We start from the raw sequence: 72,089 nt of genomic DNA on the forward strand, positions 1-72,089 counted from the left end.
AAGTCAGTAAAATATTTAAACAAGATAGAATGGCCTAAGTCCTCAAATAGTCCCCAGCGGAGTCGCCAAGCTATCGCGACCTCTTTTTTTCGGCGCCCGCAGTCAGGTACGAGCGCCTAAGGAAGCTAATGGCTCGGCTGAAATTAGTTATACCCGAACTCTCCAGAGTCTACCAATTCACGACTTTAATAGTCTGAGTTTTTAACCTGTAAATCAATTTTTAAAATGGAGTCGCCACTAATCAATTTGAGGTGGGTTGATTAGAAACCCAAGTGAAGTATCGGGAGAAATACTCACTCCCGCACAACTGTGAGAAATTAGGATCGGGACTTGATTACACTACTTAATTACTAATCCCCTTTCGGTATCTAATCTTGTTTAAACCCTGAGGTTTTTTGGATGCTTGAGGGATTTTCCATGCATTTTTTAGAGGAAAAACATTTTTTGAGTCTTTTTCTAATTTTTTGGAAAAATACAAGTCTTTTTGGCTTTTTCTGATTTTTTTGGCCTTTTTTGGGAAAATATGATATTTTTGATTTTTATAATTTTTTTTAGAAAATAAATTATTTTTTATTTTTAATTAAAATATTATTTTATATTAAAATATTATAAAAATGAACCGGTCCGATCTAGGGTTGGGTCCGACTCGGGCTGTTCGCCTAGAACGCAAACGGGCCTGCAACGCAGGCTCGACTCATTTTTTTTTCTTTTTTAAGCGTAAAAGCCCAAACCTATTTTTTTGGCCCACTTCACAAAAAATTTAGCCCAACACAACCTAGCCCACGCGTGCAGGCCTTACCCGGGAAACCCTACCCGAATGCCAACCCGGCTCCGCTCGACTTCGACTGGTTCATAGTCGCGACCCGATCATGGAACCCTACCCGGATGCAACCCGCTTCGACCCGACGCAATGCCTCCTTCCTCTTTCGCTTGGACGCGACGTTGACGGAGGAGCCGGGACGGCAGACGGCGTCGACAATGGCAGCGATATGGAGGATAGCAACTGTAGGTTGATGCGGCGTGGCGGCACGGTGGCAGTGACGGGTGGAGATGCGAGAGGGGCACGGCGGACGAGCGCGACCAGCGCTTGGAGCTTCCGTGAGCTCGATGGCCGTGAGCTGCGGCTGCCAACCCCAGTAAGCGAGGCGAAAAAACGAGAAGGGGGTCGAGATGATCACCGATTTCAATCGAGGCTCGTCGGTAGGGGGCAGCACGGCGGTGGATGACTCGTGTGTCGCAAAGGCCGATCTCGTGGATCCTCCTCGATCTGGTCTTTTGCTTTCCGAATCCGAGGGCAAGGGATGGCGCGCGCACGCATCGGAAGGTGACGACGGCACAGCACTCGACCGGAGTTTCGGTGTGGACGGTCGACGGCGTCGGGAGGGACGGCAGCAACGGTGGGGTGTCGAAAGTAGTGGTGATCCGGTGCGGTGACGGCGTCAGGGTGGTTGGGAGCGTTTGGTTTGGCACAGGGATGGCGTCGGGCAGCGTCGACGGCACCTCCTTTCTCCTCGAATCCAACCTTCCCTCCCCCGATTCCTCTCTCGCTCAGCCTCCACTTGCTCGGATCTCTCCCCCTCGAGCTCGCTTGCCGCTGACCTCCCCCGAAGTCTCTCGGAGGGAGGTCGTTCGAGCTTCGCAACCTGATCTCTCGCGTGCTCGCTCGTTGATTCTCCCTGAAGTCCTTGAAGGGAAAATCTCCGAGTTCGTCGTGCTTTGCCATCGTCGGGAGAAGCCTATTTATAGGCGAGGGGGCGGCCGGTCGATTGGAGCTTCGACCGCCAATCTTCGCACGCCGAACCGCCTCTGCCGGCCGAACCGACGTCCCATCCGAGCTCCTCCACAAGGCGTGCTCGGCATTGAAGGAAGTCCATGATGGCGCCCGAGATCTGTCTCTTCTGGCCGACGTCGGTCTACCCTCCTCGGCCGTAGGTTGTCTTCGAGCGCGTCGTCGTCACTGCGCGTGAACTACAGAGGCGGAGAAGGAAGGAGCGAGGAAGAAGAAGAAGGAAGAAGAAGGAGAAAAAGGAGGGGGGCAAGTCGTGCGAGCCCACGTGAAGAAAAGGGGGCTGTTGCTTTTGTTTTTTCTTTGTTTTTATTTATTTTTTTTGTTTTTGTTATTTGTTTTGTTTATTATTCGAAAAAAAAGGGAAACATACATAAATAAAGAAACTAAGGCCAAATTAATAACCTAATTAAAATTTAGGCGTCAGCATATATATATAACGCAATTTATAGTGCAATATGATAGACCTTAAGACATTTTTTCAAATAGCCAAATGCCCAATTAACATAATTATCCTTTTCCCTGGTGGTTTGCATCTTAAGTGCCCCCTCTTGTTTCGTTCCTCCATTTTATTTTCTCACACTCCAGTCGTCCTTCTCTTTCTCAGAATTAGTGGGCCCAGTAGAACTCTTCACTTTCAAATCAGCATCTGCTTTTTCTCTACCTCCTCCAATCAATGGTTTTTGCATTATCACCCCATCATTCCTACCACTATGATTCTCTCCGCTTTGATGATTCTCTCCGCTTTGAATCTTGCTTTCCAAAGAGTGAAACGAAGAAGATTTGTATAAAGGGAGAAAAGGTAAGATTAAAATTACTCTAGAATATTGATTTAAATTGTTTCATAATGGGTAAAGTTCCATCGTATTTATCGTTTGTTTGACTTTACACATTTATCATTCTATCTTATGAAGGTAACGTAGTGCATGAGCTTTTGTGGAATTTTTCAATGATGTTTCAGATCGGAAGTTGGAGCTGTGAAGGTACTGCGAAAGTGTTAGTCCAGAACATATGTCGGTCTCAGCGGAGGAGGCCACTTGTATAACTATTTGAAAATGCACAACAAATGGGCACAACTGGACATTATAAGTTATAACCTTTTTTTTTTTTCTCAAGATTTGAACTTTTTCCTTTTAGTAAAGTTGTTTATAAGATAGAAAAGATTTTAAATCGAAGACACGAATCATAATATAGAATTAGTAATCTAGGCATTCCCTGAAAGAATATTTATGAAATATCTAATGAAAAAGTTTTAGGGAAGAAAGAAGTATTATGATCAAATAGGACCTCCTTAATTTGTAATATAGATGAAGTTATCAGTTTCATTTTGACACTTCCAATAATGTTTCGTTTACAATTCTAAGTTGATTCAAAAGGAAAGGGTGTGCTACTTTTTCTTTAGCTCTTTCTGTCTAAACAGTCAGAAACTCACACGAGCCCGTTTATTTTGGTTAACATTGAAAACAAATCAAGTATCCAATCACATAACTTAAGGTGATTCTTTGTTGCAAAGAGAAACCTGCTCTTTTCACTGTCTCTAGCTCTTGTACTTTTTTGGCCGAGTCACAATGAAAAACATAAATTGGTCAGAAGAAAAAGAAAACAAACCATTTACATTTACTTATAGGTTAGAAAAAAAGGCTTGCACTTCCATATTCGAGACAAATTTAGCAAATGTTCCTCTAAATATGGAATATTCTGTTAAATTTCTCTTGAAGTTTAAATTTTTCCCTTTTTTCTTTTTTAATTGTTTGTGGGAATTTTCCTTTGTTAATCCTCAACTACCTTTTGTTTGATTATATTAGTGTTGAACCACATGCGTGGCACATAATCTAGGGGCGTGCATCAGTCCCGATCTAACTTGAGGATTAAATCGGATTGGCTGGTTCTTAATAGTTCCCAAAGAAATCAATTCGATTTCTAGTTCCAAAATTTTGAAACCAAGAATAACTAGTCTGGTTCTCAAAGGGAGGAATTGTATGGAGCGGATTGGACTAGATTGAACAAATGGAACCAACCCAAAGTATTTTTTTAAATTTTTTTTATTGCATAAACCTTGAAAATAATAAAAGAAAATAACACTGTCAGCCCTCGGGACAACTCGAGAATTGGACCAAGATTAGCTAGTTCAATCCAGTCCAATTCTAGGGTAGACATGGTTGGTTCCTAATTCCATGGGATGGGAACTAACCCTATTATGTCCCATTCCTTGTTATAGAGTGGGAACTAACCCACCCTAAACTGATTAAACCTAACATGATCTGGTCATAGTGGGCTTTAATTACAAATCAAGAAAGTATTATTCTTAATAGACAACCCTTATGAAAATAAGGAAGAAAAGCATTTATTTAGAAAGTTTTTGTATAAAGTAGCAATAAAGAAAATAGTCTTGGCGTATGACTAGAAATATTTGTTGGCATAAAGAAAGAAGCAATAATCTTGCTAAAAGCCTCTATGAGTTTACTTTTACTTTGTACTTATATGGTTTTACTTAATGGAAGAACTAGGCTACATTAATTTTGTCATTGTAGTACAATTTGATCAAATATATCTTGCAGATATTAGCAAATTTGTTTATTGCAAGGCCTAAACTTACCAAGAAATACATGCTAAACTAATGTGCAACAGAAGCCAAATGCGAAAATTACCCAAAAAAGAAAAAGTTATAAACCTATTGTATTGTATGGATACCAATTTAATCATAAACTTTTCAATTTGGTCGATTTAATCATAATTTTTTTTTATAATTAGCCAATTTAGTCATATCAGTTAATTTTGGTAGGAAATCACTAACATAGACATCAAATTGGCCATGTAGATGACTGGTGCTGACGTAAACAATTTTTATAATGATTAAAGATATGGGATTCATCTTATTCGATTGGAAAATTTAAAGGATTCGAAAGAAAACTAGGTTGTACTCCTCATCAGCAATGACAAAGTTGGGTGATGCTATTGGACAGCTGAACATGCAGCGTCTATGGGCCTGGCTAAGAGCCCTTATTTAAATACTAATCATAGCTAATTTCATCGTGTAATAAAAAAAATAAAATTATGAAGGCTCATCTTGACGTTTGTTTTTCAAACCCCGGATCCACACTAGTCAAAATTCTTTCGTGCTGGTTGAGACCCCCTTTACCTTTACTTTGCGAAAGGAAAAGGCAAGTTCAACTTTCGGCGCTGGGAGGAGGACAGAGAAGCATAAAAACAAATGGGAATGAAACCAAAGCAGGTTAGGCACAGCTGTAGCTCTTGTAATTCTTTTTTGACCAAGCCACCGTGAAAAGCATGAATAGGTCGGAAGAAGAAAAAACTGAACCTTTCACTATGTACTTACGGGAAGAAAAAATACGTACTTTTAAATTCGAGACAAATCTGGCCAATGTCCCTCTAACCCCGTTAAAAAAAGGCAATATTCTGTTAAATCTCTCTCGAAATTTCAATTTTGCCTCTTCCCGTTTTCTTTTTTATCGGTTGTGGAATTTTCCTTTTTATTCTTCAACTATCTGCTGTTTAATTCTATCAATGGTGGACCACGTGCGTCGCGCATGACCTGGGGAGTTTGGGCTATAATTCTTCCCCACAGGAGGACTTTTGCCCTTGCCCTGCATTGTTGACTCCTCTCTGTTTCTGTCCGCCTCCTCGTCTTCACCTCGAGAGGTTGTAGTCGATCTTCCTTCACTGAACCATCCCAATTAGCTCTTTTCACAGAAGCGCGGTTCTCCTGTGGGCGAACACAGCTGAGAGGATCGGCCCACAGATGGACTTCAACGGAAGTCTGGCTCTAAACATCATCTTTGCTTTGACCGTAGGACTGTAAGTGCCTTAATTCGACTTCTGTTCGAGCTCTTGTTGACAGATAACGCCCATAAAAAATAAAAAATAAAAAATAAAATAAAATAAAGAGGGAAGCTTGCTGCTTTACATGCTTGATGCAGTTCAGCCTGCTTGTTCGATTTACATTCCTATTTTTCAGTCTTGATTAGGTCAAAAGTCTATTACTTTTGGCAGGGTTTTGAGACAACTCACGAAACGGAGGGACTCGGAATCAACCTCGAGAACGGATGATGCGTCTGCAGAAGAGAATGAGGCGTCAAGGAGGGACTCGGAGCCAACCTCGAGAACGGATGATGCGGCTGCAGAAGAGAATGAGGCGTTAAGGAGGGACTCGGAGTCAACCTCAAGAACGGACCATGAGTCTGGAGAAGAGAATGAGGGGTTCGATTCACTGGGAATAGAGTCTGCTTGTTCGATTTACATTCCTATTTTTCAGTCTTGATTAGGTCAAAAGTCTATTACTTTTGGCAGGGTTTTGAGACAACTCACGAAACGGAGGAACTCGGAATCAACCTCGAGAACGGATGATGCGTCTGCAGAAGAGAATGAGGCGTCGAGGAGGGACTCGAGCCAACCTCGAGAACGGATGATGCGTCTGCAGAAGAGAATGAGGCGTTAAGGAGCGACTCGGAGTCAACCTCAAGAACGGACCATGACTCTGGAGAAGAGGATGAGGGGTTCGATTCACTGGGAATAGAGCACAAGGTAAGGTTTACCATCCCTTTGATTTCTGGTAGCGTGCTTTTTGACCAATGGCACCACACATATCCGGTAACCATGTGAGACGATTGTAGTTACCATCCTCACTTTGAAATTAGTGTTTTCTTTCTTAGGTCCATGACAACATTAGAGATAATAGGTTTTGAAATGCACGACCAAGTTTGAGATTTTACAAGATACATTATTCTGGAAGAATATCCTCCCAAGCTTAGTAGTGTGGATTCTTGAGAAAGCCCGGAAACTACTGGAGAGAAAAGACATAAAAAAGGAATTAAAGAGAGAGCCAAAAGAAAGAGATTGCCTCGTAGTTGGCTTTATTTTGTAGATTCTAGTGTAAAGAGAGTAGTTTTTTTCTTCTAACTTTTGAAAAAGAAGAAGAAAAAGAGCAGTTTAGGCGTTATCTAGGTAAAATGAAGGGAAACCTTATGAAGAATTTTAACATACTTCTCAATTGAGAATGAAGTACGAATGTTTTTGAATTAATAAACAAGTTATATTTCCTGAAAAGTAGAAATCGAAAATGGACAATAATTTCTGAGATATCTTCAACAAGAAATGGAAACTCGAAAATTAGTTTATGCAGAAGACTTTAACATCAGTATACAAGTGACAGAGGTCGACATACATAACTACTAGGTAATTCAATTAAAATGTCTCATACATTGAACGTTTAATATAATAACAATCATTCTGCATTTTTCTAAATCCATTTTCTACGTTGTTAGGTTCTTTTTCATGTTTTGCACCCACTCACTCCGTGGGTGCTTTCTTTTGCTAGTGACGACGAAACCCCTATAATAAAGGAATGGTCATTATTGACGCTCCTTGGACATCGGCTTGTTTTCAGAATAGAAGCCCACGTAACTACGATTCAACCATGAACATTTCGATAATTACAAAATGATAAATCAATATTTCTGATCATACTCTTACTCTCTTATTAATCTCGCCACTTGCCTAACGTATAACATAAAAAGTAACTCGTCTTAAATTTCGAAAGATATGAAATAATTTGCTGCCCCTCCGACGCCATCAAAATTCAATCGCATTAGGTAGCTTTTTTCTTTCCCTGTGAACTGTTAAAATTAAAATCACCAGTATTACCTTGAATTACGGGCTAAATTAGCTGTCATCTTTGTTCTTTCAACTCTTTGTTCTATGGTCAGATAGAAATGGGAACTTCAACTCATTGATAAGCTCCAAAATGTTTTTTGATAAATTATTGAAATAGTTGGTATTTTGAAATAAGCTAACAAACTTTGGTAAGTGGACTCAAGTAAGTCGCTAATTCTTTTTATAAGAGCCAGTAACTTTTATATGCATATAACATCAGCTAATAAATCTCGGTAAATTATCAAAGCAAGAGGTGATTTCGAAACAAGGGAAGAAACGTTGATAATTCCATCAAATAAGAGCTAGTAAAGCTAAAAGTAGATGATAGCTTTATCAGTGAATATTTGGTAAATCGCTTAAATTAATATTAGCAAATTGCTATTAGACTTGGTTGCTTCAATGCTATCGTCGCTGTAGCATATAAATTGTTGATTTCAAAACAATCAAATAAAACTGGGTGAATGGACTTAAATCAGAGTTGGTAACGTTCTACAAAAGTTGGTAACCTTAATATGTGGATAAGTTACATAAGTAAATATTGATAATTCATAATAATTTGAAACAGTCAAATAACTGATGACGCTTCTACAAAAATGTTGGTAATTTACCAGCACGTTCAGCCTGCATCACCGTTGGTACTATTATAGAACTGTTGGTAACATGTTATAGACTAAATAAGAGGTCGGTCAAAATTTTAATTACTGATGGGTATTGAAATATACCAACAAATCTAAGGAATCACTAGCAAGGAGCAATGTTCAATATTTTTCCAAGCACCGAGACCTAGAAATCTAATCATATCGACTGAACTGGGTGATCACCTATCATTAACTTAACTAGCTTGTTATAGTTTCTCTTGGTACAAGTGGCAGAAGGTGGTTTCTTGGAAGTAATCACTTGGATTTTTGATTTTTTGAAGCCCCCCGAGTGACTATTAGCATGTGCCTCTCCAAAGGACCGCGTTCAGTTCTCACATTTGATGCTTTTTTCATCCCATTGAAATACAAAATCATATCATCACAGCCTACAGCAAGATCCCAGAATTTCTATGAATTTATTAATGGCCTTCCAAAAAGATACGTGTCTGTAAAATAACAATCCTGATTTAAGATCTGAGGTTGTCAAGATATGTGTTAGCAAGAACACTAACTAATGTGGAATCGTGGATCCAACGGTCAAAACAAACTTAAGGAAATGCTAACAATTCATTTATATAATTAGTTAATACCACTAACAACACTAAATTGATACACATGGGATAAATTTACCAAAAACTAGTTTGTTGACTACAAAAAATCCAAAACCGATATACCTACAATAAATTTACTCCAAATTAATTTTTTTAGCACAAAAAACCCAAACTAGTACTTTTTTTTTTATAAATTTATCCTCTATTAGTTTTTGTTAAATTGAATTATTAACACAAAAAATAATAAATTGACATATGAGTGATAAATGGACAGTAAAAAATTAAATTCGTACACCAATTAATTGCCACAATGTCATTCAACTTAATAATTTGATGGTAAAATTTAACGAAAACTAACAAAAGATAAATTTGTCATGTGTACTTGTTTGGGGTCTTTGATAGATAGTCAAAAAATTAATTTGAAGTAAATTTATTATAAGTATACTAATTTAAAGTTTTTCGTGATATTAATCCTAAAAGTTAGTAGTATAATCCGACAAATTTCTTAACCTTTAAATACCAAACTATACAGATTAATTTTAGTCATTCTTTCAAACCCCAATGCTCTAGCCACCGGCAGGGTGTTCGGTGGAGCTTTCACTTCTTTCCACTGTTTCATCTTTTCCCGCGGCTCCTCTCTCTCTCTCTCTCTCTCACGGGAATTCGGGAATTCACCTTTACTTTCCCCGTGTTCTTGATGTTTTCTTTCTATTGAGCGCAATCGCATATCCAAAAATACCTCTCCTTGATAAGCGATAGTTGATCATCTTTCATCAAATCTTGTCAAAATTAGCTGTTGAACTACATCGAGTCATCACTTTAATGCAGACTGTAAGTACGTAATCTACTTGCCGAGTATATTTGCATATCTTGACAGACATCAAGGCAGAAGAAAGAAACTTGCACAAATAAATGATTGATTCGATTGTTCTTATTTCCAAGTCTCATTGAATTGAAGTCCATAATAACTGGCAGGATTCTGACACGATTGATCAAATGAAGAGGAAGAGGAGCACGGAGGCAATCTTGAGCATGGGAACCGAGCCAGCATACCAATACGACGTGTTTTTGAGTTTCTGTGGAGGCGACACTCGCTTAACCTTTACTGATACTCTTTACCACAGGATGAGAGATGTTGGAATATGTGTTTTCCTTGATAGTGAAGAACTCAAAAAGGGTAAAAAAATCAGTGAAGTTTTGAAGGCCGTTGATGAGTCTCAGATCTACATTCCCATCTTTTCTAAAAAATTCGCCTCCCGTTCATGGTGCCTCTGCGAAGTTGCCCGCATGGTGGAGTGTCATTCAAAATCAGATGGGAAGAGAGAGATAATCCCCATTTTCTATGATGTGGAGCCTAATGATGTGAAGCTCATATCCGATGTGTACAAGAACGACATACTCAAGCACAAGCAGAAAGAGCACCGTAAGCCCGAAGAATTGGAGCAGTGGACAAGAGCCCTTAAAGCGGTTGGAAGTATAATGGGACTGGAACTTAAAGGAAAACGGTAAATTTCCTTGACTTCTTAAGGTTGGTAGGCACAATATTACATTTCATTGGATGAATTGGGGCATTTATTTAAGATTTGCAGTGCATGTTAATAAAAGCTAGATTCAACACCCAAAACCCACAGCAAAAAACAGAATATCGCTGATTTTTTTTTTTTAAATCACAACAAATAACCGAACAAGGCAATATTCAATTCATGTCCCGTTATCCCAATATGACCTCAAAGGTAGACCGACTTTTTTCTTGATCATAATTTTTACTTAATCATATTTTCACAATAAGTACAGTAGAAATCATGCAATTTTATGTATTTGACCCCTCCCACAGTAATCACAAACTTTTGTACAAGTACAAACTCGTGTTAAATTGTTGAATAATTAGGAAGAAAGCAATATTAAGAATTATACCGAGATATGACTTTGTCTAGAAAGAGTGCGTGTGGACATGCAGTGAATTATGCAAAAAATGAAGTAGTAGAATTATCAGTTTATTGACATGATATGAAGAACTTGAACACCTATATATGGAAAGAGAAAATTATTTCTTAATTTGAACAATTTTTAGTAAATTTTTTTTGTCAGAATAGGAAATATTCAAACTTTAAAATTGAAATACGTGACAGATAAAATAGAATAATTTATTAAGGCATTTATCGGTTGATAGAATACTTATGAAATAACTAATTGAGGATATTATAGGCCAGAAAAAAAGTACTTAACATCAAGGAGGAGCTCTTTGATTTATATAATAGTATTGATGAAGTTATCGATTTCTTCCGACGCTTCCAATAATATCATGATAATTAATGTTTCATTCACATTTATGAATAGATTAAAAAGGAAAGGGTGTGGCTAATATTTTAACTTTTTCTGCCTGAAATTTAAAGAACTCACTTGATAAAAAGGAAAAATCAATATTTCACTCATATAATTTTTCCTTAATGGAAGAACCCAATTGGATTTAATTTGAGAAATAATTGGATAATGGTCTTTAATCTATTATGAGAATAACAATATGTTCTGGACTACAAAAAAATAAATAACAAATAATTATAAATTATTATGGGGTATATTTTTTCAAAATTTGTAGTTCAAAACAAATTGTTATACTAGTAAAACTGATTTAATTTTGTCCTTGCAGTGCCCTTTGATTGCATGTAATTTGTAGATATAGTGTGTTTGTTTGAGTGGAAGTATTTTTCAGAAATTAGTTTTCCTAATTTTCATTCATTGAGTTTGTCAAAAATGACTCTAATCAACCGGAAACACTTTATCATTCTATTAACAAAAATATCCATGCATAAAATAAGAAAAATGAATTCCTAAATCTAAAAAGCGAAAACACTTTCCAGAATCACTGTTCTTTCACTTTTCGCTTTTCTGAAAAGCTTATCAGTTTCTCCCTCCCATTCACAGCACAGACAACACAACTCAAAAGAAGCAGCTCGCACTTCAATGGCCGCCGTCGCCGTTGACGAACATCAACATAATCCGCATCGTGCAAAACCTCCATCGCCTCCAGCAAACATCCTCCTCCTCCTCTTCCTCCTCTCTTCTCCCTCCACAAGTCACTTCTCCGCACTTCCACTCGACTCTCGTTTCTCACCTCACATCACACGCCACTAACTCTCCAAACTCCTCACTCGCCATCTCCGATACATGCTCTCTCTTCTCTCCCTCATTTCCCTCTCCCTGCAAAGCCCTAGTCTCTCTCCACTCTCCTACATCGACTTGCTTGTTTCTTGCCGATTCCCGCTTGACGTGAATTCACTCAAGAATATCCAGTTCTTCGATACTTTTTCTAAAGTCTTAGACATCAAGGACGTTCAATCCATGGTGGAATCGATCCTCTCCAGCTTTCCCAACTTGGTCATGTTAGACGATGCACAGCTACTTGATCTTTTACAATTTCTTTTGAAACGAGATTTAACTACCAGAAAACGTTTTCGATCACATATTACCAAATAAATGAAAATTAACCATTTTTTCTGGAAAATGATTTCTAGAAAGTATTTTCCTTTCATTATGGGTTTTTTTTACGAAACAAACGAAACCTTAGTGTATTTTTTACTGTAAAGGCCTAAAAATACTAAGACATACACGCTAGACTAATGTGCAATGAAAGTAAGACATGACTCAGGGTAAATGTTGTGTACGAGCATTTGTTTAAATAAAAATACCATATATGAATTATTTATATGATTTTTTTTTTTTTTAGCTGTATATTTGTACTCGAAAAAAGACATTTTAGCCATCTAGTATAATATCGCTAAACAACATTTCTAAGAACAAGAAAGTTACATTTCAAAATCAGCGGTCTAGTCATCTATCTTCTGCCAATATCTTTGTTAACAATAAGGACCGAGAGCCCAAAATTGAAATTACATGTGAACTCGCCTTGGCAAAGACATGCCAACTTTAACTTAAATTACCTTTTAGTGGTTTATTATTGTTTCTATCACTACTTTAAAAGTTGTCATAAAAAGGTTTTGACGACTGCATTTTTAAGTTTCAAGTTTTACATAATTTTATATCAATTTAGTATATTTATTCTTAGTAAAATAGATATATTTGTTTGTAATAACCTCATACTAAAATTAACTGAAATTATAATACATAAAGTTAAGTACGGATCTAAAGATTTAAAATGTGAATTAATGTTAAAGTAAGACCATAGGTTGATATTTAATCTTCCTGTGTACTTACATTAGCACACTAACAAAAGGTTGTAAAACTGAATTACTATAAGCAATTCTATCTAAAATCAACAATATCACTCTAATTTATTGATTTTTATTATCGAAATTAAATGAGGTTGAATAACTAGAAATTATTTAGTTGAAAATTTGGTATATATAAAGTATACATTAAGTTGCTTGAGTTTAGTATGATGTATTATAAATAAACATTAATTATATACATCAATATTTTGTATATTTACCCAAATTTTTATTTGTGCAATGATACATTATATTATTTTCTAGTTAAATATGTCTATGTGGATAAAATAAGTTTATGATTAAAGTAAGTTTATGATTAAGTGTAGTTAAAACATTTATAATCTAATGTATATTAAAACATATCAATTTTTTTTTAATAGGTTAGATTCTTATTCAAATGTTTTCAATTTTCATGTATCTTTATATTAAGTAATAAATAGACAAACAAGAAATAAGATAGCTTAGATAAATGGTTATAATCTTGTTGCTGTTAATTTTGTTTCTAATCGTGTTGGACTTGTATATTGATTTATTTTATTTGTGTTAAATAGAAATACTTGGGATTTCACCATTTTAAAGCTGATGCTCGAGAGCATATCAACCACTCATTGCTCATTAATCTACGCACCATGTCCCGCCATGTAAAAAGAACCCGACAATGCTTGAGAGCAAATTAATTATTAAATAAGATTTCTTACGAGTTCTACAAGATTTAATAGAATGCGCACGCGTATTGTTGGTCCATGCAAAATTTTTATTATTCTGGGAGAATTTATTTGTTTGGAAAAAGGAGAGCGCTCTAACCCGTAGTGCTAGAGAGGTTAGACTTTTATCTAGTTTTTTAATTTTTAAACGGATTGAGAAACAAGAAGTATTTACTCCAACATAAAAATAATCGAGGTATATTAAAATATGTATATCATTTTAATCATTCTATATTTATTTTATTTTACTATATAGATACAGTGAATGTAATTTTAATCGCATTAAATATATATGTTTGTTAGTTTTTAATATTTAAGTGCTTTACAATGTTTACATGGAAAATTCACCGTTTCAGCCGTCTGAAAGCAACAGAGATGATGCTTGAATGCAAATAATTATTAAGTTAGTTTTTTAATAGTTTCGATTTGTATGTAATTATTCCAATTTTCTGTGCATTAGTAGGTTATGCAGTTGAGCAAAAAATGGGTGGAGAGGGGACAGAGTGTCAAGTGAAAAATGTTCATGGGGAGAGATGGTTATTAGAGGGATATCTTTATCAATTAAAGTAGTGGTATATTTACGAAGAGGGATATTTTTAGAGAGATGGAACGTCATGAGTCTACTTGCAAGCCATCACCTTTACTATTTGGACTAGATAAAAAAATAAAGTTTCTCCTCTACAATTATATATGCAAAACTGTGGTTACTCTGTTTTTGTTTTCCCACAGCATAGCAAAGGTATATTTTGAGTGCATTATCTAAGGGTACCGAATTCTTCAAGTTGAGTAATATTACATGAGATTTAAATTTCAACATACATATCAACTAATTATAACGCTTAATATTCACACGTGGTAATTGGAATAGTCAACTCATTCAACCATATATCCATAGAGAGCCAGACCCTATCATGTCCGAAAGAAACTTATATCCTCTTCTTAAATGTCTTTTGACTGAAACACCATCTTCCCTGCTTTGTTGGAGCCACTGATATAAGGATAATTGTTTAAAAAGTCATAAACCTATTGTACGGTGATCAATTTAATCTTAAAATTTTCAACTATGTCAATTTAGTCCTAAAACTTTTGACGATATGCTAACCTTTCACCAAATTTGGTAGGAAATCACTGACGAAGATGTTCGCTGGTTGTCAACCATCTTATGCGGCATCCCCACGCTAATGTGGATCATTTTTGCATTTTTTTTTTAAATTCTGAATTTTTCCTTCTTTTTTTTTTTCCCCTTTTTGCTTGTGGCCAGTTGTTACCCTTGCCTATGGTCAATCGCTAGCCATGGCCGAGTACCGGCCACAGGTGAAAGAAAAAAAAAGGAAAAAATAGTAAAGGAAAATTTTAGAAAAATCTTTAAATAAATGCAAAAATTATCCATGTCAATGTCAACCACACCAGGTAGAACGGCTAATGTCCACATCAGCGATTTCCAGCAAAAATTGGCCCGAAAAACTATATTAGCCAATCGTCAAAATGTTTAGGATTAAATTGGTAAATCATCAAAAATTTTAAGACTAAATTGTCACAATTGAAAAATTTGGAATTGAATTGGGCATTATACAATAGGATTATGAACTTTGGACAATATTTCCCTTGATATTTGTCTACAAACATGTAAATATAGCTCGATCCTTTTTGGATTTTATCACTGCATTATTTTAGTTAGTCGATCTAAGCATTAGAAAAACAAAATTACCTTGTCCAGTTTTATAAATCTTATTCATTTCATCCCATAAAGACTTTTTCCTTCATATCAGCTCTTGCATTGTTAAAACGGCTCATGTTCGTCAAACTGATGCGTGACATAATTCCATCAAATTTATACGTACGTATCAACTGATTATAACACTTCATTTAATTTATTTAACCCCATAGTGCCAAGCCGTAAGACATTATCTATATCCTTTTCTTTCTTGCCTTTGACTAAATCAATTCCTTCCTGCTCTGCTGCAGCCATGGGAAAGAAATTGAATCGATTCTTAAACAGGTTTTGTGTAAGCTCAATGGCCAACATGTGGATTTGCCTGGAAATTTGGTTGAAGATCATCGTCAGATACAAGCCATAATAGAAAAGTTGGATCTTAATTCTGGTGGTGTACGTTTCGTTAGAATACGTGGACTAGGTGGTATTGGTAAAACAACACTTGCGAAGATTGTGTTCAAGAGACTGTCTTCTCTTTTGACTGTGCTAGTTTCCTCAATGATGTTCGAGAAAATCGAAAGATGGTCTTGTAACCTTACAGAAACAGTTATTAACAGATGTTAGTACTATGCTGGCTGACCAAATTAAAGACGTTGGAGAAGGGAAGCATCGGATCAAGGCAGTATGTAAAACTAAAAGAGTCCTCCTTGTTCTTGATGATCTAGACAAGGAAGAGCAACTCGACAAGCTAGCTGGAAAATCTGATTGGTTTGGTTCTGGTAGCAGGATCATTATCACAAGCAGGAACAAAATTATCGCAGAGACTCAAGGTGAATCATCCAATAAAGAGGTTCCAAATCAAACCGAAAAAATTGTGGATTATGAAGTTCATGATATGGAATTCGATCAAGCACTTCGGTTGTTTTGTAAGCACGCTTTTAGAAATAACTCTCCTACAAAAGATTACGAAGCCCTCTCACAAGATATTGTTCATAAAGTGGCCAAGCTTCCTTTGGCTATCCAGGTAGTAGGTTCTTATCTTTATGAGCTAGGCTTAGCACCGGAGCCACGTGGTGTTACAAAAAAGCTATTGGAAGAGACGTTGCAGAAGTTAGATGAAGGTCCTTTTAAGGACGTCCAAAAAGTATTAATGATCAGTTACGAAGGACTGGAAAAAAAGCCGAAAGAAGTATTTTTGGATATTGCTTGCTTCTTTACTAATGAGGACAAAACATATCCAATTATTATGTGGGATGATCTTAAGTACCAACCTGATAGTGCAATTTGTGTTCTTCTCCTACGGTCCTTGATTAAAATTAGAGATAATAAGTTTTGGATGCATGACCAAGTTCGAGATTTGGGAAGGCACATCATCCTTGAAGAACATACTCCCAAATTTAGCAGGGTGTGGAAATATGAGGATGCTGTAGAACTATTGAAGAGAAAAGAGGTAAAATGGAAGATAATGTCACATAATTCTTATTTGGAAGGAGACACTTGTTGAATTTTTTCTTTTATTTCATAAATGGCTTTGTTTAACTTACCGTTTGTCCTGTTAGTTGAGATAGCTCTCTCTCAAACACATGGATCAAAAGGTCTTGTATATTGGTGGAGCGAGACCAAACAGTTTTCTTAATTGTTAGCTTAGTTTTCTAGGTTCTATAGAATGGAAAATAGCTTTATTAAAATTCCGAGACAATAAAGCACACTTTCACGCGCTATCCGGTTAGAATTTTTAAAATTACTTTAAAACACAGTGAAAACAAAAGAAACTATGAAGATTGGATTTGATATGATAATCATATTTCTTGAAAAATAGAAAGCAAGAAATGGAGAAATGATTTATAAGATATCTTCAATTGGAAGCTGAAAAGTTTCGTCAATGTTGTGAACGAAAACATAGAAATCTGGTTGCTGGGAAAAGGAGTGTGCCATGGTAGGTTCCCAGTTGGAGAAATTGCCTACCAGTGCTCATAATACTTCCTTTCTTTATAGCTCCGTAAGAGTGTTACTTGTTGTGTACGCAATTAATCTCGAGTATCTGTTGGCAGGAAAATGGAGATGTAGAAGCACTAAGCCTGACTTCCAATGGCTGCAGCCACAATTTTACACCCGAAAAGCTAGTAGCTTTACCAAGTCTAAGGTTCATTCGGGTGAAAGAGTCTGATTTTTATGGCAACTTTGAGAATCATCCTTCGAAGCTAAGATGGCTTTCTTGGCAAACACAGCAAATGACTTTCCATGTGAATAACTTTCACTTCAGTAATTTGGTCGTGCTTGACCTTTCGGATAGCGATATTGAAGATGGCTGGGGTGGGTGGAACCAAATGAAGGTATGATATGCCTTACTCTATATGCTTCTTTCTAGTCATTACCTCATTCGAGATGATAGAAGCAAAATATATATTTTACTTCTTTGTATCATCACAACATAATGGTTGGATGAACTCCTCATTTCATCTGAGTGTATAATATATTTTGCATAAGTAAATCCTAAATCTTTTTTTTTTAATATCAAAGTAAAACGCAATTATGTCCCATATCAAAAAATGCTTCATGTGGTTAATTCCAACGCAATTGAGTTTGCAATAGGCAACATTTAACTTGAAACCGCGTAATGAGCACAAGTTTATTTGAAATAGCTAAGTTGATTATTTGAATCAAAGTGAGCTTGAGTTTCATAATACTTGATTCAAGCAGCCCACTAGCCTAATTTAATAGCTGATTGTCCATATTATGCATACAATTACGTAAATGAACTATAAATAAATGAAAATACCATTACTTTTACTTTTACTTTTCTATTTTACCTTAGTCAATGAGCGAAGGCTCAAGCTTTACATTGAATCAAATCAGATCTCATAAAAATCTATAGTTCAGTTCGGGGTTGAGAACAAATATGATAGAGCTCCTTGTCCATATCTAACATTTACCTTTAAGTCAGTTTTTGGGCTACAAAAATGGTGTGAAATCAACTTTACTCGATTTGACATTTGAATCCTCTGCCTTTTTTTCCCCTATCAATGGAACCACTACTCGGACCCCTTATTCTCTGTAAAGGAAATGAAGACACTCTCTCCCCCAAACAGATGCCATTAGTCGCCTCTCGCAAACCCTTCTTCATAAAATTTTTAAAATAGAAGTGGATGCTTATATATCAACTTTTTTTTTCTCGTCTTGCTGGTTGTCAGCACTACTTTCTCTTACTTTTTGCCTTCCGTTGGGATCGAACAGGTGCCCCTCACCCACACGCCCCCAACACCACTTAGATCCCTTGTCACCCCGCCGTTTGCCTTGGTGGTCCCATATATCAACTTTACTTCGCATCATTTATGTTTGAAAACGTCACTCAGACATAGAGAGGGAGAGAGAGTTGAGTTGGAGACACAGGGGGGGTTGAATACGGTGGATGTTGAAGATTGTGGTCGGAGGTGGTATGCTGGTGACCAATGCAGAGGGTTATCTGGGAATTAGAGTCTTTTGTGTTTTCATAGCGAGGTTATGTTTTCTTCTCTAAGATGTCAACGGCGGGTTTTGGAAATAAAGGATGTGTAGTGATATAAGAGGTGGGATGGTTCTTAGTATTTTCCCCGTGGCATGAATTTGACTCCTAACCGGGGCCTAACTCCCTTGAAAAGGAAATATGGTTGGAGATTACCTTCAAAACAACTTAAAGTATGAGGGTTATTTGTTACATCCCAAACAAAATTGCAATATAAAAACCACCCCAATTATCCATAATGACTTATGGATACTTAGCTTACTAATCATACTACCATTTATGCTGATGTTTCTCATTAATGTTTTTACTTCCACTTTATTCTGCAGATGAATAAACTGAAGGTTCTAGATTTGACGGGTTGCATGCGGGTAAAAACAACGCCTGAATTCTCTAACTTTACGTCTTTGGAGAAGTTAATTCTTGCTCAATGTGTCAATTTAACCACCATTGACAGCTCCATTGATAAGTTGAAACTCCTAGAAACGATGAATATCATGGGATGCAAGTCTCTTGGGGAGTTGCCTACAGAAGTTGGATCACTACAAGCTTTGACAGAGATTACCATGCCGCGAAATTTTCAACCCTTGAATCTTCCAGAGACATTTGGCAATCTAAAATCATTGTTAAGCTTAGTATTAGATGAGCACCCTGGAATCACCAGGCTTCCAGGCTCTATTGGAGGGTTGGTGAAACTTGAACGCTTATCTTTATGTGGATGTGTGGGGATAAAGGAGCTTCCGCCCTCTGTTGGAGATTTATTGTTGGTCGAGTTGGATATATCAAGATCAGGAATAGTCGAACTACCTGATTCCATTGGAAAGTTAAAGAAACTAAAAGTGATGAAGGTAAGTTATACAAAAGTAAGAAAGTTTCCTCATGCTATAGGAGGGATGGAGAAACTTGAAGAGTTACATGCCAGGAGATGTTCAGATCTGACAGATGAAAACCTGGAAGAAATTAAGAAGCTTTCCCATTTGAGGATATTGGACTTATCATATACTCATGTATCTAGATTCCCTACAGTGCTAGGTTGTCTCTCTCGTCTCCAAACTCTTGAAATGAGTTCAAGTCACCTTCCAGAAGTACCGGATCTTCCCCCAAGTTTGACACACCTCCACATGCAAGCACATCACTTCTCATTTATCCCTGACCTATCAAGCCTCATCAATTTAGATTATCTGGAATTATCTAGATTAACCGTTTCAAAAGTGGAACCTGTCCCAACTTGGAAGAACGAATCGCCAGAAAAGCAATTCATCTTTCCACTTCCATATGGTTTGGTAGTCTTGAAATGCAGGGGCATTAGTCTACTGCCACCTTATTCCAACTTAAAAAATTTGTCAATTCTGGTTGTCATTGGATATCCATTGTCACACTTCTCCATCTCTGAAGACCTAATACATTTGAGGGAATTGAAAGTGAGTAACTGCAAATTGCTCATGGAAATACCCGGTCTATCACACTTGAAGAATCTACAGCGATTGGATTTGAACAGATTGAAAAGTCTGATTGAGATTAATGGTTTGTCGGATCTCGAATCCTTGATGGACTTCCGTATTTCCCATTGTGATCGGATAGCAAGTTTACCCAACTTATCTAAGTTAGATAAGCTACAACACATTGAGCTAGAAGCTTGTCCAAAAATAAGGGCGATCAAGGGCATTGAGGGCTTAGAAAGCTTGAAGTTGGACAATCATCGGTGCATTGTGCTGGAGAGATTGTTGGACAACTCGAGATCGAGCTGGCTTTCCCGCATTGTACCTAAGTGCCAGGTATTCCTGGGTTTAAGTGGACCGGACACTCCTTATGGCATTGTCGATATCCTTTATAAGAACTTGGTTCATAAGCAAATTCCCGTTTTTAGGGACGATGACAATTTGAGCTCTGGTGATGAAATTAACAAAGAGCTTTTGCTAGCACTCAAAGACTCTCGTATCTACATACCCTTCTTATCTAAGAACTATGCTTCTAGTTGGAGGTGTCTCCGTGAACTAGCCCACATGGTAAAATGCGCGACAAACTCATATGTGGAGAAAAGAATCTTGCCCATTTTCCATGATGTGGACATTGATGATGTTCAGCTTAACAGCAATTTGTACAAATGTGCCCTAAATCAGCACAGGAGGGAATTTGGCAACGAAGTGGAGGAATGGGAAACGGCTCTAAGAAAAGTCGCGGGTATGCACGACTCTGACCTGAAAACGAAGAGGTAATACTTCGATTTTGACTAATTGCAGTTTACCTTCTAAATTATGAGGCAATAAGTCAATCAACTGAACTTTACCACAATCGAATTTCAAAATCACTGCAATGCCAACATTTGCACAAAAATTCTCAAGTACACTCAAGTACATTCTTGCACCATGTTTGGTAGAGTTTTTAGGCGTGTGAAGAAAGTTAAGGTGAAGAAAATATACTTTTATATTGTAAATGTATTTTATTTCATTGGTTAATTACTATATTATCATTCACAAATTTTTCATTTTATAATACTTTTGAGGGTATACTTGGAAATAAGAGAAAATGTGACTCTCTCCTGCTTTCCTAACACCTCCGCAAGGAACAAAATCAGTGGGCCCGGCAGAATTCATTTCACTTCCAAATCAGCATCTTTATTTTCTCTGCCTCTTCCGAACGATGGCGTCGCTTTCACCACCCCATCGTTCCTCCACTATAATTCTTTCCACTCCGAATCTTGCATCATTGTTTAGGATACTACAAAAGAACAGAAAAAAAAAAAAATGGCACGCGAAAGGAACGAAGAACCTTTCGATAACGGAAGAAAATGTGTGACTTAAATTATTCTAGTAAATTGATTTGAATTGTTACAAGATGGGAAGGAGTTCATTGAAGTTTAGAACCATATATGAGATACAGGAGGTAATGTTTTACGTCCTTTGGCCATTTTAAGTTTCCAATTTATTGTTTGTTTGACGAGTTTCAATTTATTCTAACCTTTTAAACTTACCAGAAAATTAGCCAACCTTTCGAATTTGTTCCAAAATCATATAGGTCATTTAACACCTTTTATGAGAGGGACTATTACGTTAGATTCTTTCCTGAATTCTGATTTTGCCCTGAAGAGAAGGGAGATTTATCCAATTTCATCATTCAAGGAAGGATATTTCTAAGAAAATCATTTAATAGATGCATAATTCAAGGATGAATATTTATTTGGCTTTAGAGAAATGATTAAGTGATTATCCTTAATCCACTGTGAGATTAACAACGTGTTTTGGGTTACAAAAAAATAAATAACAAATAATTATAAATTGTTATGGAGTCACTTTTGAAGAATTTGTGACTCACACCATTTGTTAGTCTCACAATGGTCCAAAAACTATTATGCTAGTAAAGCCCTTAACTTCATATCAGCTAATTTTTGTTTATTAAATGATTTTTTGAATTTTTTGGTACAAAAAAATCAATAATTAGGTTCTTCTATACAATATTCTGAGAGGTCTAGTGAGTACTTACCAAATAAAACCTGTCCATTTTTTTTCTTTTGCCAAAAATAAAGATTGTTCTCTTAGAAATTTATAAAATAGTTTTACCTATCAAGAATATCTGCTATGCTTCTTTCAATTTTGTTCAATACGCCGAATTTATTTTTGTTTTATATCAGGATTCACCTCCTATATCAACACGATCCTATAAATTTAGCTCAAAATACAAGCACTTTGGATTTTATGTCACTGCATGTTAGTTTGTCGATCCAAGCATTATGGAAAAATATTACCTTCTTAAGTTCTGTGAATGTTACTGCATCCGTTCACATCAATCGGCTCATGCATTATCTAAAGCATTTCCAATGCATAAAATTAAGCGACATCCCATGAAATTCCAACATACGTATCAAATGATTATAACGCTTAATTTCCATCCATAGTAACTGAAGTGGTTGACTTATTTAACCATATGGTTCCTAGAGATCCGGAGATGGTCACCTCTGGTAGGAATCTAAACCCTTGTCTTTCATGTCATTGACAAAAACAAAAATTTCCCGTTTTGCTGCAGTTACGGAGAACTGATTGAAGCGATTGTTGAAGACGTTTTGCATGAGCTTGGAGGAAAACCTTTGCCCAAATGTTTTATTGAAGATCATCATCAGATAAAAGCCATAATAGAAAAGTTGGATGTCGACTCTGGTGGTGTACGTTTCATTGGGATACACGGAATGTGTGGTGTTGGTAAAACAGCACTTGCGAGGATTGTGTACGACAAATTATCTCCTCAGTTTGACTGCCGTAGTTTCCTCCACGACGTTGAAGGATCATGTGAAAGTTATGGTCTTGGATGGTTGCAGCGAAAGCTATTATCAAGTTTTGGTGTTCCTAGTCATACTGACCACATTAAAGACATTGACGAAGGGATGGATCAGATCAAGAGAGTATGTGATACTAAAAAAGTCCTCATTGTTCTTGACGATCTACATGAAGAAGAAAAACTCCACTACCTAGCTGGAAAATCTAATTGGTTTGGTTCGGGTAGTAGGATCATTATAACAACAAAAAACAAGGACATCCTCTATATGATGCACATGGAATCATCCAATGAAGAGGTCCTAATTCAACCCAGAGGAATTTTGGATTATGAAGTTCATGAAATGGAACTTGGTCAAACACTTCAGTTGTTTTATAAGCATGCATTCAGAAGAGACTCTCCTGTGGAAGGATATGATTGTCTTGCAGAGGAAATTGTTCATAGATATGATTGTCTTGCAAAGGAAATTGTTTGTAAAGTGGGTATGCTTCCTTTGGCTGTTGCGGTGATAGGCTTTTCTCTTTATTGGGAGGGCTTGGTCCTGGAGCAACATTTTGAAAAAATAGAGCTATGGGAAGACATGTTAGATCAGTTAGATGAATGTCCTATTAAGGAAGTCCGAGATGCATTAATGTCATGCTTTTACAGATTAGACTCCGTAGAACAAAAAATATTTCTAGATATTGCTTGCTTTTTCATCAACGAGGACAAAACGTATCCACATATAATGTGGAAAGACTTGCACTTATATCCTATCAGATCAATTTATGCTCTCCTTGAAAATTCCTTATTACAAATTAGAGATAGAAAGTTTTGGATGCATAACCAATTGCGAGATCTGGGAAGGCACATCATCCAAGAAAGACATCCTCCACAAATTAGCAGGGTGTGGATTCAAGAGCAGGCTGTAAAACTATTGGAGGGAAAAGAGGTAAAATGAAAGAGTATGTTGCATAATTTTTGTTTTGAAGGAGAAACTTTCTGAAAATTTTGCTTTACGGTATAGTTAGCTTTGTTTAACTTCCCATTTTTCTTGTGAGTGAGGGACGTCCCTCATAAATATTTGGGTCAAAAGGTTTTGTAAATTGGTAGAGAGAGACCAGGTAGATAGCCAAACTTTTAAATCACTTGCATACACAGTTTACAGAGAAAACCAAAACCTACCAAGATTTTAATTGATATGCTAATTTATTTCTGGAAAAGTAGAATATGGGACATGGAGAAATGATTTACGATATATCTTCAAATGGGAGCTGAAAATTTTCGTTAACGGTGTGAAAGAAAACATGTAAGTCTACTAGCTAGGAAAAGGCGGGCGCCATGGCAGGCAGACTCCCTATTCAAGAAATTGTTTACCAAGTGTTCAAATGCTTCCTTTCTTGATAGCTATTGTAATAGTGCTTGGGCGGTGCACTTAATTAATCTTCGGTCTCTCTTGGCAGATAAAGCCGTATGTAGAAGCTCTAAGCCTCACTGCCACCAGCTGCAGCCGCAACTTTGAACCTGAAGAATTAGCTGCTTTGCCACATCTAAGGTTCCTTCGAGTGAAAGGCTCGAATTTTTCTGGCGACTTCAAGAATGTTCTTTCATGTCTAAGATGGCTATCTTGGCAGACATGTCAAACAACTTTCCATGCGAAAAACTTTCACTTCAATAACTTGGTTGTACTCGACCTTTCGAATAGCGATATTGAAGATGATTGGGGTGGGTGGAGCCAAATGAAGGTATGATATGCCTTACTATATATACTTCCTTCTATCATTACCTCTCTGATGATGAACAAGGTGATGATAGAAGCAAGATATATACTTTACTTCCTTCTTTCATTACTTCATACAATTGACATAATGATTCATGCACTTCCCACTTCATCTGAGTGTAGAATACATTTTGTACAAGTAACAATCACTACTTTTTTACATATACCAAAGTAAAACACAGATATGTCTCGCATAAAAAATGCTTCATGTGGTTTATAACTTTGGGTTGATAGTTGCCTATGCTTCGGAAATAGTGTCTTCCGTTTTTATTTTTTTAACAGATAAATGGTGTCTTCCATTAAAAGTAAGTATTTTGCTTCAATGTGCATCAGTTGTGATTTGAATGAGGTAAAGTTTCAGTCATTTTTAGTGATACAAAAGTTTACAGGAATGAATTTTAAGATTTGTAACACTCAACTTGAACGGGGAAAATGATCACACCTTTATTTGGAATAGATAAGATGAATATTAGAATCAAGGTGACCTTCAGCTTCATAACCCTTGATTCAAGCGAATGATCACACCTTTATTTGGAATAGATAAGATGAATATTAGAATCAAGGTGACCTTCAGCTTCATAACCCTTGATTCAAGCGAATCACTGGCCTAGTTTAATAGGTAAGCATTTGTTTATATATATAATTGCTTTTATGAACTGTAAAGCAAACGATTTACGTTTTTAATTTACTTGAGTTAATGAACCAAGACTCGAGCTTCTTATTGAATTTAGTAATTAACTACCGTGTCAGATCATATCTCATATAAATCTATAGTTCAGTTCGGGCTAAAGAACAAATCTAATGGATGCTGATCTTCCCCTCCATCTCAGATTCTTTCTAAGTTGAAGGTAGAACAAGAAAAATCATTCTCGCCTTCAACTTCACTTTCCATCATTTATCTTAAAATCACTCTGTATACTGACTATTGTTAGGCTTTCGATTACACACGATACAGAGAGTAAGAGACACTTGAGTTGGGGACACGAGGGTTTGTGCTAGTGGCCAATGGCGGTGGATGGAGACTATCTGGGGGCGTCGGTATTTTTGGCTTGTGTGTGATTTGTGAATTCGAGTCTTTCGTGTTTTCGTAGCAAGGAAACTTATGGTCTTTCGGTTTTGAAATGTTGTTCTAAGACGCAAACTGCCGGTTTTGGAGATAGAGGATGTGATGTGAAGTAAAAAGGTATTTAAAAAAATTTAAAAGACTTGGGACGTTCACATTACACTATGTTGTCTCAAATAGTGACTTATGGATAATGAGGATATTAATAGTACTCCCATATATTCTAATGTTTCTCATTTATTTTTTAACTTCCGCTTTTTTTTTTCCCTTTTTTCTTTTTTGCAGATGAATAAATTAAAGGCCTTAGATTTGACAGGTTGCAGAAAGTTAAAAAGGACACCCAACTTCTCTAATTTCTTGGATTTGGAGGAGTTGATTCTCGCTCAGTGTGTCAACTTAACCACAATTGACAGCTCCATTGGTAAGCTACAGTGGCTAAAAACTCTGAATGTGGCGGGGTGTGTCAACTTCAACTTAACCACAATTGACAGCTCCATTGGTAAGCTACAGTTGCTAGAAACTCTGAATGTGGCGGGGTGTGTCAACTTAACCACAATTGACAGCTCCATTGGTAAGCTAAAGTGGCTAAGAACTCTGAATGTGGCGGGGTGTGTCAACTTAACCACAATTGACAGCTCCATTGGTAAGCTACAGTGGCTAAAAACTCTGAATGTGGCGGGGTGTGTCAACTTAACCACAATTGACAGCTCCATTGGTAAGCTATGGCACCTAGAAACTTTGAATATGGCGGGGTGTAGTTCTCTTGGGGAGTTACCTGCAGAATTTGGTTCTCTACATTTTGGTAGCGATGGCATGGGTGGATTGCAGAGAATGAAGGTAGGATATGCCTTACTCTATATATATGTTTTACTTCTTTGTGTTATTACTTCATACGATTGACACAATGGTTGGATGCACTCCTCATTTCATCTAAGTGTAGTTTATATTTTGTGTGAGTAAATTGTAAATTTTATTAATCAAAGTAAAACACAATTATGTCTCACATAGAAAACGCTTCATGTGGTTTATGACCTTGATTTCTTAGCTTTGAAAGTTGCTTAGGCTTTGAAATGGGGTATTCCAATGTAAGTGCCATTTTGCTTCAATATACATCAGGATATGGTTTGAAAGGATGTAAAGTTTGAGTCAAGTTGAGTAATAGAAAAGTCCATTGCAATCAAGATAAAGGACGTGATGTGAAGTAAAAAAGGATTTCAAAAAATTTAAAAGACTTGGGACGTTCTCATTACACTAGATTGTCTCAAATAGTGACCTAGGATAATGAGGATATTACTAGTACTTCCATATATTTAATGTTTCTCATTTATTTTTTAACTTCCACTTTTTCTTTTTTACTTTTTTTTTTTTGCAGATGAATAGATTGAAGGTCTTAGATTTGACAGGTTGCAGAAAGTTAAAAAGGACACCCGACTTCTCTAATTTCTTGGATTTGGAGGAGTTGATTCTCGCTCAGTGTGTCAACTTAACCACAATTGACAGCTCCATTCGTAAGCTACAGCGCCTAAGAACTTTGAATATAGCGGGGTGTAGTTCTCTTGAGGAGTTACCTGCAGAAATTGGTTCTCTACCATTTTTGAAGGCTATCATGCCCCAGAACTAACAGGTAATTGCTTCCATTTTGATTAATTTTGACAATATAAGGTCATTCAATAGACTTAAAACGCCCTATAGAATTTCAAAGTCACTTCAGTGCAGCCTTTTGCATCCAAATAGCCGTACCCTCAAGTAAATTCTTATTCTTCAGAATGCTTTTATGATCTTTAAGTTAAAAAAAAAAAAAAAAAGAGAGGAATTTTAATATTTAGCACGGTGTTCCACTAGCTTGACAGCCAAATCCCCAAAAGATGCATGAATTTGTACCCACAAGTCCAAAATATCCCCACTTTCCAAATGACCCAAAAAATTATATGAAACTTTTCCATCCATTCAGGTCAATGTATTTGCTCCCAATTGTCAATTTGGAACACTAGTCTTTGTTTTGGGGCAAAATGAACTCGATTCGAGAAACCAACTCCTTCATACGAAGTTGCTCATTTTTCTCTCTCTTTTCGCGTTGAAACAAACGAGTCATTAATTTACAATTCCAAAAAACAACATCATTATTGACTAGTGAGACACGACATTGTTTTGTCCCATTGACATTTGTTTTACTAAGATATCTATTGTCCATGCCCACGCCATCATCCACTATCCACGTCAAATGCCAAATTAGCTTGTATGGGCGAAAAAGATTTGGTGGTGAACTTGTTTTGTCTATTAAGCAATGGTTCATGCACTTTTTGGGTCATTCGAAAGTGGAGATACTTTTGTCCTACGAATGTGAATTTTTTTTTTTTTTTAAATCTCTCCCTAGTTTAAATGTGAAGATGAAGAAAACGCTCAAACAAAGAGGAGCGCCTCTGTTTTTCTTTTTTCCATCATCTGTTAATTTAATTCTATCAATTATTTTCTTTAGAACATCCTTAAGAGCAACTTGGAAGAATATGCCCTTGTTTCTCAATATATAGAGCCGGCATCCAAATACTGCCTATTGTTTTCTATAGCGGTTGACCTGTCATTTCACATAGATCCTTGGATTTTAGATTTAAAGATAAATTATCTCCTCAAGATTTGTAGGTGGTTCTAATCTTATCCATGCCATCTGGAGTAGCTACTTACCATTGGTTTCTGAATTCTAGAGCATCTTAATTTCTTCTAATGAGCAATATCTGGCGAAAATTTGGCGTAACTGTAGGTTAATGAGTGCTAATACTTAACTGCTAGAGTCATAAAATCATTAAGTTTTCATTTCCATATTTATATTCATAGAAGTCGATGTCTATAGTTTAAATATCACATCCAAAAAAACTGTCGTCGGATAGACTTGCATAGCGGTACAGCTGCTCGCCTTTATTATCTACCTTTTCATTGTTCTTTTCTTTTGTGTGGTGAGTTGAAGATCTTCAGGTTACAATTGTTTGAGACATTAAATCAACAGTTAAGTTGTCATTTTGATAACTAGTTACTTTCTATTCATCCCGCTAAAATGAACTGTCTTTCACTTGTGTCTTGTTGCAGGTACAAAGAACTAGTTAAGAAGGTTACTAGCGGTTTTGAGAGCCAGGCAATTGTAAGACATCGAATCCTCAAGCCTTCTTTCGGTTCGTAGTCAAAAAGAAGAAGAATGGATTTGCTTTCTAGGTAATAAAACTATGTTCAACTGCATTCTAGTTTGATTGTTTGGACGATCCAGATATTTCACTGCGTAAGGAATGGGCTTACGTTTCGAATGCTTTGGTGCATTATTTACAAGGTCAGCATATTTATAGGAACGAGGACATCAGTGAACTCTCATGCTTTATTGGAGGGTTAGCGAAGGTTTCACATTTGTCTTTGTAACGGTGCCAAGAGACGGAGGAGCTTTGAAAAGTCAATGTTTACTCAGGTGCTCTGCAACAAAAGAAAGGAGCTTCCATTCCAAGTAATAAATTTTTGTAGGACGGTGAACGTCATGTTTGTGATTCTACTGCCTGCAACCCTTTTTTTGGTTTTTGTTTGAAAGATCAGCATGGAGTGTGAAACCACTTGTCCATGTGTCCAAGAACTTGAATTATTGCCAGCTTCCTAGTGCTTTTGGAGGTTCTGGACTTTTGCAATTATATGTCATTTTAGTCCATCAATAACGAAATCTTTGAACAAGTACAAATACAAGTACCCAGGAAAATCATATCATGCTACACTAGGCAATGACAAGAACTGTGGTTTTCATTATCACGCATTTTCATGTGCTTCTAAAGAAGTTACGGATAATTAAGCTCCAAGTTTGGTTCTCCTATGGCATTTTCAAGAATCCTTTTTTCCCCCTCAAAATAAAATGCACCCAACAAAAATAAACAACCAACAATCATATATACACACACATAAACCATGAAGTAATCGTTGGAAAGTTAGCATTCACGAGCCACACAAGTGATTTACGGATAAATTCAGTATTTTTCCAAAATGCAAACACTTTGTCATAACACATGAGTTTTTTTTTTTTTTTTTGCATAACATATTAATGGCTTGGGAAATTAACAACCATAAATCAAGACAAGCACACCGCAGCTGTAAATAATGCAGCATTTAATAACCAAGGTGGAGAAACCTCACACGATGCTTCTTTGCATCGGCCCGCTTTGACCAATTCTAGGCTGCGAACAAGCGAAGATTGTAGAAAAACGCAAAAAGCCCGGCCCACAAGAATGGAGCCATAAAACGACGCAGTTTTTTTTTTTTTTTTTTTTCTTTTCCTTATTCTCGATTACCAAAAATAGAATATTTGCTTGTTTAGATATTCCTTGTACTCCAGCAAATCATATTTGCTATATTTTAATATGCAATTAGGAAAACTTGTGGTTGTCTTTGCTCCTGCTTTACTTTCGTGTTTGTATGGTGATTCCCATTTTATTAAAAAAATTGCACACCACAGGATAACAATCATAAACAACAGATTTTTTTGAAAGATTCACGTGCATATATGACATATATATAATCCAGTCAATTTTCATGATCATAAAAAAAGAGAAGATATGTCTAACTCTATGATCAGAAACAAATAAAATAATTCCCACATATAAGTTATCTCTAAATGCATATCAGCACTATCAAAATGATTGAAATAATTACGGGTGTGCCAGTGAGGGTCGCTTGGGCATGTGGCAACAACACTGTCTTTGCTTAGATCATTGACACATGTCAACCATGGGACGGTCCACGTGTCAGCCCACTAATATTTACCGAAGCGCCGAATGCGACGGAGGTTAGCGTAAGCACCACGTCAACATAGTCACGTCAGCTTGCCAAGTCAGCAAGTTTCAACACTGTTTTGCCTCATCGGATGCACGTCACCAATTATAAATGACTAGAGTAACAATTATTTTCCGGGCAATAAAATTCACCGTGTCAAAAGGTAACTTATTGGTATTATATTACTCTTCATTTTCCAATGAAAACTTACGAATGATATTTGTAGATAAGTTATTAACTACATATTATCGCAACCTTCCCGGAGGTGGATCACCTAAGAAAGTTAAAGGATTGATAAATGGGAACAAAGGTTCCTCTATCAAGGCCATAGTTCGTATTTAGCACAGACTCTCCCAAGTCGTACCAATCACAACTTGATACCCTATTTATTATGCATCTAAACTTACCTATGGAGCTGCCATTAATCGGTTTGGGTCAATTAGATATCCATGCAAACCAAGGATTCATAAGCACAAGGCACTTTCGGTATCTCTTCTTTGTTAGCTTAGAGAAGACAAATGGGCCTAAATATGAAAATCTTAAATTATGAATGCACTGTGTAACTCTAAACATGAGTGAGACAATAAGGATGAAAAAAAACGTTATTATTAAAATTAATCACATTATTGATAATGTGCTGGACCGGATCAACCATAGCAAGCCACGCAAGACCATACTAGGTTACATCTTGGTGTTTAAAGGCCCAACAGCCCAATATGCCTTGGTTACTGCTGGGAATAATAGAAGAGAATAGAGACAACCTAAAACTTAACCACTAAAAATATAAAGTTAAATGATTCTTTCAAATCGAACAAAAACTAACTTCCCTTTTACAAAGCCCACCGAAGCCGATGAGAGGAATTACGGTTGAAGCAAAGACCAATGCAGTGGACGCCGCAAGAGACCAGCAAAAGGGGCTGTTTCAAATGGAGCAATGCATTTGACCAAAAATGGGGAAATGCAGGCTTGTAGTAAAACTTTATCGAGAAATTGAGACCGATGGAATGGAAGAGACACCGACTAGCGATCAAACGGTGACTCGGTGAGATCTCAAACTGAAGACGACACAGAGGCAAATCCGGCACAGTGATTACTGAATTGGCGTTGCACAGGTTGTATAGAATGCCGAGGGTGCTGGCGTTGGCGGGAGTGGACCACAGCAGCCAAGTCGAGAAAGAGCAACTGGAATTGACGGAGTCTCCTAGACGTGATGATGTGGCTATGATGGTGGCAACTACTGGACTCCGAGAAATCTGCAAGAACGGACACTAGTGTGGCAGAAAGACAACTCAGACAAGGCGAGGCCTCGTCATTGGTTTTCACCACTACAGAAATTCAGTAGCGCACTGGAAATACAGGTTGCACAGGTTGCCGTGGAGCGTGACGGCAGGGCACGACAGAGGTGGTGGACGCTAAGTGCCAGAAAATGTGAACGGCGGCTGCCAGAATATTCCCTTTCGCTCGACGTTCTCTTTTGCTTATATTGTGAGTCCTTTTTTCAAGGTCTCTCCTGGGTGCATGTGGAGATGGAGGCCATGAAATTAATGAGAACAAGATAGTGTGGCCTCCATCTTGCGATGACTTTTTGTGAATATGCTGAGCATTGTCGAGAGAAGAGATCGCGAGAATGCTCACTGAATGAGACAGAGATGTCAATCCTCATGAACTCCTCCTCTGGAGCTTAATCTGGATAAGAAACAAAAACACAATTACAAATAGTTTGAATAGCAAAATGGAATCGCACAAGATTAAGCTAAAGAAAAAGATGCTCGACTTAGTTTAACGATTTTAGCAATCATGAAGCAAGATGAACAAAGGACGTTAGGACCTGGATGACTGCTGAGATCGCCGAAGTTGCGACAGCAATTACTGGTTGTGAGGTTGGACAGCGAATTACGGCAGCAGGAAAAATGGTCAACAATGATGAGCTTTTCTGGAGTTCGCTGACGGTCGCTTAGAGACTGTGGGCACGGCTATTTTTTCTCCGTATTCCCTGTTTCTCGAAAGATGATGATATGAAGGCTACCAAGAAAATATTGAGAACATGATGGTGTCTCCTCTATTTTCATTTCTCTCTCTTTTGGGTACTTGGCCCTCTCATCCCCCCTACCTTGCTCTTGTGGTGAGGTTCTCTAGTTATAAGCACTGGGGGTCCCTAAAATCGTGGAGATGATCATGACTTTCACCTATCGAGGCTGTATTTGAATGGAAAACCTTTTAAAGGCTTTGGAGGCGATTGTGGAAAAGGATTCTTGGAGAGATCGTCCCGCTCTGTATTTGCACGATTGTTGCCTTCTTTTTCAAAAATGGCTCAATCTCTTTATTCCACCAGCCCATCAATTACGGTTTTTCCTCAAATCTGCTCCCAATTGCTCTCTTCAGCCACTTGATTCTCGGCTGTCTTTTGTTCCAGTCAATGCTTGACTCTTTGGACTTGCTCTTCCTATCTCTTGATTCTTTTCTTTTAATTTATTTTCTTTCCTTTCTGACTTCAAAGACCCACCGATTTTACCTCTCAATTGTCACACTTGCCCTTGTCTTCAGCAACAAACCCATTGATTGGGACTTTACCACTTTGAACCTGCTCATTTCCTCATGACCGAGAATATCTCTTTTTTTTCTCAACTTTTAAACACATCCTTAATTTGGTTAATTCCAGGAAAGAATATTTCTTCTGATTATGATGAAAATGACCAAATGACCAGCTTTTTTTCGCCAGGTTTGTGCGCTAATTGTAAGAGGAAAGGGATTTGATTCCTAAAAATCAATGCAAGAGATTTGGAGTCCCCTTGTTGCATTACCGCATCGGTTTACGAAATAACTATGGATGCAAATGCTATGAGATATTGATATTTTGTTTAGGGATTGAACTCGATCCCCAAATCTTCATGTGATAAATGACCAAGGAAAAATCAAAATGTCAACACATATATTAGAAGTTACTTTTCCATATAAAACTTACTTGTGAGATAGTTATGTGGATAATTAACTAATCAAATTGTTAACACTTAAATATTCGTTAAATATTTAGGATTAAATTCCATAGAAAATTAAAGACTAATTTGGCTTTAATAAAAATTATTTTCGCATCACCTAGGTATTGATATTGCTTGCATCTACTAAGCTTTATTTTCTTTTTTTTTATCTTATTTAAAATTTTAAAAAAAAATATAGGGGTGAGCTTGAGAGTCTCGGGTTGGGCTTTTGCCCCAGCCCGTCCATTTCTTTTTCTCTCTCCGCTCGGGCCAGGCCCATCTGGCCTCTCTCTTTTCTCCTTGCTCCTTTCCTTCCTCCTTCCTCTTCCCTCGTCTGCACCTCACGCACGCGAGGACGACCTACCACAGCAAACTAGAGTAGCCGGCGATGGAGGGGGCGGCTGAGCCGGCGCCATTAATGCCGCCGATCGGCGCAGCGCGAGATCCGGCGAGAACACGGATGGATCGGACGCGTCTTCAGAGCCACCTCGACTGGTGGAGCTCCGGTTCGGCCGGGGGAGGCCGGTCGGAGCGCCGAAGACCGGCGGTCGAGGAGCCACCGCCGACCGGTCCCCTAAAGCCTATAAATAGAGCGTCGGGCGGAGGCCAAATAACACACACGGAGAGGGAGGAGCGAGCTCGGAGGACTTCCCTGCGAGATATTGGGGGAGGCCTAAGAGTGAACGAATCCGAGGGAGAGAGATCTGAGCGAAAGGAGAAGAGGAAGAAGATCCGAGAAAAGCCAGATCTGAGGCTGGTGGGTCTGGATCTGAGAGAGATCCGAGAGATAGGGGCAGATCTGGAGGGCGGAGGTCACAGAGAGAGAGAGAGAGAGCTCGTGGGGGGTTCGGTTTCGAGCTGATCCGAGGGAATGTTCGGAGAGTGAGAGATCCTCCGGTAGCTCGGCCGCACCCCTGGACTCGCGGTTCCGTTTCCCGGCGTCCATTTTATCTCTTCAGTTGATGAAGCTCAGGTGTTCGACGTTTTGTCTGGGCTAGATCTGGTGTCTTCTATGCCTTTTCGGACCGGCCATGGCGGCCCCGGCGGGAGTAAGGAGCAACGGTAGCGACCTGAGTGGGTGTTGAGGGATTTTGGCGGCGGAGCTGCCTCGGATGGTGCCCCTTCGATGGAGTCGAGTCTCCTTCCTCAGCCAGTCTGGCCGAGGCTCGGCGGAGGCCGAGCCAATCCTCGGCCAGCGACGGCGGCTGGCCAGGCGGAGCCCGAACCTTCGGCTCGGGGTAGCTAGGGCGCCGCCGGTGTGCGCCCTCGGCCGGACTGTGGCGAACGACGTCGATCGCCTCAGTCGTATCTGCCGTGATCGCCCTGGGAGTTGAGGGCGGAGGAGTCGGGTCCGATCTGAACATCGGGTCGGACCCGGGTCGTGACCAACACATGGTCTAACCCTGAGACTGGGCTCACATTGAGATAATGGGCTAGTTTTTCTTGGGCTTTGACTTTTTTTGGTTGAATTTGGGGCTAGGGTTTGTTTGGTCCCGGGCCGGGCTCATTTTTATTAATGGCATTTTTGCTGGTGGCCGTATCGGGCCTATTTACCGAAGCCCAGTCCAGATGGAGGTCCGGCGACCCGGGCGGGCGGGCCCGTGCTGGTTTCGACTCGGGTCGGAGGCAAAGATCCGACCCGGGTTCCTTTTTTAACATAATAATATTATTTTAACATAATATTATTATTTTAATATTTTAAAACTATTTTAATGATAATAATAAATCATAAATAGAAAAATTAAAAATGATTTATATTTTCCGAAAAATCAGAAAAAGCCTAAAAAAATATGATTTTATTCTCCAAAAATGTATGGAAAATCTTTGAAAATCCAAAAGTCTTAAGGTTTAAACAAGATTAAGTATCCAAAGGTCATTAATAGATTAATTGGTGTAATTAAATCACCAATCTGTATTTCTTAGTAAAATATATCTCTTAATATTTTATTTGAGTTTTCAATCAACTCACCATAAATTGATTAGTGGCGATGTCTAATTAAAATTTACTTGCTGGTTAAAAACTCGAACCATAAGTTACGAATTTGTGGGCTTAAAAGAGTTCGAGTTAAGCCTAATAGACTTAGTAAGCCATTAACATCCACATGCACTCACTCGTGAGGCCGCTGAAAAGGGAGGTTTCAACACAAATACATATAACTAGATACTTTATATCCAAAGAAAAATCACTAGTATTTTACAACTCATTTCTTGCTTTTCATCTTATAATAGGAGATACATTCTCCAGTGGAAGATAACTAAGATTGTGCAAGCACATCACTTCCAATCTTCTTGACCTTTCAAGGCTCCTCAGTTTAGATTATCTAGAATTTTATAGATTAACTGCTTCAACAAAGGAACTTGGCCCAACTTACTTGGACAAACAATTTGCTAGAAGAGTATCTGATCTATCTACTTCCATCTGGTTTGTCAACCTTGAAATTTAGGGGCATCAGTCTACTACCACCCTTTTCCAAGTTAGAAAAATTGGCTATGTGTCATTGAATATCAAATGTCACGCTTCTCTATCTCCCCAGATCCAATACATTTTACGAAATTGAAACTAAGTGAATGCAAATTGTTGATCTGTCACTCTTGAAAAGTCTATGGTGCTTGGATCTGAACAGATTAGAAAGTTTGGTTGAGATTCGTGGTTTGTCGGAACTGGAATCCTTGTAGTACTTATGTATTTCCCATTGTTGTAGGATAGAAAGGTTGCCCAACTTATCAAAGTTAAATAAGTTACAGCAGATTGAGATAGAAGATTTTCCAAAGATAAGAACCATTGAAGGTCTCAAGGGCTTAGAAAGCTTAGAGTTGGATAATCAGGGCTTTAATGTTCGGGAAAGATTGTTGGATGGCAAGACATGGACCTGGCTTTCCCGCAGTGCCGCTTAGTACAAGGCAATCCTAACTTTTAGGCCACCAAACACTTATTATAACATCATCAATTTCCTTCACCAGAACCTAGTGGGCAATGTAATTCCTCTTTTTGCAAACAATGTTCAATTGAGATGTGGTGATGCAATTGCTAAGCGGCTTTTGCCGGTGGTTGACCATTGCCATATCTACATACCTATCTTATCTAAAAGCTATGTGGCGGTTCCTTCGACTAGGCCACATGGGACATTGCACATAAAAAATAAATGGGAAAAAAAGAATTTGACCCATTTTCTATGATGTGGAGATTGATGATAAGCTCCAAACCGATTTATACATAATGCCCTAGATCGACACAGTGGAAATTTGGCAACTAAGGGTGCGTTTGGGCGACTATTTCTGCTCCTCAGAACAGAAATTTCTGTTTTTTTGTTCCCTAACAAAAGAATAGAAACGCGTTTGGGTGCGTTTCTATTCCTTTTTTTCTTTTGTTCCTTGAACAAAAAAAAAATAAACAAAACTTAGAAACACTTTTTATTTTTTCTTTTTTTTCTTCTTATTTTCTTTCTTTTTCTTTCGCCGGTCGCCGGCCTCGCCATGGCCGGCGGCCTCGCCTAGGCACGGCGAGGCCGAGCCTCGCCGTAGCCGGGCGAGGCTCGGCCTCGCCTTGGGTGGGCGAGCTCGAGCTCGCCCAGCCCGCGAGATGTCGGCGCGTCGGGCTCGGCGAGCTCGATCTCGCCCGATCCGGCGAGGCCGAGCCTCGCCGGCCGCCGGGCGAGCTCGGCCTCGTTGGATCCGGGCGAGCTCGAGCTCGCCCACCCAAGGCGAGGTCGAGCCTCGCCTAGCTACGGCGAGGCTTGGCCTCGCCAGGGCCGGCGAGCCTCGCCGTGCTCGGGCGAGGCCGCCGCCCGTCGGCCGGCCGCTAGCCATGGCGAGGCCGGCGACCGGCCAAAAAAAAAAAAAAAAAGAAAAAAAGGAAAAAAAAAAGGAAAAATAGAAAAAATAGAAAAAATAAAAGAAATAAAAAAATTATACAAATTTACCAAACGTGTTTCTATTTATTTTTGTTCCGGAACAAGTTTACTAAACGCGTTTTTTTGTTCGTAAATTGTTCCTAGGAACAAAACACTTTTTTTTTTATTTACTGCCCTGAACAATTTTTAAACGAAACGCAAACAAACGCACCCTAAGTGGAGGAATGGGAAGAGGTTGCGATATATCTGGCGGTTCGACCTTAAAACTAACAGGTAATGCCGCTATTTTGACTAAATTATGAGGCAATATGTCATTTAACCCAACTTTACCACCGTAGACTTTCAAAGTCACTGCAATGCAAACTTTTGCTTAAAAATATTCAAGAACGCTCAAGTTGATTCTTACGCTATGTTAGGGAGAGTTTTTTAGGTGGGTGAAGAAATTTGAGGTAAAGAAAAGATATTTTTTGTGTTGGCTGGAAGTAAAATATATTAGAAGAAAAGAACTCAATTGTTTGAAATTTTCATTAATTGTCTAATATGGCTCATTAGCACTACTAGTAATTATTTTACTAATTTAACTTAAGAAAAAAAAACAAAGCATTCATATTTCTTCAAATCAGTCTTATCCTTGTAGTATTACTTTTGGGTTTCTTGAAGGTTTTAGATTTTCATTATTTTCATCTGAAGTCATTTTTTTGTTGTCGCTTATACTACCCCAGTAGTTTTATTTATGTTCTATGTTTCTCTTTTTTTTTTAATCAATAAAAAGATTAAATAATAGTGGCAAACTTCATTTTCTGTACTTTAGCTTATTGTCTATTTGAATTTGAAATTAGGGTAGAATAGGCATTAAATAGGGAAACTTAAGGTGAAAATGCAGTAAATACCTTTGAAAGTTATGTACAAGACACATGCTTATGGAAAAAATTGATTGAATTAACGACAGTAAGAAAAAGGACTTTTAAATTCTATGTCTCATGGGTATTCTACTAGTTTGAATGTGAAGACAAAGAAAATGTACAATAGGAGAACCTCTTTTCATTATGTATAGAATAGGTAAACACGATAATACAATATTACCAATTAATTTGCTTTTGTTAGGATATCTCTAAAAATAGCTTGTAAGAATGATCCCGGGTTTCTCGAGATTTCATTTCGAACCTGAACATGTAATTAAAAAAGATTCATGGAAGTTATTTATTTATTTCACTACATGGCCCCTACCCTAGATATGTCCACATAAGTTAATCCATATAGTCCATTGTGTGGGGAAACAGAGTTGCAAAACGGTACAAATGAAAGACCTTAAGGGTTTGTTCTATTATTATTAATTTCTTGTTCTCTTCTAGGGTGTATGAGTTAAAAGATATTCGGCTTATGTTCGTTTGAGACATTGAATCAACAATTAGGTAGTCATTTTGCATCACTTTGTTTTCCATCGGACTATTATGAACTTTTTTCTGTCTCTAAGCATTGTTGTAGCTCGAGAGAAGTGGTTGAATTGATTATTGCAGAGATTTTGAATCATCTTATGAATGTCAGTCCCAAAATTTGACTATAGTTTAGCCAAAGATCAGTGACAGCTGATGCCGGCTGTAAGAAAATTGTTTCTTGAGCCTTTGTTTGGTTCATTGATGAAGAAAAAAGAAATAGTGTTCTATCGATCCATTCCACGAAATTATGTTCTCTAGAGCTGCATTTGTTTTCTAATTGTGGAGGAACAAGAAATTTCATTTTAAAATGAAGATTAATTAAGATTCTTATGCTTGGTACGTTGTTTGGAAGATTAGAATGAAATTCAAGTAACTTGTTCATGTGTCGGATCTAGAAAATTGTTGAACTTTTGCACTCTATTGGGAGGTTAGTGATATGACATCCCAAATTTTCAATTTTGTTTTCTATTGAATAAATCGAGGATTTTATTAATGCGCCTATAGGGCTGTTCTTAGAGCTGATTACTCTCGAGATAATTAGACTATCTGGGAAAACCATTAAGGAATTTTTAGGGAATAAACTTAAGAATTCGACCAAGAATCGGCTTTTTGACCGTGTTCATCTTTAGAGGCCTTTACGGCACAATTAAAAATCGATTTGAAATCAGAGATAAGTTGGTTCAACTGAGTTGTGTGGCTAATTGTGGGTGATACCACTAAATTGGAAAATTCTCGTCGGCCGACACTGTGACATCCTAAAATTCGACCCCGTTTTGATAAAGTGAAATGGACGTTTCGTCGACGTGCCTATGGCCCTTTTTCTCTGAGCTGATCACTCACGAGTTAACTAACCTATTGGGTAAATTCGTTAAGGGATGTATCAGCTGTAAAATCCCTAAAAGCTACCTAATTAGTTGGATTTGGTTAAAATCACGTCCGATCGATTTTTAACCACGAAATCAACTCGATTTGAAATCGAATTTTAAGCGCGTCATAATTCTTATTTTTAGGATCCTTGTCTCATCGTCATTTATCGACGAGTCCGAAATTTCAATAAAGAAATTATCGGAAGAAAAATCAAGCCTCAAAAGAAAATAGAAAGGAAAAGGAAAAGAGAAAGGAAAATTTACATAAAGGCATTATGTATTTTATTTTTCCTTTTTCTCTCTCTCCCCCTTTTCTTTCTCTCTCTTTTTCCTCTCCTTTTTCTCTCTTTTCTTTCTCTCTCCTCTCCCCTTTTCCCTTCCCCTTCGTGCGACTCCCCCACCGCCCACCTTTTCTCTCTCTTCCCTTTGACTAGTCCAAGCTTATCTTCTCTCTTCTCTCTCCTCTCTCTTCTTCCTTCCCGCACACGACAGAACCAGCTTCTTTCTTCTCCTTCTTTTCTTCGCGTGCGAACCAGAAGCCCGGAGCAGAAGCAGCGCAGCTCGTCGTCGCCGCCCGTCGCCGCTGCGCCGGAGCCGGACCGCCCGCACCCGCGACGCCGCCCGCTTACGCCGTGCGCTCCGCCCGCGTCCGTCGCCGCTGCCGCTCCTCCCTCCGCGCGATCCAGCCGCAACCCAGCCCTGCTCTGCCCTTGTCCGGCCATCTCCGGCCACCGCCCAACCCCGCCGGACCTCCCCCGCGTTCCCCTCGCCCTCCGCCGGCTTCCCCTCGCCGCCTTAGCCGCCGGAGCAGCCCTGATCAGGCCCGTCCAGCAAGCCCACGGAGTGGGTTTCAGCGACTTCGGGCCCGCTTTTGGGCCGTTTCCGGGCCTCGGATCCGTGAGTCGCTTTGGGAACAATCGTTCCTCGCATCGCCGCCGTCGGATTGATCCGATTTGCGCGCGATTTGGTGTGTAATATCACTAATCCTGGATTAGTTGGCTAATTATGTTTAAGGTTGGTTTAGATTAATTAATTATGTTTAGGTTGTTAAATTATAATAAATTAGCAATTATTAGTCAATTGTGATGCGATTTAGATAAATTGATTGCGCAATTAGCAAGTAGATGTGGTCTACTAATTATTGGAAGTGCCTTGGGATTTTTCCCAACCCTTAGTGGGCTCCAATTAGGCTTTTCGGGCCTAAGTGGATTTTTTTTGTATTTAATTATTAATTTTCGGAATTAAATTAAATAATTATTTATTTTCCGAAAATTCAACTGAGATGGCCCGGGACCGGAATATTGTGCTGATGACCATGGTGAAGTCCGTTTATTTAATCGATTTATTTTGAGCTAAATAGAATTTTTAGTATTAATTATTTAATTTTCGAAATTAATTATTTAATTAATTATTTTTCAGAAATTAAGATGTTGATGGCCGACGACTGAAATCTCGTGCTGATTGTCGTGGTGCAGTCCGTTTATTTATTTGAGCTCTAAGTTGTATGGAATTGAATAAATTGTGATATTTTAGGGATTTACCCTAATTTGATTGGAATTGATTGAGATTGAATTGGCCAAGTGTTATTTAGCATTTATAATGCTTTGTTGAGTTGATTTAATTAATTGATTGAGAAATCGTTGGGTATTGGTTATCACTCAAAGGAAGACGTGGGCTCGATGAATTGGAATATCATCCGAAATGCACGTGAGTTTAGTGGTTAATTATATTGAATTGTTTATGTTGGCTCTGTGATCGTGTATCACCTTGGCGAAAAGACGCCCGAGAGCATATTGAATTGTTTATGTTGGCTCTGTGATCGGTGTATCACCTTGGCGAAAAAGACGCCCGGGAGCATATTGAATTGTTTACGTTGGCTCGTGATCGTTGTATCACCTTGGCGAAAAAGACGCCCGAGAGCATAGTAAAGTGTTCACTGTACGTCACCTTGGCGAATCGACGCCGAGACCATTGATGGAGCTCGTGACTAAGTGTAGGCATCTAAAAGGGCACGTGGGCTCGGTGACTTGATGTATCACTTTGGCGAAGAGGTCGCCCGAGAGAATGCACGTGGGCCCGAGGTTCGAGACACGTGGGTGGGAGACTTGGAATGTCATCCTAGAATGCACGTGGTCTCGCTTTAGATACTCCTCCGTGGAGAGTGATTTGTAAGACATGTAATCGATTGGTTCGATTTGTTTTGAATAAATGGGTGCCTATTGTGATTTGTACTGACTTGTAGGTGGGATCAGAGACCAAGGTAAGTCCTCTGTCCTGTGCGTGTTTAGGCAGCCTTTAGTATATTGGTTTACTAATCGGGCTTAGTGGGGTAGAACTCGCCGAGACGTAGCCTCATCCTGGTTGAAAAACCATTTCAGGACCCCACCAAGAGTGTGGAGGAGGAATCCGAGAAGGAGAACTCGGAGGTGAGATCTGAAGAGAAGGATTTTGGAAGAAGAAGATAGTCCCGAGAGGGGCCTTGAGTACGGTTTGGATGGATTGAGATCCTATCTTCTTTTGAGATCTCCTTTTCGATGTGAATAGTTATGAAGTGATTTACGGTTTGTATAAAAGTTTGGTTATAAATTTCAATATGAAAAATATGGCCTTGCTTTTCTATCCCATCGTTTTATTGTCCTGGGATTTTAATCGCTTCCGCATGTGCTTAAAAATGAAAGCTCGGCGATACATTGTCCTGGGATATCGCATTATAAAATCGACCAAATAGAAGGATGTGCACGTGCCCGAGGATCGGGGCGTGACAGACACTAAACTGATTTTCTTATTATTTGGTACCCTATGTCCGTATTTGAATCATGAGATTTTCATGACAATCGAGAGTCGCCAATGAGTTGAGTGTGTTTATTGTGGCTCAAAGAAAATCGACCACGGGTCATTTGCACTGAAAAATTTCTAAAAGTTACTCGGTAGCCTACGTTACACTAAAAACGCGCCGAATGGAAATTAACTGCGAATTTGAGTCCGATTTCAAAAATATGTCACAATAAAATCTAGAAAGATCGACTCCATAAGATTTTTCTGCAATCCAAGACTTTTTGGGAAAAAATCGTTATAGGACCATTTTTATCCAGAAAAAGTCAAGGACCGTTTTTTATTGCATAATTGGGGTGCAGGATGGATTAATTGGTAAGGAAAAATACCAATTTGACTGTTAGGATGTCGATTGAATTTATCGAGGTCGATTTATGATGAAACAAGTAGGAACAAGTGGCCAATTGAGAGAAAAATTAAGGAAATTCGTATGCCCCCATTACCTAGCCCTTTTGGACCATTTCAAGGGTTGTGTTTGGAGCCTTGGTGGCTGCTTGGTGGCCATGGAGACCAGCTGTAGCTGAGCAAAGGTCAAGGAAACTAATTTGGATGAGATTGAGCATGGTAGGCCCCTTGTCTCCCCATCCCTTCTCTTCTTCCCTCACCAAGCAACCGGCTAGCTTCTCTCTCCCTCCTCTCCATTTTTGCACACCAGCAGCCAATAAGAAGCCAGCAACATTGCCAAAGACAACAGGAGCCGCTTGTCGCCGATCATGCTGCCGCACGCCACCCGCGCGATCCCGTTCCCGCAGCCGTGTCCAACCCGCCTTCCAGGCATGTTTCCCCATCCAACGCATGTCCCAGCTGCTACCCTAGGTCATGTGAAGCCCAACCGGAGCTGTCTCGAGCAACCGGGCCACCGTGAACTGCCCCTCCGAGTTGCTGAAATCTCCATCGGTCCTTGCCACCTCATTTAGCGGCGACCGGCGGGAGGAGCGAGCAGGAGGTCGCGGGTCATAGTGAGCTGCAACAGAGGACTCAGGGCCGGTAGATCGATGACAGCAGAGGCAGAGCAGGGCGTCGGCGTTAGGGACAGAGGTGCGGCTGCGGGTCAATTGGAACGAGAGCAACGGCGTGCGGATCTGGACTTCAATCGACGGCGAGAGCAAAGGGTTCAGATCTGGCGGAAGGCGGAGCAGCAGACCGGCGATGTAAACTTCGGTGGCGTCGTCGCGAGAGACTCGATTGATCTTCAAATTTCCAATTGAATCTGGTAGATTGACCATCTTTAACATTATAAGTCCAACTAGACCAACAAGTTTATTTTTCACAAGGGTATGGAAGCTCCTTTATCATAGAGCACCCACATCAACACAGTTGTGTAACCTTTAAGCCCTTGAGGAGAGTGCAGAGGCTCCTTTATCTCCCAGCATCCCCTTAATGACAAACGTATAATCTTCACTTGTCACGCCCCGATCCTCGAACGTGCGTCCATCCCTCACCTAGTCGATTAATACTTTGACAAATGACCCTTTAAGCTATTACGCATTGTCATACTTGTCAAAATACTCATGGCCATTGTTAAGCCTGACATTCTTCAAAACTAATTTTTAACCAGTTTATTCTTTATCATGGCCATTTTCCTTAAATAGAAAACTTTCGGAAACAACATTTTAATCATATACGAGATGTATATGTCATTAAGACTTAAACACAATCTTTGCAGATATGTCATAATTTCAATATCAGACAGGTTAACCGTAAGGATAAGACATATGTGAGTTTATTGGAACCATAAAGCATCCTCTAGTGGCTCAAGTTTTTTTTTTTTTTTTTTTGCCTAAGGTAAGAAAATGGTGACTAACAAATGGGATCTCTCTATGAGAGATGTTATCCATTTGCCACACTACCATATTGAATCCATATCAATAAAGTTGAGAGCACTCGTGATCATGAAAGGCTCTGTGTGTATACATGCAATTACCGCCATGATTCGGTGTTTAAGACTTTATGGAATATGATTGACTATTAAGAATTATCTCTAGACCAAATGTGCACATATACGGTACGATTTCAATTAATATAGTCCAAGTGGGAGAATGTAAGAGTTTTCCTAATGTGGACTACATTAATTGATATTGTAATTCATTGTTTTTACGGTTACCGTAAACCAGGGTTGGTCTAAGGTGAGATAGAATGTTTCTTAATAAGTCTAATATGAGGCTGGCTAGTGTGGGCCGAGTTGAGCCTGGCTCGTAATGAGGGGGTCTAGCTAGAAACTCTATAAATAGTGTTCAAGTGCCTCCTCTAACCCTAATTCCCACATGTATCCTCACCTAAGGAGCGTTTACCTAACGTTAAACGTGAGGGGACCACCTCATTGAGCCAGTGATACGGAGGGAAATAGAGGAGAAAGACTTGATGCGTGGATCCCTTTGATGAGTGGGTAATCCCTTTTCCGCTTTTGCTTTATGTTCGATGGATTCCAAAACATGTGTGTTAATCTTTCTATTCAATTATGTATATTTATGTTGTGACATCCAGATTTTTGGGTTCTAATTTCGATTGGATAAATGGGGCTGTTCTCATTCAGTTGAAGCCAGGGATTGTGAAATTGGGAAACGTGAGGGATCTTTGGATGAGGAAAGTAATCAATTTGATGAGAGAGACATCAATTGATTTTATGAAAGTCTTTTGAGAGAAATTCAAGAGAGAAATTGGATGCAGAAATGAAAAAGGGGAAATCAAGAACTCTAGTTTGGAATTTCCTTTGGGATTAATTGAGCTTGTTCAAAAGAAATTGGATCAAGAATTTTCTATTTGAGAAAATTCTTTCTTTTGAAGTTATTCTCATTTCCCTTTCCCTATTTGGCCAAACACCTTTTCCCCTATTTTTCCCACAAGTTTCTCTTTCCTTCTTTCTTTCTTTCTTTTTCTTTTTCTCTCTCTCTCTCCCTCTCTTTTCCCTCGTGCGTGAACCCCCTCCACCGACTGGCCTCTTGATGTCTTCAACTTTGCTTCTCCTTTCTTTTATTTTTTGACTTTTTCAAACTTATCCTCTCTCTCTCTCTTGTCTTCATCTCTCTCTCTCTCGGTACTTGCTCTCACTCTCTCGACACTCTATCTCTTCCTCTCCCTCTCTGTTTCGTTCGATTGAAGAGAAGCAGAAATAGAGGCCAGCTGCATTGAAGGGTTGCAAGTGCGCCGGAGCCAAGACCGTCGACCCCGCCTCACGCCGCAAGCCGTCCTCGCCGACGCATCACCCACTCCGTCGTTCCGTCGTTCGTCTCCGCCTCTCCCTCACCCATCCCAGCCGCCGTCGGCACCTCTGTCTTCCCCTCCGTTCGCTGCTCGGAGTCCCAGATCTGGGAGGACACCAGAGTTGGGGCAGCAGCTGGCGTTGCTGGATCAGAGCTGTCGTTGTCGCCGGTCGCCCGTCCCCGCGCTGAACCTTAAACACTTCCCTTGAGTCTCTCAATTGCAATATGATGAAAATATTCTATTAATTCTTATCCAATAAGAATAATCTTAATTGAATGGAAACCATAATTCCAATAGCCATGATAAGTTAGCATAGCTCAGATACATTTAAGAAACTGTTAATACCTTGCAGAACAGACATATTATGTATGCATGCAAGCTTCAGTTATAAAAGCTCTGTGTAAGGCACAAAGTCAAATATCATTGTTATTCCAATCTTCGTCCATGGTCCTAACACCTTTGCAATCATAAATATAGTAACCCTGCACAGAGCTTTTAGTTCTAGGTGAGAATTCCTGCAAATTCTAACAACCTTAGAACTCCCACTTGGAATGAGATGCATACACAAAATACAACATGTGAGGAATAACGCTAACTTACATGCCATTTTATTCCGTCAATAACCAAATCTCAAGGCAAAGTACAAAACAAGTATCCAGAAAATCACATCACTCTACACTAAACAATAATAAGGACATGGTTTATCCTACATTTTTTTATGTACTTCTTGAAGTTCTAGATCATTAAGCTCCAACGTTGGTTCTACTATTTTATTTTCAAGCCATTCTTCTTTTTCCTCTTACTACAGGAAAAAAATGCACTCAACAAGTACATAGCCAACAGTATATACAAATATATATACCATATTTATGTATGTACTTATATAAAACATGGAGAAGTCATTGAAAAGTTCACATTTACAGGCTGCAAAGAAGATCTACGAATAAAATAATTAGTTTTCCAAAATGCAAACACTATATAATATAAATACGAAAGTTTTGGATAAAATCTAATCACGTAGAAACTCGCACGCCGGCAGGCGCAAGTGGTCGATTCTATGGTGTAGCTACAAGGGATGAAATTTCCCTACTGATTATGATACATTAATGGGAGAAAAATCCTTGGATAATCCCCTTATCTTACGTCCTTTTTTGCTTTGCTCAAATAATGATTTTGAACTAATGGATTTTCCCTTGCAGCAATACCAACTTCTCTGTGAAGCCAGCGTCATGCTCTAGGACAAGCGCAGCCCAGGCCTTTGCATTTATATAATTTATACATAATTTCAATTCCTTGCATTCATAAGCATTTACTTTTCATGTAATTTCCAATCAATTCCTCTAAGTCCAATGCAATTTGTATTTCATCGCATTTATATTACTTTCATTACTCCATCAAAGCCTCGACCGTCCCATATTTCGTATGTCACTATGGGTCTAGTACTTTCATGTAATAACGAAAGGGGATCCTATTACATGAGTACCTATTTGACAAAATAAAACTTCCATTAAAGAGAAGCAAATGAAACACGTTCATAAATTCAACGAATGAAGTGGGTTCATTTACAATGGAGGAGCTTATTTCGCTTTAGTGTCAGGTGCAGATCACTATTACCAGATACATAAGAAACAAAGAAAATAATCGACCACGGGTCAATTGCACTAAAAATTCCTAAAAGCTACTCGATAGCTTAGGTCACGCTAAAATCGCGCCTGGTTGAAATTAACTGTGAAATTGAATCCGATTTTAGAAATTAAATTTTTTTTCATGTCAAGATTTATTTTAGAAATGTCAACTCGTCCTCCAAATATTTTTCTGCAAACCCGAGTTTTGACGAAAAATCAAATTTAGGCGTTTTTTGGATCGAGAAAATTAGAGGACAATTTTTGGTTGCATTTTTTGCCGTTAAGTTGGACTAATTGATGAGGAAAAATCATGAGATGGCCGATGGCACCTTGGCTGATTTTATGGGGGCCAAATTGAGCTCAATTGGAGAAGAAATTGAATCAAATTGGATGGAAATTATCCAAAATTCGTAGGTCCTTGGGGTGTGCAACATTTCAGTCCTCTCTTGGCTTGCTAAGGAAGCTTGGATGAAGGAAAATGGCTAAGGATGATAGCCAAGGTTGGTGGGGCATGAAACTTGAGTGAAATGGATATTTTTGTGGACTTTGTGGCACTTTGGCCCCCCCTCTTTAACAGCTGCCTTCTTCTTCTTCCCTTGGTCTCCTTTATCCATTCTTGAGGTGTTTATTGAGCTTAAGAACTAGAGAAACAGCCAGCACTTCTCCCCTTGCCTGTCGACTGCCCACCCGAAGCCGCTGGACCCGTCGCGCGCCAGCCGCATGCCTGTGAGCCCAGCCATGCGTCCCCATCGTCCCGTGTCGCTCTCGTGCCAGCTCAAAGTCTTGAGCTATCCTGGCCACCGTCGCAGCTCACCTAGCCGCCGTTCATCGCCATCCAGTCGCCCCAACGTCGCTCGGTCCTGCCGTTGCAGCCCGCCACCGCCTAGCCCTCTCCCATGCCATTTCAGCCCATGCCGTTTCAGCCCAAGCAGAGCCCCGACCAACCCCCTTTAGCCCAAGGATAGAGGCCGAAGTCTAGCAAGGGCTAAGACTTCGAGGCCCATTTTAAGGCTCGTCCAGACCTTGCTTGGTGTCACCGCAAGCTTGTTTATCGCTCACCTCCGAGTCACCATCGCGGTGGACTCACCGACCCACTAAATCGATGAGTTTACTTTCTAAACTCTGCTTATAGAGTTAATGACATTTAGTAAGTAATTAGTTTAGGTTAATTAAGGATTATGTGGTTAGTTAGTTTAGATTAGAGATTTAATTATTTAATTATACATGCTAGGTGGTTAGAATAAAATGATTAGGGGCTAAATAGATTGTACTATTTATCTAGATAGGTGCGTTAATTTTTGTGGCATCCCAAAAAAAATTCAATGACAAGCCATAAGGTGTGTTAAAGTCTCTAATTAGGTGATAAAATTTCCATGGCCAAGCTCTCCATGCTCTCGCTTACTCTTCTTCCGGATCGATCGTCCTCTTCGACTTCCTCTGGTAGGATTCGAGTTCGCAGCTTGCCGTTTAGCCTTATGGTCCTTGATCCATCTACTTTGCACCCAGCTTCACCCGTAATTCGATGGTTAGGGGTGCTGAGCCAAAGTTGCTCTTCTCTCCTTCGTTCTCTGCTGCCTTCCACTCTTGTTCCCGGCGCCACTCTGCTACCCGGGCTCAGCTCACCACACAGCCTTGGTTGCATGTTTCCTCTCCACTCATCTACTCCGTTTCGCGAGCCATTAGCTGCTTTGAGTCCCTGCATTCGATTCACAGGTTGTTGCTCCTCACCCGGTTCTTTATTCCCCTGTCTCAACTCTGCATTAGTCTCGGAAATTCCTGTGTGGATTTCTCTATTTTTAGGTCCGGCTTCTCCACTGTCTCTAGATCCACCCTTCCTTGGATTCCACCAGTGATAGCTTTTGAGGACTGCTTGTGCGGAATCAATGATAGCTGACGCCTCTAGTTTTCTACCCCGAAATATTGCCTGATTTCGGGCCTTCCACATATTCCACAACGTTACTGCCACCAGGTGCAGGTTTGGAGGGTTCGTTGTATTCTTTTTGAGTTGGCAAAACCATTCTTCTATCCCTGACTTGAAATTTTAATGTTCAGCACAGTGTCCCAAATTGGTCTTGTCCACGGACATAGCAGGAATAGATGTTCAACCGTTTCCCTCTCAAAATGACATAATGGGCATATGGGGTCATGTAATATTTTCCTTCCAAATAGGTTATCTTTTGTTGGGAGAGCATTGTTGCATAAATTCCACATAATTTTTTTTTTTAGCTTGGGTGGAGTGTGCAAATTCTAGATGTCTTTCCAGAGTGAGGGGGGAGGTTGAAAAGAAGTTGTAGCCTAATTCTCTTGAAATTTACACAACCAACTTTTGTTTTTTTATTTTTATTTTTATTTTTTCCCTCTTATTTCACTCGAACAACCATTGTTTCTACCTGTCATTTTTTCCACCTTCCAGATTCTTTATTTCCTTGCCTCCAACTTGACTTGAACCTCGCTGATGTTTACATTTCCCTGTTCAACAATCAGACGACTAATTAATTAATTAATTATATATGTTTATTTGTTTGTTTGTTTTGTTAAGCATTCCACAAGCAAGAGGAAGTTCAAGTTTGAGCCCATCAATATATTCAGTTGAAATCAACTTCACTCAAAAACTGTGATGGATCAATTATAATATATTAACTACTCTACTCCATATCAATTTTCCAATATGGGGTTTTTCTAACATAATTTATAAGCGCTAAGTATATGTCATGACAAGGCATTTTAAACTTTAGTCACTCGAAAAATCTAACCTAACTTGCGCATTGAATCCCCTCACACATGTTTGTAGGGACTCAAAACAAAATGTTTTTTTTTTCTAAATATAGTGTTAATAGCTCGATTACATTACTAATCACTAGATTACATGTGCGATTGATTATTTATTAAGGCCTGCTTAGCTCTCGGGATTTCTCAATTAAACTTGAAAACTGTTTATTTTAATCGACCCCATTTCCTTTCCTGGAAACTAAAACTCGTCCAACGGGGGTTGGACTCAATTGGCAAGGATGGTCAAATGAGGGAAAAAAGAGAGGAACTTGCTTCGTGAGTTCTATACCTTGACTCGGTCAAGTTGCACGCATTTAGTTCACCAATAATAGCGAGTAGGGGTGGCAAATGGGTGGGTTGAAAATGGGTCGACCCATATTTGACCAATTTAACCCGTTTTGACCCATATTCTTATAGTGCAAATCTAGTAACCCATATCCATCCCAACCCGTACCCGACCCCGACCCGTATTGCTAAAATATATTAATATTCTAGGAAAACCCACTTCTACTATATGCTAATTGGATTAAAACTTCAAATCAAATTAAAATAGTAAATAATTTTTTTTTAAAACCTATAAATTGAAATCTTTATAAAAAAAAAAATTAGACTATGCACATGCTTCTCTTATTTGAAATAAACATACCATTGAATAACTAAAAACCGTAACATGAAATTTTTTAACTAAACCTAAAAAAGCTCATTTTTATTATTTTTTTAAAAAAAGTATTGTCAAAATTTTTTTATGCAATACAAACTTTTTAATAATTTTTTATGCAATATAAATTTAATGGAAAATTTTATAATTCTTTTTAAAATATTTTTAAAAAATCGAATTTTAATTTTTAAATATAATTTTAAATATTTTTAATTTTTTAAAAATATATATTTTTAAATATGTTTAATTTTTTAAAAATATATATTTTTAATTTTTAAATTTTTAAATATATATTTTTTAATTTTTAATTTTTTTAAATATATAATTTTTATTTTTAATAATTATTTTCTCTTTTCTTTTTTTTTTTTTTTTTCTTCTTGGCCCCCGACCATGACGATGGTTGACAACCGGCCACAAGTGAGATCGAGCTCGGCCGGGCGTTGGTGGGGCTCGATCTTGTTGATTTGGCGAGGCCGAGGCCCCGCCCGATGTCAATGAGCTCGAGTCTCGCTAGATTCGGTGAGCCTCGCCGGTCATGGGCAAGGTCCGGCGAGGCTCAACCTCGCCGGATTTGGCAAGGCTCGACCTTGCCGGCCGGCGAGGCTTGATCTCACCGATTTGGTGAGGTCGAGGCCCCACGGACGTCGGCGAGATCGAGCCTCACCCGTCATCGGCGAGGCCGAGCCTTGCCGATCTCGGCGAGACTCGAGCTCGCCGACGTCGGGCGAGGCTCGATCTTGCCAATCTGGGTGAGGCCGAGGCCCCGCCGATGCCGGCGAGCTCAAGTCTCGCTAGATTCGGCGAGGCTCAAGCCTTGCGGTCGTTGGTGAGGCCGAGCCTCGCCGCCGCGTCGGCGACTGTTGTAGAGCTCGAGCCTCGCCCGGCTCGTCGCCGACCGCCGGCTAAGGAAGGAAGAAAAAGAAAAGAAAAAAAATGAAATATGAAGAATAATTATAATTTCGATTTTTATAAAAATATATATTTTTATAAAATTAAAAAATGCCATGGATTTAAACTTTAAAGTGGGTTTCTTAATAACCCATTTAGATCCATATTTAACTTTCACTTGACCCATTTCTAACTTATATTTAATTTTCACTTGACCCATTTCTAACCCTTATTTAACTTTCACTTGACCCATATATGACCCATTTAACTAAAAATGGGTCATAATGTGGGTGTATGACCCATTTTGCCGACTCTAATGGCGAGTCAGTGCGAAGGACGCAACTGAAACAAAGGATCGGGCAAAACTTTCAACTAAACCTGCCGGGAGCGAAATTCATGTGTTCACAAATCACCGATTAGTTTTGTGCCCAACAAATTGTGAGGACTTGCGAAGACTTTTTATTTATTTAGAAGTAAGAATTTAAATACCAAAAAATATTATAGGGGGACCAAGTCATTAAACACTGTGAAACTAATGCATGATAGTTTGAAAAAATCCATAATCAATTTATCTATAATATCTACATGTAATAACCTGAATCTAACATCTCTTAGATAATAAACTATGTTAGGGGTGAGCATGGTTTGGGTTGGGCCAGTCCACCCCTTAACCCTAGGACCAATCCACACAATGCTGGTCCTCAATTTTTGGAGCCGATGACTGACCCTATTGAGTTTGGGATCGAGGACCGAATGGACCCAATGGGTTCGGTCTGATTCCAAGGTCAATGCAAGATCAATCGATAATTTTTTTATTTCATTTTTTGTACTCCCTAAAAAGTTGATTGACGACCGGTCCAACCCAATATGTTTGATGATGAGCGAGGTCAGCTAAGAGAGGCGAGTGGCGAGCATCAAGCGTTGAGCGGGGTGAGTGTCAAGTAGGCGAGCGTCGATCGGGGTGAGCATCGAGCAAGGCGAGCGTTGAGTGGTAAGCGGCACAAGTGGCTAAAAGCAAGCGAGTCAAGTGTCGTGGTGAGCGAATAAGTTGTTTCTTTCGATTTTCACAAATTGAAGATTAAGAGGATAAATAAACAGAAGAGAACGAGTACTAGAGAAGGATGTTGTGAGAAGCTATTTATGCCCCTTTAGAAGACATGAGAACTCATCACAAAAACATTTTCCTCATTTGTAAATTATCGTTGTTGATGTCATAAAATACATTAGAAATCTTAGTAATTTAAAGAACAATGTAAAATTACTTGGACTCCTCACTAAAGAGCTATTTAATATTGTTGATGCCATTTATTTTAGGGTTTTCTCTATATAAAAAATTATCAATAATATATTAGATATAATATATATATATATATATATATATATATAGAGAGAGAGAGAGAGAGAGAGAGAGAGAGAGATAGAGAGAGAGAGAGAGAGAGTCAAGGTTGGTCCGGATTAAACCGACCCTAAACTCCTAGTACTCAAGACCAACCTTCATAGTGCTGGTCTAGGAATCCTAAGACCAAGGATCGACCTAATCTCCTTAGGAACTAGAATAGGAATGGCAGAGTTCAGCTGGTCTAGAGTCGGTCTAGGGTTAACCCTAGACTGATGCTTACCCCTAAACTATGCTACCAAATATTTGAGCAAAACCAAACTAATCTTGTGTCATGTAAACAAGCCATAAAACTCGACGATGCGAAAGTCAAATTTGAAATCAATTGCCTTAATTAATTAAGCCATAATACTTTTTGGGAAATTGTAGTAACTATGATTCATTTTACAACAACTAGCTAAGATAATCGACGGTGAAAATATATTTATTGAGATTGAAAGGTGATGAGGTCTACATCGTGGTAGGTGGACTGTGAGCATGTAATCTACTTGACTTCAAAATTAAATAAGTGCTAAGTATATGTCCAAATCTTGACAGACCTTGAGGCACGGCAAAGAAACTGGCCCATATAATTAATGCAATTGGTTGTGCTTGCTTGATGGTCTTCCTATTTTCAAGTCTCATTAGGCTGGAGTCTATAATTGTTGGCTGGGTTATGAGATGATTGACCAAATTCAAGAGAAAGAGGAACTCGAAGGCAATCCTAAGCATGGATATTGAGCCAAAAGACAACTGCGATGTGTTTCTGAATTTCAGTGGACTAGACACACGCCTGACCTTAGCTGATAGTCTTCACGTCCACTTGATGTGCACCGCATGGTCAAATGAGGAAAAAAAAAAAGAAAAAAAAAAAAGAAAACACGGGCTGAACTTCATTAGCGAAGCCCAAGGATGGTCAAATGAGGAAAGTAGAGAGAAACCTGCGTGAGTTCGAGCTTGACTCAGTAAAGTTCGATGCACTCCCTTCACCAAGGATAGTGCATTAGTGCGGAGACGCAACTGAAAACAAAGGACCGTGAAAAAGCCAAGTCAACTTTTGATTGAGACAAGCTGAGCAAGCAGATTCATGCGTTCTTATGGTTTATCGATGAACACTGGTTTATGGTTTCATCTCTCGGACAAGTCTTAGCCTAGCGCTGCATCAGAGGTTATCTAAAGCAGGGCTAGGGCGAGTGAATATAAGATTGCAGTGCGAGATTTCAAGAAACTTGAGATGAGCTTCGTGTTTTTGGTAAAGAAGATGATCTACTATTAGTCTTTAGCATGAGAGATATCTATAAAAAAGAATCTGCAACCTCAACTTCCCTTCCCGCTCAATGGCGTGTTTTCAGTTGAGTAAAACTCTGAACCCGCAGTTTTGTTTGTTTTTTTAAAAAAAAAAAAAAAAAAACTAAATAAGCCAGTTTCAGCTTTAAATTCATCAAACCTGTTTGGTGTTTCCAAAAAGAGGATGAGAACGGGAAAATGGAAGAGGATTTCCTTAAAAGCAAACGGCCCCTACCAATCGGTCAAAAAGACACTGATTAAACGGTTAAAAAGGAAGCTGTGGATGCACTTTGTTCCAACCCCAATGCTCCCGACCACGCCCCGCCCACTTTCTCGGGTAGTCGGGGCAGCTTATTTTGGACTTTAGTGGTTTGCATATTTGATTACCAAACCTACTTTTACTATTCTGGGGTCCGCTCTTTCGCGGAAACTTATCAGGAGAAACGAGAATTTCATTTTACAGCGTAATGCGATTGTTCCTCTTTTCCCTGGTGGCTTGCATCTTAACTCCCGTCTTTCCTCTCTTTCTCTGAAAATCACCGTCATCCTCCCCACGTTTCTTGATTTTTCTTAATTTTGGGAGCAATTGCAGAGCCAAAAGAAACATTTGTCCTCGAGACGCGCTAGTCGGATCTTCTTTCATCAAGTCTTGTCGCAATTAGCTCTTCTTACAGGCCGTGGATATATTGCTGGTGAATGCAATAGTAGATGATTGGCCGCAAATTGGACTCCATCGAGGCGCCGCTTTTATGACATTCTGAACTTCGTCGTGTCAGGTGAACCGTAAATACGTAATCTACTTCACTTCATATTTAAATAAGTGTGAGTATTTTTACAAAAATTGATAGACCTTGAGGCAAGGGAAAGAAACTTGCACTTAAAAATGTTGGATGCAATTGGCTGTGCTTGTTTTGGTGAGATTGCTTTTTTGAAGTCTCATAAGGCTATAGTCTATACTTATTGGCAGGATTCTGAGACGACTGATCAAAATCAAGAGGAAGAGGAGCTCGAGGTAATCCTGAGCACGGAAACTAAATCAAAATTCGAGTATGATGTGTTTTTGAATTTTAGGGGACCGGACGTGCGTTGGGATTTTGCTTCTTTCCTTTGTACCATGTTGATGGGTGCCGGAGTCGATGTTTTCTTAGACGACAAAGAATTCCAAAAGGGTGAAGAAATTGACAGAGAGCTTTTGAAAGTGATTGACAAGACTCGAATCTACATACCTATCCTCTCTAAGGGTTATGCTACCAGTTCGTGGTGTCTTCGTGAGGTTGCACACATTGTAGAATGCACATCAAAATCAAAGGGGAAGAAAGTGATACTCCCCATTTTCTATCACATGGATCCTATTGATGTTAAACTCAAAACCTAATTGTACAAGAGAGCTATATCTGAGCACAAGATGAAGTTTGCCTCCGAGGAATTGAAGTGGTGGGAAAATGCCCTTGTAGAGGTTGCCCATAAAAAGGGATGGCATCTTAATGTTAAGAATGACGAAAGGTAATTTTCCTCAACTTTTTGGTTAGCAAGCCCAATACTTACATTTCATTGGATGAAATTTACTCCCTTGAAATTTCCAAATATTTTTTGCTATTTTTTGCTAATATTTGCCTTGGAGATTGGTGAAAGCTAGACCCAACACCCGATAACCCGCGTAACGAACTGCCACCCCGGCAAGGCATTTTCCAATTCTTGTTGGGTTAACCCAATATGACACGACAGGTAATACCCACTTCACACTTAGTAATAACTTTTACTTAATCACGTCATCACAATAGAAGAAGAAAATTGTCCAAAAAGTTTTAAATCTATTGCACTTTGTCAGTTGAATCTAGAAAATTGTTGAACTTTTGCACTCTATTGGGAGGTTAGTGAAGATTGCAGGTTTGTCATTAAGGGGGTGCTAGGAGATAAAGGTGCCTCTGCACTCTCCTGAAGGGCTTGAAGCTTACACAATCGTGTTGACGTGGGTGTTGTGATAAAGGAGCTTCCATACCCTTGTGAAAAATAAACCTGTTGGGTTTAGCTGGACTTGAAATGTTAAAGACAGTTAATCTACGAGATTCAATTGGAAATTTGAAGAAGTTGAAAGTAACTAGAATGGAATCTTTAGTAATAAGAAAGTTAAGTAGGTCATATATAAGTTTGATAGGTGAAATTTTAGTGAAATTTTCTGATTTCTCAAGATTTTGTTAGGAACTCATGTTCAATTTGCTTATCTAGTAATTCAAGTTTTGTAGCAATCAACATATTAATTTAAATAGATCCATGGATTTTAAATATTTGCTAATGGCAAATGAGCCCTTCAAGCAGATCCTTGTAGTTCATCATAGCCAGAGGCATTGAGTGGGGGAAAATAGACCATAAGTTCTTTTTTTTTTTTTTTGTCTCTTCTTTGGTGTATGAGTTAAAATGATCTTCGGGTTATGTTTCTTCAAGTCACCAATGTGAACTTTCCGTTCTTTGTGTGTTGCCGCAGCCCTGAAGAAGTGGTGGAATTGACTATCGAGAGGTTTCGAGACATCTGATGGATGTCAATGCCAAATTTTGATAGAAGTTTAATTCAAGATGGGTGATAGTCGATACACGTTGTAAGCCTATACAGAATTTTGGGAGAACGCAGATGGTCACAAGATCTCTTCTAGAAAGTTATCTAACTTTCCTATCACAAATATCTTGAGGAATTTCAACATAAATTTTATGGACGTTTACTGAACTTTAGCGTACTTGCTATCAAGCCAATGAATTTTGATTTCTTTCATTAAGAGTAGGAAACTCTATGTCAAAATCCGAGGTAGAAGAAGACGACAACAAGGTCTGTAGAAGAAGAAGACGTGGGAAAAAAAAATTGTATATTCAATTGTCGTATCTGTAATGTACAAGGCAATCCCTATATAATACAAAGTGACTAATAAAAAAGGAAGGATTATATTTCTTTAATCTACGTGTATCGAATCTAATCCTAAATTGACTAAAATAAATTATTAGCATCTTTTGAGATATTCTCCAGATCAGCCGTATCTTCCAACACTCCCCCTTAAGCTGCTGGCTTGTATATGTCCAAGACGCCAAGCTTGCTTAGAAGATATGAATGTTGTCTCTGACACAAAGGCTTGGTAAATATATCAGCAGGCTGTTCTATGGTTCTGAATCCTCTTGCTTCAATTATTCCTTCTTGAATCTTCTCTAGAGTGAAATGACAATCGATTTCTATGTGCTTTGTTCTTTCATGTAACACAAGATTTGTAGCAAGCTTAAGTGCAGAATCATTGTCACAAAATAATAAAGTTGGTCCCTTGACCTTTACTCCAAGGTCTAGAAGCAAGCCTCGTAACCAAATGACTTCACAAACAGCCTTCGCCATGGATCGATACTTAGCTTCTGCTGATGACAAGGATACATTAGATTGTTTCTTTGTCTTCCATGAGAGTAAGGATTCCCCAAGTTTGATGCAAAAACCAGTGATGGATCTTCAACTCATAGGACAAGTCGCGTAATCCGCATCACAATAAGCTGTCATTTCCATGTTGCAATTACGAGAAAGAAGAATTCCTAGTCTCAGACACTTCTTCAAATACTTCACCACTTTCAATGCAGCATTCATGTGAGACTGTTTTGGGCTATGCATGAATTGACTAAGTGTCTAAATAGCATAACAAATGTTAGGCCTCGTCATAGTGAGATAGATGAGTTTCCCAACTAGTCCCTGATAACTTGACGGATCCTTGAGCAACAGATCATTTTCTATAGACTGAAGACCTGCATCATAATCTGTAGTGGTTAACTTGACATTTTGCTCGATAGGGATAACTGCTAGCTTGCATCCTAATAACCCCGCTTCTGATATAATCTCCAGTACATATTTTCGTTGGCTAAGAGAGATACCTTGTTCTGAACGGGCTATCTCAATTCCAAGAAAATATTTTGGTGACCCCAAATCTTTGATATGAAAAGTGGAATGGAGATTGTCTTTAAGGTTCTTCATAGCAAGCTCATCATTTCCCATGATAAGTATGTCATCAACGTATATCATTAAGTAGACATATGACATACCTTTTGTCCAAAAGAAAAGTGCATAATCATACTTGGATTGTTTGAAACCCATAGCTGTGAGTGCACTGGTGAACTTAGTATACCATTGTCGTGAAGCCTGTTTGAGACCATAAAGGGATTTATGGAGACGACACACATTTGACTCCCCCTGTCGCCGTAAACCCTGTGTTAAGATCCATATAAATTTCTTCATCTAAATCTCCATGAAGAAATGCATTATGAACATCCATTTGATGTAATGACCAATCACGAAATGTAGCAATGGATAAAAAGGTATGAACTGTAACATCCTTTGCTACTAGAGAGAAAGTTTTGTGATAGTCAAAACCTTCTTTTTGAGTGAAACCTTTGGCCACTAATCGAGCCTTGTATCTTTCAATGGACCCGTCTACTCTATATTTGATCTTGTATACTCACTTGCCGCCAATTGGCTTGCGATGTGGTGGTAATAATACAATATCCCATGCATGGTTTTCCATTAAGGCATGCAACTCCTTTTCCATAGCTTCTTGCCAACGTGGGTCTTTGACAGCCTCATTGTAACGAGATGGTTCTTGTTCCTCAGATACTTGACTAATGCAGCACATATGATCGGGTGATAATCTATGGAAAGAGACATATGCGGAGATGGGATAATGTGTACCTGATGAATTTGAAGCCGTGCAAACATAATCCTTTGTCCATGTAGGTGGACGAGTAATGTGTCCAGATTGTTTGGGCATCTGAGACTGTGAAGGGGAAGATAACTCCTCATTACGTGGCATTTCTTCATTATCGACAAGTCCCGGAGATGTTGCATCAACTTTGTTGACACCTAAATTTTGGGTAACCCATTTAGTCATTTATGGCACAAAAATTAGGGATTAATTTTTAACCCATAAAAAAAAGATTAATTAATTTCATAGCATATAGTTTTAGGTGCATTTATTTTTAATTTGCATTTACATTGGGTCGATGACAGATAGGTTCAAATTGATTGTTCAGAATTTTAATTAGATGAGTTGGATTAAGGCCGCGGCAAAATGAAAGCTTGCTATTATTTGATGATAAAAAATTGACTTATGAGGAATGATGATTTGATATATTCGTCAAATCTTTCGTACATCCATTAAGTGATATATTCCTTGGCATGGGAAAGTTTAAGATGAAATATGGAGAAATTGAAAGAGGATCTTTTTATGCAAGGTTATATATTGTCAATCAAAAATGAAGGAAAAAGGAAATCGGCAGAATATTTCAATAAGAGCACTTGCGGCGGCCAATTCTCGTGTTTGCGGAAAAGAAAGGATGTGACTTGAGCCCAAAAGGAAACTAAGTTTATTTGCATGTTTAAAGGCACAAGTTCCCAAAGGCAAAAAAAAAAAAACGAATATATGCATCCACAATAAGAAAGCGGATCACATTCTCTTCCTGAGGGGGCTTCGTACATGAAGGGAGGAGGATATTCATTGGTTCTTCTTTGGGGGGGTGGGGTGGGGGTGGGTGAGAATCAAGAACAATACAGAGAGAAGAAAAGTGAGGAGGCGTGAGGGGAAGGGGAGCAGAGAGGAAGTGACGTCGATCAGCAGAGAGAGAGAGAGAGAGAAAAAGAGAGTCCTGTCTCCAACGAACCAAGGAGACTCCACGTTGTGCAAGACCCCTTGCTGCGGTGCTGCACCCGAGCCGTCTGAGTTGCCGTCGCTGCACTGTCTTTGCCACATCGCCCCTAGCAGCGATGGCAGATTTGTTGTCGTGACCTCGCTGCTATCACGATAAGATGTTGATCTGGTGCTGACTTCCCGCCGTTGCGACCAAGCCTTAACGAGCCCCGCTCAACTGAGACACTGACAGAGCTGCTGCCTTCCTCGTGCTCGACTGCCGTTTGACTCGCTGCTCCACCAATGAGACCGTGATTTCTCTTTGCATCAATCACTCGAGCAGCCATCGCACCCTTGACGATCCATGATCTGCTGCTTCTGCTGTATCGCGAACCAGCGTACCCTAGGGATGCCCGAACCCCCGTCACCCTGGTTCAGAGTGAACGAAGACTCTTGCGGATTCCATCTCTCCCGAACAATGTGAATATCTCGTCGTATTTTCGCGGCCACCGCTTGCGAGCTTGAAGTCCACGGTCAAAAAGAGTCATCATAATCTCGCTTGGATAATTCTGAGTGGTGACTTTGTCTTCCTTTTAAGTTTTGTCCAGATTTTACTATAACACATTGGGCTTTGTGATTTTGTTTCATGCAAGCAAAAGAACGGTTTTTTTGGCAATGAGACCGCGAAAAATTCGGATGCATGGCGACTATGGACAGTAGGGACAAGAATACACAGCACGATGTCACGCTGCCTCCCCGTGAGCTCAATCCCCGCGACAGCTCAACATCCCAGAGAACTCCGGAGTCCTTCTCGACGCCAATTCTGCAGATTCAACGAACAAGCCCGCAAGCTCCTCAGCAAAAGCCTGCAAATTGTTCTTTCTTTGTTTTTTTACGGCACACTTCACCTATCTGGTTCATGGAGCTCGGTGTTCTTTTCTTTGCAGGTTTTCCGGTGATTATCCCCGCACCAAGGAGCCCAAAATCCCAATTAGGTAGAGATTTATTTTATTTATCTTATTTTATTTTTTATATCTTGGTTTCTTTGTTTGAAATATTTCTCTATGTATAATTGGAAATTCCGACATACCACCTAATTTGCAACCGCGCATGGGTTTTTTATTCTATCTATAACGCTTTAGATGGAGTAATTAATCAGTGGGAATAAAATTGATATTTTGATCTTTAAAGTTTAAGATCAATTTATCAATTTTATTAACGAGATATTATTCCTTGATCCGAATGATATATGATATCTTGATCTAAATGATATATAATATCTTTGATGATTCTGAATGGCTTGGTGCTTGTCTAGTCTTCATTGTTTTATTTATCTTGAAATATGTTTGAGCTAGATAGGTTCACATTATAAATGTTGCATGATTTAGGGTTATTTGCATATTTAGACTAAGCATTTTATTTATCATGAATTTTCGAAATAAATAAAAAATAAAAAAAATAAATTTAAGATGTTAGATTTTCATTTCGCTTAAATTGCATGTTTAATTATTTGACATTTTTTTTTTTTAATTTCGAAACTAATTAAACGAAAAAAAAAAAGCAAAAAAAAATCATCATGCATATGTCATGTAGAATTAGGACATCCTTTGTACGCCATTGCACATTAGGATAAAATTGCATATTTCATTTTAAATTTAGGTTGATTTAGATAGACTGCATCTTAGGTTAGAGATTGCTAAGTTAAGATAATATCTTGATTTTAATTAGAGTTTAGCCTGATCTAATCCTTAATATAAGTTGGATATAATCTTAATTTAGTTAGATAATTTTCACATTTTTTTAAATTTCGAATTTCATAAAAAATACAAAAAAATGTCTTAGAATAGATTAGTTTCAATCTCTAGGATAGATTGCATTCCTTTTAAGAAAAAGAATAAAATAAAAAATGTCATTGCATGTCATTTAGAATTAGATTCATGAAATGCATGTCATTTAGTGATCATTGCTAGGTTCGTTTAATTAGAAATTGCCTGTCATTAGAATTAGTTCATTTAGTTATATTGCATTGCATAAAGCATGATTCTCATTAATTAAATGAAAACGAAAAGAAATTGCGTGTTAATTAGAAATCATATCTAGGGTTGATGATGTGAATTCTGATCTAACAATGCAGATGCTTTCGTTGCTACAAGGTAAGTCCTGTAATTTATTCATTGCTTTCTTGGGTGTTAAATTGGTGGTTTATGCACCCGCATGATCACATAACATGTTAGGAAAACAGATTTAAAATCAATCCAAGCTATCTGCAAAAATATTTTTTGAAAAAAAAGAAGAAATGGTACCGAAAATCACCCGCTGTGGTGGCTCAGCTGGGTAGGCGCTAGACTTCCATCGAGTAGGTCTAGTGTTCAAAGCTCCTGCAACACAAGTTGCAGGAAGGCTAGCTTTGAGACTCTTGGTGACTTACCCGGTGGCACGTGTGTGGTGGCTAGCACGTGTCGCCCCCAGTGGTTTACCTCCGACTGCCGGCCGTGTGGGGTTCCCTGGGTCAAAACAAAAAAAGAAAAAAAAATGGTATCAAAAGGGCATTAGAGAAATCTAGTGTAACTAAGTCCTCATACCCAAAGTCTCTGGTTCGTAAGAGTAAAATAATTATCCCATTATTTTACTTAGGTGTCTAATCGACCTACCATAAACTTATTAGTGACGACTTCTCGATAAAATCCATTTGCATAATAAAAAATTTGAACTTAAGTCGCGAATTGGTATGGGCTTAGAAGAGCGCAAGCTAAGTCTAGGCTTAGTAATCCATTAGCCAAACCCTAGGTAGTGCACCCAAAAAATTGGTCGCAACAAACTTCTTCTATATTTCCCATAGAAGAATGCACATTTGATTCATCCATGGAATTTCCATCAGAAATTGGGGATGATGCTGCTATTTCTGATTCACGTTCTGGAGATGTAAGGATGTATGTTTGGCCAAGAGGTAAATCTTTGTCCGATATAAAATGACTAGAGTCGGTGGCCTTGTCAGAATTCGCAGAAGATCCCGACTTATCTCGGAAAGGAAATATTTCCTCATGGAAGATGACATCCCTGCTTATGAAAAATTCTCCAGTGGATGACTCAAAAACTCTATATCCCTTTTGTAAAGTTGGATATCCCATAAATATGCACTGGCGTGCTCGAGGACTCATCTTGTCTCGAGGTCCTACCGTGGTCACATAGCATAGACAACCAAAAACTCTTAAATGATGAATTTCTGGTTTCCTTCCATAAAGCATTTCAAAAGGAGTCTTGCCATTAAGAACACGACTCGGCATTCGATTAATCAGATAAGTAGTTGTGACTACGCAATCACCCAAAAAATTTCACGAATAGAGGCTTGAAATTTCAGAGCACTCGATACCTCTAATAAATGGCGGTGCTTACGCTCAACGATGCCATTTTATTGTGGAGTATAGGTACATGAGCTCTCATGCAGAATTCCATTTGAGGAGAAAAAAATTTCACATTCATTGCTGAAGAACTCCCTTCCATTATCAGTGCGGATGCACTGAATAGAATTCTCAAATTGATTCTTGGACAAAGAGAAGAAAGTCTTCAGATAATGGAAAACTTGGCCTTTTGACTGCATTAGAAATACCCATGTAGCTCTTGAAAAATCATCCACAATTGTGAGAAAAAATTGAGAACCATCACGATGTTGTGTGTGGTAAGGACCCCAAACATCATGGTAAGGACCCCAAACATCAGCATAAATTAGAGAAAAAAGACTTTTTGCACGAGAAATACTATTTGGAAAAGGTGCATGAGTTTGTTTTGCCAATGGGCAAATGGGGCAATAAGAACAAGAAAAAGAGGCACTATTACCCAATCTTTGATGACTAAGGAAATTTTTATCATTGGTAGCAGAATTATTTAATTCAACACATGATAAATTGGAAATGCTGGGAAATTTGTTCAAGAAATATAGCCCTTGATAGATATTACCCAAGCCCATCATTACCGAAAGGGCCTGAAATATACATTTATCATAATCAAATAGGACTTGGCACGAATTTTCTTCACAAACTCAAGAAATTGATATTAGATTGAAATTGAAATCGGGAACGTATAATACGTTCTTGAGTGTTATAAGTGGGCTAAGTTTTACTGTGCCAATCATCATGACGAGTGTGGAATTACCATTGGGAAGTTGTACTGAAGCTGGTGTGGGTAATTTCTGGATTTTTGAGAATTTTTTTTTTTCACAAGCAATGTGATCACTAGCCCCTGAATCAATTATCCATTTATTATTGGAAATTGAATTTGCCAAGCAATATGAAGTACCTGTGAAACTCCCAGCCTTGTCAGATGTATCCAGTTTTTTGAAAGCCCTCATAAGTTTTTGATATTGCTCTTGATTAATTGGTTGATTAGAATTATCAGCATGTTGACCTGTAACCTGAAAAACGGTCGAAAAATCCTTTTTCCCTTTTTCTCCAGGCTTGCCATGCAGTTTCCAGCAATTATCGATTGTATGATGTGGACGCTTGCAATAATCGCAATATAATTTACCTCTGCCTTTGAAATTTCCTTTTGATGTTGCGGCATAAGGCGGTCCAATTGGTGTTTTTAAATAAGGAATCATCGCTACTTGATGTGGGCCGTCAGATGTGAAGTAATTTCGTGGACCGTCAGATCCTGTCATGGGCGAGATTGCACGTGGGCCATCCGATGCTGCTGAGGAGAAGCCTCGGTAGTCGTCAGATCCAATTAGTGGTTGCGACATCTGTGAACCATTGGATTGCTTGGAAAGATCATGGTCGTCCAATCCCCTTCTTAGGTTTCGGTTGTCTTCTCCATTTCCCAAAAACCCTAGCAGCTGCCCGATTGTTTTGTCTCCTCCCCCCTTCTTCATTGCTCCTCTCTGAAGAGCGTTCCTATGGATAGCGAGAGCGACGCCATCTCTCGGGTTGTCAGGCACAGCAAGGCATTGGCTCTCCTCCTGTATTGCAAGCTGGTAGATCTGAGCAAGCGTTGGCGTCAGATCCATGATGAGTATTTGCATCCTTAATGAAAGGTAAAATTCGTTCAAGGCAAGGAGAAATCTCGTGACCTTTTCTCGTCCCCGGATGGCTCGGTACTGTTGTAGAGTCAATTGCAATCCTTCCAGTTTCTCTTCCACCGCTTCCAACTCATTCCATAATGCTGAGATTTTGTTGTAAATGGTGGCTACGCTCATATTTCCCTATTTCAAATTTGAAAGTTGTTGGGTTAGTGAAAAAACTCGAACCCTATCCAATTTCCAGTACATTTCTTTTATATTTTCCCACATCTGTTTTGGGTCCTCCGTTAGTGGTAATTCGGCCGCGACTTCAAAGGTAACACAGTTTCTGATCCATGCGCGGACTAACTGGTTACATTTCCTCCATAGTCGTGCATGTCGCTCGTCGGACGGGATCAGAATCGTTCCATCGATAAATCCATCTTTTTCTTTCGTTACCAATGCTCACCGGAATTCCCACGACCAGCTTGAGTAATTATCGACGCCGGTCAGTTGTTGGGCGATGAGCCGTAGCTCTGGTTCGTTGGCCGTCATTGTGTAAAGCAGGTCGCCGAGTTGTGGGTGTCCACTGGCGGTGACAATTGGATAAGGAAAGAAACCGGGTTGGGGAACTGGGTAGGGATTCGATCCCAAACCTGGATTACCCGATTCGGGCACACGACCCGCATAGAATATACCCAGCCCGGTGGATGAGCCTGCCCCAGGTGCGGTTAGTGAGCCTCCATCGGGCTAGATCTGTTCTCCATGGGCTTGATTCACCTGTGAGGATCTGTAGAACCATGGGCCTAGGCCAGGCGCCATTTGGACAGGTAGCCACTGGATGGACTGACCCACAGCGGGTTGTCCCTGGTTGGGCTGGGCCTGAATCCCTGGTGCTTGAGTCAAATTCGAGACATTAGTCTCGTGCTGTATCGCTGACTCTTCTAGAATCCCTTCCTCTGACGTCGACGAACGGCCTTTAGGCATGGTGTCGATAAGTGTAAGAGGTAAGGAGAAATACATTACTTTGGTTTTCAAGGAAAAAATTCAGACATTGATTCCTACACCGGAGTGCTAACTTTGTTTTGCAGGTTAGAGTTTCTGCAGCAACAAAAAGGCAATCTATCTGGTAGGCAATCAAGAAAGAAAGAAGCTCGCGGAAGCTAGATAAGTAGCGTCTGCTCAATACCATGTCAAAATCTGAGGTAGAAGAAGACGATGACAAGGTCTGTAGAAGAAGAAGACGTGAGAAAAAAAATTGTATATTCAATTGTCGTATCTATAATGTACAAGGCAATCCCTATATAATACAAAAAAAAAAAAAAAGAAAAGGAGGAAGGTACAGTGCTATGAGTGGTATAATAATTACAAAATCTACCAAAATTCAGTCACATATAGATATAGATATTAATAGTATTTACATTACTAGTATTAAAATTTACAAAAAAATAACAAATTATTATTATCTAAAAAAATGGAACCTGGCTCGGCTCCTTTTTCTTTTCCACGTGGGCCGGCCCACCCGTAGGTCTTCGTCTTTCCTCACGTCGCGCGACAGTGACATACAGAAGCATATCAACAGGAACAGAAGTAGAGCAGGCCGCGGCACAATCCTAGGGTCAGGGATCAGTCGACCATGGCAGGCTGGCGGCGGCAGAAGCCATGTGCGCCTGCCTGTAGTCTTTGAAGAGAAAGAAAATCAGCCAAAAGGGTTTCGGGGAAGAGCTTGAGAAACGGAGAGAGGAGAGCTTTCTTTTTTTTTTCTTTTTTCTTTTTTATAACAAGGGGTGACAGAGAGAGAGAGAGTGAGGGCTCCAAACATCTCGGCCGACGACCTCTCCCGGCGCCAAACAAATAAGCCTCGGCTCTGCTATTGTCTTGTTTTGACTGCGCCAGGCCGAAGCTCGTGGCCATCCGGTTCACGCGATCTCCGACCCCGTCAGTCCAATGATCTGTTGTCATTAGTATTTGCATGTCTTCCGTCAAGAACCCAACGCGGGGTCGAATCCCGTTCGAGTCGAAAACTCCATTACCAGTGTCACACGTCGCTTGTTTGTGAAAATGCCTCAACTAGATCTGCAAACTTTTTCTTGAGTTCAATTTGCTTCGGGAAACATAGGTCGTTTCGCGCATCCTTTGTTTGCGTTGTGACGGGTTCGTGGAGGGGTAACGTTTACAGGGGCTGGGAGTCGGCTTGGCCGAGGACCACTCTGTATCGCTCGGACTTCGACTAATTGAGGACTCAGGGTCTGTAACGGTTTGGTTTGAGTCGGGTCTGTCGAGCACAAATCACTCATGAAGACGCTCCAATAGCCGACGGTGGTCGTTGGAGGATCGAGTGATTCTTGATTTAATATAGGATAGTTGGCGTTTTGTTGTTCTGGGTTTAATAGACGCCGTTGGTTTTGGGGCACGTTGGAGAAGACGTGACAGAGCAAGCGTGGAAGGCGATAGGGGCATAATGGATTTTAGTGCAGGTTGGGCGTGGTTCTAATTATAATTGGGTTAGTGGATTGACTAACTGAAAGAGGGCTACGGTAACGGCTTGGTGTTGCTTTAGGAAGAGAGTGGGCTTGTGATGTTTTAATTAAAATAGGCCTAATAGTAAGCCCATTGGAAGCATGTCCCTTTTATAACCCAAACCTAACCTTAGTATGGACACGGGCCGTAGAATGAGGCCCACACCTTCACGGGTCCAGTCCCATATCCGAACCGGACCCAGTAGGCACGTTTTTGTTTTGCCGGTGGGGCCTCCATTTTTGAGCTGGATTGGGCCCGCACATCAGGTCCAACCCGGGCTGGATCCGGATATCCAACCCTAGTCCCTACTTCCAGATTAAAAATCAGATTTTCTTTTTTTTTTAAAAAATCGAAAAACTCCGAAAAAATTCTATTTTTTCTAAAATTATGAAAAAACTTTTTAAAATTTATTTGTTGACTAGTTCTCTTAAAATGTGTAAAATATTTGATTAAAAATTGTGCTCAAAATTGAATAAGCTTTTGAGTTTTACAAGAGTTTAAATGTTATTTTAAAGATAATTCTCTTATTTCTTAGTGTTGATTTATTTTTTCCTTGCAAAATGTTTCATTGGTTGCTTACTTGATTGTTGTTTTAATGATTGTGTACTTATATAATCATCTCACATGTTAGTTGATAGATTTAGAATCAATCCAAACTGCCTAACAAACATCTTGAAATGAACAATATTAGGTACTCTGAGTGCAATAATTGATTAATTAGTGTAACCAAATTTTCAACCTTAAATTCTTTGGTTATGTATGAAGTGAGATATACTTCCGTGCTCCACTTGGTTTCTAACCAACCTCAACGAGCTAGTGGTGACTTCTTATTAGAAAATCCTTAGAGTGTCAATTTGACTTAATATCAAATATCCCAACGTCGCGCGAAATATGGCGGAGAGCCGCCCCTAAGTTAGGGCCATAGGCCCACCTTTTTAGATAATACCTCTAAATCTATGTATATTTCCCTCTGAATGGAAAAGGTAGGTCGCGACACATAATATATAATTACGTAAATAAATCAATCAATAAAGACAAGCACATTGTAATTGTAAATAATTCAGCACAAATAACAAGGTGGAGAAGCCTCAAGCACTACTCGCTCAGACCAACCGTCAGCAGTGAATGGGCAGGCAAGTAAAAACAAAAGACCACCAAAGCCAAAGCCCACAAGAATCGAGCCATAAAACAAAGGAGTTTACCATCACATACTTATGTTAGGTGTAATCAATTATATACATGTGAAATTTCGTTCTCTTCTTATTCTGCGACAAGCATCTTAACTTTTTTCAATTTGAGCAATGTAAGATCAAATTTCGGTGTAGACGTAGACCAATTAGATGGTCATTTTGATATCCCTTTTTTAATGCATGCCTAAAAAAAAAACAGACTTTTTCTTTTGTCTTCATTGTTTTAGTCTCGTATTGAAGAAGTACTTGAATCGACTGCTAACAAGAATTCTAGACACCTGAAATATGCCAATGCAAAAAGCAAGACTTAGAAGTTCTTAAATTGCTTTTAAAGACAAAAGAAATGGAATTCCATTCCAAGTTATATCTCTTCATTTGTTTTTTAAGTGACTATTGTACAAGTGAATGTTCAATACAGCCCAAATTGTAATTGTATTTAACCGAAGCTTAATCAAAAGATTAATTATTAAAAAAAATTAAGGTAAAAAAAAAAAAAGGAAAATTGGGTCCAAGTTAGAATGTTCGATAGAGCCTAGATAGCAGCGGCTTGAATTTTTGCTAGTGTGAAGAGAAACTAAAAGCACAATCAACACAAGAATGGACTAGAACAGAGTGCAGGTGTAACTTATAAAAACACAAGACTGGAAATCATTTAAGAGAAATCACAAAATTTTGGGAGTGGGGCCAAATCTTGATAAATGAAAAAAATCGTGTGGAGTTGTAGCAAAACGAAAAGAAAAAGAAAAGAAAAGAATCATGTGGAGTGGACAATACCCACGAATCTCTTCATTTTCTCGATAAAGCGTACTATTTTTGCAAATAATTGTGTGTATGTGATATTGCTCTGTCAAACCTTTAGGTCAAAGGTCTTAACAGTTTGTAGAGAGAGCCAAATGAGATTGACTGATGGTTGGCATGATTTTATGGGTTCTAGTATATAGAAAGAAGCATTTTTAAATTAAAAAAGAAAAAGAAAATAAGAGCGCCCAAGTGTTGTCACGACCCTCTTGAAACAAGATAACCAATGGAGTTTGCAACATCGGCATCCTAGACAACACCATAAAAAAAATGATATCATTCTTTTCTAAAGTCAGCTCTATCCTTTCTATTAAAATATTTAAATAATAATTAAATAAAAATCACACATTTATGTAATAATTTAAGTTTTAAAATAGTCGTAGTGGTCTTGCATAAATTTTAAGGATGAGCGGTTCTAGGTTCCTTATAGGTTCCGCATGGAATCCGAAACTTACCCTCGGTAGGTTCCTCTTTTGAAATATGAAACCTAGCCGTTAGAACTAAGAACCTAGAACCTACCTTGTCATAAGTTCCAAGATCGCTTCTAGATTCCAATAGGTGTGTTTTTTTTTTTTTTTCATTTTTAGTTTAAAAACAGAAAATAACGCAATAATAATAAATAAGCTTGTCATTCATCAAAGAAAATATAAAAACAAAACTAACTATCAATAGAGGAAAAAGAATTCTTGACAAGAAATTCAACTAGATAATATAAAGAAAATGGAGCAAAAGTCTGCGTTGAAACGGAACAAAATTCACTAGACCATAAATTTTATTTTAGAATTTTGTATTAGGGAACTTATAACATCATAAAACCAACTACACCATAAAAACAAGAGCATTAAAATTGTGGGTACAAGCATTAAAAGAAATATGAGTTTTTGGTCCTCAAACATCCATGAAAATTTGTTCCAAAATTTGTTCACCTAAAACTAAAAGAAATAACAATCATAGTTCATAACTTAATAATAGCTTTAAATTTAAAATTGAAGTGTCGCGTATTAGTTATTTGCAATTATAACTACAATGTTTTCTTTGCGATTTAAAGTTCACCATAGGTAAGGTAGCCTGGCATTGCAATTTAAGTAAGTGCTTCTTGGACATGATGAGAACTAACATCTTCGGAACCTACATAAAAGGCATACCACAATGCTCAACTTGACTAAATAATCAACAATATATGAGACCTAAGCCATTGGATGAAAGTGTAAAATAAGTATTAGATTCCTTACCACATATATTTATTCTGCTTTAACTAGTAAACTTTATTTATTGACGATAATCTCCTCATTAAGACAGTCTATATCTATAAAAAAAAAGAAAAAAAGAAGAAGAGATTAAATACAATATTCACTTATTAGATATATAAAAGGAATTACAATATATTAAAATGTAAACATCACTTACCAACTCAAATTTTTCTGCATTCTTGATGCACTCTTTAACATTAACCGGCACATGAACGACTCTCAACCAATCTTGAGTGCAAATCAAAACTTTCACTACTTTGGGAGTCAAAGAATTTTGAAAGGCATCAAGCAGAAGGCCAAATGTAATAAAAGTTGACTTTGAAGCAATAATAGTTACGGGAATAGACAAAATATCCCAAGCCATCAAAGAAAGGATCTTACATCTTGAGCCAATAGTCTTCCACCACATCAAAAAGTCAAGATCAAGAACTTATTCATTTTTCTCTTGAAGGTACTCATCAAGCTCGGATTTGTTGTCATTACATCATTGTTCGTTCGAGTATAAAAATATTTTCTTCCAAGCTTGGGCGTTGTACTTCTTTATACCTTCATTACCACCCGCATCGGCATTGGAACCACTACTACTTCCACTCAAACTATGGTCACGAAAATTTCGATAACTTCAAATATGAGAAGATTGCTCATAAAATTCATACAAACACTCCAATATGTCTTTCACCTTATAATGCATCTTTTTAATTTTCGATTCATCATCATAAATTTATCCATACAAAAAACTCACATAGTTCAACTTAGCTCTAAGATTTAACACAACCGCAAACAACACCATTATATTTACTTTATCCAAGCTTCCATAATATTTGTCAAATTTTTCTTTCATTTTCGTACCCATAGCTTGAAACTTAAGATTTGAAGCATCGGCCGCATCTTTCAAATATCTATACAGAAGAGCTATCCCTTTAAAATAATCATTTGAAGTAACATATGAACTCCTCGACATCTGATTGGTAGCATCATAAAATACTTTTAGAAATTCCGAAAAAATAATAGCGTTTTCCAAATCATCATCTTTAGGAATTTCATGATTAAGCTCACTTGCAAAAGATAGATCGTCTTCTTCCATCATTTCAAAAGCTTATCTAAACTTTATGATGGTGTCTAACATGAGATAAGTGGAGTTCCATCTAGTGGCAACATTTAGAATAACCGAACCCTTATAAGTGATCTTTTCACTCTCAATACAAAATTGAAATGCTTTAACTCTCGCAAGAAAACTCCTCACATACCTAACCACATTTCGAATACATGCAAGAGAGTCACATGCCTTAGTCAAGCTATCTCTCACAATCAAATTTAATAAATGAGCTATACACCTCATGT

At 38.7% G+C, this 72,089-nt stretch overlaps 3 protein-coding genes across 3 annotated transcripts; all 3 read left to right on the forward strand.

Annotated features, from left to right (window-relative positions):
• Positions 1–5,546: 5,546 nt before the first annotated feature.
• On the forward strand, positions 5,547–6,242 carry LOC120291908. The gene is made up of 3 exons (XM_039309712.1): positions 5,547–5,602; positions 5,798–6,004; positions 6,095–6,242. The coding sequence occupies exons 1-3, from the start codon at positions 5,547–5,549 to the stop codon at positions 6,240–6,242; spliced, it is 411 nt and encodes a 136-aa protein (XP_039165646.1).
• Positions 6,243–9,641: 3,399 nt separating this feature from the next.
• On the forward strand, positions 9,642–20,843 carry LOC104434181 (disease resistance protein RPV1). The gene is made up of 6 exons (XM_039309713.1): positions 9,642–10,150; positions 15,541–15,682; positions 15,831–16,679; positions 17,281–17,562; positions 19,058–20,709; positions 20,813–20,843. The coding sequence occupies exons 1-6, from the start codon at positions 9,642–9,644 to the stop codon at positions 20,841–20,843; spliced, it is 3,465 nt and encodes a 1,154-aa protein (XP_039165647.1).
• Positions 20,844–22,908: 2,065 nt separating this feature from the next.
• LOC120291909 (disease resistance protein RUN1-like) lies at positions 22,909–31,876 on the forward strand. The gene is made up of 7 exons (XM_039309714.1): positions 22,909–23,652; positions 24,437–24,718; positions 26,102–26,653; positions 27,189–27,289; positions 28,895–28,946; positions 29,048–29,184; positions 31,717–31,876. Exons 1-7 carry the CDS (start codon positions 22,909–22,911, stop codon positions 31,874–31,876), a joined length of 2,028 nt encoding a protein of 675 aa, XP_039165648.1.
• Positions 31,877–72,089: the final 40,213 nt, after the last annotated feature.

Source organism: Eucalyptus grandis, chromosome 3 (assembly GCF_016545825.1).
Source record: "Eucalyptus grandis isolate ANBG69807.140 chromosome 3, ASM1654582v1, whole genome shotgun sequence".
NCBI lineage: Eukaryota > Viridiplantae > Streptophyta > Magnoliopsida > Myrtales > Myrtaceae > Eucalyptus > Eucalyptus grandis.

What these genes read in the sequence shown, in the direction of transcription:
- LOC120291909 (XM_039309714.1), top strand. Translation starts at nt 22,909, where the DNA reads ATGTGTGGTGTTGGTAAAACAGCACTTGCGAGGATTGTGTACGACAAA. An exon ending in GTGGATTGCAGAGAATGAAG is followed by an intron (nt 26,654 to 27,188) that starts GTAGGATATGCC and finishes TTTTTTTTGCAG; the next exon opens with ATGAATAGATTGAAGGTCTT. An exon ending in GTTTTGAGAGCCAGGCAATT is followed by an intron (nt 28,947 to 29,047) that starts GTAAGACATCGA and finishes ACTGCATTCTAG; the next exon opens with TTTGATTGTTTGGACGATCC.
- LOC120291908 (XM_039309712.1), top strand. Translation starts at nt 5,547, where the DNA reads ATGGACTTCAACGGAAGTCTGGCTCTAAACATCATCTTTGCTTTGACC. An exon ending in TTTGCTTTGACCGTAGGACT is followed by an intron (nt 5,603 to 5,797) that starts GTAAGTGCCTTA and finishes TACTTTTGGCAG; the next exon opens with GGTTTTGAGACAACTCACGA. An exon ending in TCTGGAGAAGAGAATGAGGG is followed by an intron (nt 6,005 to 6,094) that starts GTTCGATTCACT and finishes TACTTTTGGCAG; the next exon opens with GGTTTTGAGACAACTCACGA.
- LOC104434181 (XM_039309713.1), top strand. Translation starts at nt 9,642, where the DNA reads ATGAAGAGGAAGAGGAGCACGGAGGCAATCTTGAGCATGGGAACCGAG. An exon ending in CTGGAACTTAAAGGAAAACG is followed by an intron (nt 10,151 to 15,540) that starts GTAAATTTCCTT and finishes GCTCTGCTGCAG; the next exon opens with CCATGGGAAAGAAATTGAAT. An exon ending in GTGGGTGGAACCAAATGAAG is followed by an intron (nt 17,563 to 19,057) that starts GTATGATATGCC and finishes TTTATTCTGCAG; the next exon opens with ATGAATAAACTGAAGGTTCT.